A 70,748-nucleotide genomic window follows, 5' to 3' on the forward strand; every position below is an offset into this window, starting at 1 on the left:
GTTCCTCCCTCAGTGTGGGGAGCCACACTGAATGACCTGGCCTTCTAGTCCTGATGCCTCGGGCTCTGACCAACCACTACATTCACTGTGGCTTGGACAGAGACCCCCTCCATAGTGAGCAGGTCATAACCCTAGGGTTGAGTCACACTCACCTGTTTTTCTTGTAGTCTTACCCCTTCTGCCCTTTTATGGATAGAACTTTCTAAGAACAGAGTCGTCCCCCCCCCCCCCATAAAAGCTGGTTTCTGAATGTCCTCTCTCTCTGTCACTTTTATATCAGCCTCTTGTGACTTTCTCTTGCTCTCCCCTTTGGGGAGCCAAGATTGAGGCTGTGAAGGGGGTGGTGTAGGACCCTGTGCCTGATGGGGACTGGCAGGGGCTGGTGGACCTCACAGAGCGATTCGGAAGAGCCACTTGAGTTGGGATCACCGAGGGTAGAAGTAAGTGACAGAAAGAATCAGGCAGAGACAGAAGACCCATGACTGGCCCGGAAGTGGGGGGTGGAGCAGGTCACATGCAATTACAAAGGTCCGAGGAAACACTTTGGATTTCACTTAAGAGCAACAGGAAACCCGTGGAGAGTTTTAGGCATGGAAGAGATGTGATTAGATTCCTGCAGATAAAAGATGAGTCTGGAGTCAGGGGACAGGAAAGGGGCCAGGGTCACGGTCTAGCTATGGAGGTCTCAGGCTGGTATGTGCTGGATGTGCAAGGAAGGGAAGGAAGTAGGCATTCCTTAGGGACAAATGAACAGGACTCAGTGATGGATAAGAAGGGAGAAGTCTGTGGGGCTCACAGGGAGCTGCCAGGTCAGAGGCTCTGAGAAAAACCTGACCTGGAGTAAGGGGTAGTAACAGGGGTGGAGATTGGAGGAGGATGCTGACTTATTTACAAGTATTTACTGATTTCCAAGCATCCGCCTATGTCCTAAGTACCTAAAAAATATTTTACCCAGCCAGGCACGATGGTGCATGCCTGTAATCCTGGCTCCTCGGGAGGCTGAGGCAGGAGAATTGCAAGTTTGAGGTCAGTGTGGCTCAGTACTGACCACACTGTACTAGAATGTGGAAGGCCCTGTACCAGGAAAAAAAAAAGGAGAGAGAGAGAGAGAGAGAGAAAGTTTCCATTCCAATGCAGGGAAAGCATGATTTAAAAAAAAAAAAAAAAGTAGTACGAAGCCAGGCACAATCTAGTGCAACTTGGGCATCTGAGGATTGCAAGTTCAAGGCCAGCCTGAACGATTTAATGAGACATTGTCTCAAAATTAAATAATAATAATAATAATAACTTAAAAAATGGGCTGGGGCTAGGATTGTGGCTCAGTGGTAGAGCACTTGCCTAGCATGTGTGAGGCACTGGGTTCAATCCTCAGCACCACATAAAAATAAATAAATAAATTCAAGGTATTGTGTCCATCTACAACTAAAAAAATTTTTTTTAAGGGGGAGCTGTGATGGGAGCAGTGGCGGTATCTTGGGAGGCTGAGGCAGGAGGATCTCAAATTCAAAGCCAACCTCAGCAACAGTGAGGCGCTAAGCAACTCAGTGTGACCCTGTCTCTGAATAAAATACAAAATAGGGCTGGGGATGTGGCTCAGTGGTTGAGGACCCTGAGTTCAATCCTTGGTGCCTTCCTCCCACCCCCCAAAAAAGTTGGGCTGGACTTGTAGCTCAATGGTAGAGTACCCCTGGGTTCAACCCTCAGTACAAAAAAAAAAAAAAAAGGTAATGTAATATGGATAAGATAAAACAGGCTAAGGGGAATCTGAAATGCCAAATGAGGAGGTATTTGCCATTTTAAATAGAATGGTCAGCAAGGGCTCATTGGAAAGTGACATTGAGCAAAGACTTCATGAAAGAGTAGTTTTATCTGAAAAAGAACATTCCAGGCCATGGCAGCAGATGTAGGAGTGCACCTGGTATGCTGGGGAACTGGAAGGAGCAATGAGTGTGGCTGGAATAGAGGATCAAGGGAGCAGTAGTCACATTCACAGTGCTATGGCCCATTGTAAGGACCTGGGTTGCTTTCTATGAGTGTGTGTGTGTGTGTGTGTGTGTTTGTGTGCATGCGTGAAAATGCAAATAATCATCTCAATTACTTTTAATTGTTTTGAGGCAATAATTTTTTTCTTTTTTCTTTTTTCTTTTTTTTTTTTTTGGCTTTTTGCTAGGCGTGGTGGCACACATCTATAATTATGTGACTTGTAAGGTTGAGGTAGGAGGCTCACAAGTTTGAAGCCAACCTCAGCACCTTAGTTAAACCCTATTTCAAAATACAAAAATAAGACAAATACTTTTTTTTTAATACCTTGATCTTCTTTCTTTCTTTATTTATTATGTGGTGCTGAGGATCGAACCCAGGGCCTTGCCTGTATCAGGCAAGCACTCTACCGCTGAGCCACAACCCTAGCCCGACAAATACTTTTTATTGAGGTAAAATTCACAGAATATAAAATAACCTTTTGAACGTATGCAATTCATCAACATTAAGTACATTTGCAATATTGCACCACCACCTCCTCTATTTCCTGAAGTTTTATCACCACAAAGGAAATCCTATTCCCATTAAGTAATTGTGCTCTATCTCCTTTCTCTCCAGTCTCTGAAAACAACTAATCTACTTTCTATTCTGGGCATTTTATATAAATGAAATTATACAATATGTGATGTTTTGTGTGTCTGGTTTTTGAGTGTGTGTCTGTTTGTGTGTGTGGTGCTGGTAATGAACCCAGGACCTTGTGCAAGCGCTCTACTGGTGAACTATACCCCCTACTCCAGTTCTTCCTTCCTTTTAATGGCCAAATAATACTGTTTTATGGCTATGCCACGTTTTGCTGATCCATTCATCCATTAATAGATGTTTTTAAAACTTTGGGGTTTTTTTGTTTTTGTTTTTGTTTTTTTTTTTTTTTGGATACCGGGATTTGAACCCAGGGGCACTTAAACACTGAGCCACATCCCCTACCTTTTTTTATATTTTATTTACAGAAAGTGTCTTACTGAGTTGCTTAGGGCCTCGGTAATTTGTTGAGGCTGGCTTTGAAGTCGCAATCCTCCTGTCTCAGCTTCCTGAGCCTCTGGGATTACAGGCTTGTGCCACTGTGCCCAGCAACTTTATCGTTTTTAAAAAACTTCATTTTGACTCTGACTATGGCAGAAGAATTGCAGGGCTCTGAGCAGTTGGGTAACAGGATGCAGCCCATGAGTTTACAGGATCCCTCCAGCTGCTGTGTGGAGAAGAAACAGGGAGGGAGGCCTACAGAGGTTCAAGCCATCGGGCAGGAACGAGAGGGCAGAGGTCTGGATCAGAATGGTGAAGTGGCACCCCCTTTCTCCACAGAAAAGCCCTCTTCACCATGGCTGACTTTAGGACTGTCAGCAAAAGAGTCTCTGAGAAAGAGTCCAATGTAGATAAACTTTCTATTTTTGTGTTGCCCTGTTTTACTTGGCCACTGGCTGAGAAGATACCAGCCCTCCAGGTGCTGAACACCCCCTTACTAGTTTCTCACAAACATATTCAGTTTAGTACTTTGTAGAAATGTGCAAACAAGGCCTCTGGCCTTGAGCTGGGCTTCACAGAGATGTCTACATTTTTAAGATAAATTACAAATGGGCTCCATGGTAACAGCTGGCAGGGGGAGGAAAGAAAGGGGAGAAGAAGCTCTCCCCTTCTCAGGTGTTGTCCTTGAAGAGTAAACTTGTCCAAAACAGTGAAAGAAAAAGCTGCTTTTATGTGAACTTCTGTAGACTGTGAACTTCTGAGCCCCTCCCCTGACATGCTGGGTATAAAACTCTGAAACTCCCTGAACTCGGGGTTCAGGGGATTGATTGATTACAGCAAAAGCTGTGCCCCCTGAACCTGGCTGCAGCCAAATAAAACTGTTTCCTGCTATCTTCAGTGCCTTGCCTCGTTTGTCCTAAACAATGGCAGCATTGAAGTGCTGAGTCTCCTTGAAAGTACCCTTGGGAGTAGCTGGGGCACAGCACAGGCTTCTGCAGAGGAGGCCTCCTACATACTCCCCGGGTCCCTCTTTCCTTCTGTCGGCTAGAATGCTGTCCGGGTGAGAGGAGTGGGTACAGCAGAGAACAAATGGAAAACAGAGCCCTCCATCCCGTGAACAGGAAAAACCCGAGAACTGAAAAGTGCACCCAGAGGACAGAAATGCAAGCCAAGTGTTCCAGCTTCCATTGGAGGGAGTCGCCTGGCCTGAGTGATGCATGAGTCACGGCCAGCCAGACAGTTCCCTCCTCCTTCCTTCACACTGCAAAGACTTAGCAGCTCCCCAGTTGCCTCCTGGGCTGAGTTGACCCTGAAGGCTCAAGGCCTGGGGTACATCTGCTCAGCTCCCAGCACTCGCGGGCTCAGACATCCCAGGCCAAGAAGGTGTGGCACCCCCCACCCAGATAGGCTGTTAGGGTTCCCCAGCCAAAGCTGCCCCAGACCCCACTGCACATCCAAGGCTGCTGGATACTTCAGAGCCCAGCGCACCAGGGAGTCGGTGATGACTTGTTCCCCTTCCACACTGGGCAAGATTGTCAGTGTCAGACTGTCCAAGTGTCAAGGACATGTTGGGAGTAATTGGGAGGGCGAGTCTGGAAGTTTCTGGGATCTGACTTCCTCCCCAGTTCAAAACACCCACAGTGGACACCTGAGAAACTCGTGTGACTCCATTTTAAAAAATAAATAAATAACAGCAGCTTCCACCCCAAGGCCTGTCCTAAGGAAGGGGGCGTGACCCTTGTCCTTGGAAAAACCCACAGAGCACTCCTAGGCACACACCCACCCTGCTGAGTTGCTTGTCTGTAAATAACAGAAGAGATCTGCTGCACCAGGTGTCCCTGACTCAGTCAGGCTAGGTGAGGACCCATAGCAACCCCCTAGCAACCACCAATCAGCATGAGACAGGGAAAAAACCTGGGATGCCAGATGACCCCCCAGTAGTTTATGGTGGTTGATAATATGTTGGGAAACCATGGAGTTCAGCACGTACACCCCTCATGACCTAAACCAATCAGTTCAAAGGAATCCCCCTCTTGTACTAACCAATCACCCCTATCCAACTTGTTCCCGCCAGTGAATGTGCTAATCATGTTTTAGAGTTGTTATTTGATTTTCCCGCGGTGTGTGATGATTTGCTGTGTGATGTTGTGACGCACAGAGTATCCCCCCCCCAAAAAAAAACCTATAAAATCTCACTGGACGAAGGACGGGGGCTCACTTCCTGGGACCGCTGTGTCAGGAACGGTTGTGAGTCCAGGCTCGAGCTTGCAACAAAGACTCTTGTGTGATTGCATTGGATTCCACCTCCTGGACGTCTATTGGGGACCCACGAATCTGGCATAACACATCCTCCATGCTCGAGCCCAGGAGAGTATGCAACTGGCTGAACTTGGTCTTATAGACACCTTTCTCCTTTATTCTTGATCCTTTCTGCTTCTGGGTTGGGGGTGCCACTACTTAGTTTCTTTTTGCTGTTTTGCCAGAAGGCTTATGGGGTTAGTTTTTATACTAGCTAAATATTTGTTCATTTGACTAGACAATAACTTCATAAGAAATACGGAAGTCCCTGTTTGACCCACTCCGTGCGACAACAGGAGGAACTAGGGTTTTTGAACCTGATGTCGTGTGACCTGGGGTAGGTTGTCCACTTATCCAGCTACAATCTCCTCATGCACAAAGCAGGGTTCAGAGCGTTCCCCTGTGAGTGTGGTGTGCCACAGCTCAGAGAAGTCTTGAAGGTGTACCTCAGAGGCTCACATGTCAACAGCTTCATCCTCATTGGGGTGATGTTTGGAGATGGGATCTTTAATGGGGGCCTTCGGAGTCCCAGGGGTGTGGCTCAGAAGGGACGGTGGGGCCACAGTCTCTCTCTGGTTGTGACCTCTTGCTCCTGCACACACTCTTGCCATGGTGCCTGTTAGGGCTCCATCAGAGACTGAATCAAAGGCCCTGCCTGATTCTGGATATCAAACTTCCAGAACTGGGAGCTAAATAAGCTTCTTTTCTTTATAAAAGTAAACTTCTTAAAAATTCCAGAAAATTCTAAAATGACTGAGTTAAATACATGACTCCTCCTATATGCTAAGCTCTTTTTTTTTCCTATGTCCTAATCTCTCTCTCTCTCTCTCTCTCTCTCTCTCTCTCTCTCTCTCTCTCTAGGTCTAAACAACAGAACTTTTTATTTTGTTACAATCTAGAGGCCAGAAGTCTCAGGTTCTGGGTCAGCAGGCTTCGTTTTTCCTGAGGCCTCTCTGTTTGGCTTGCAGATGGACATCTTCTCCCTACGTATTTCATTTTATTTTATTTTGGGGTATTATAGATGCACACAACACTTTTATTTTATTTATTTATCTTTATGTGGCGCTGAGGATGGAACCCAGGGCCTCACCCATGCTAAGCAAGCCCTCTACCACTGAGTTACAGCCCCAGACCCCTCCCTAGGTCTTCACCTGATTTCTCCTTTGTACCTGCCTCTGTTCTAATGTCCTTTCCTTTGTCTTTCAACATTTTTATTAGTGCATCGTAGTTGTACACGGTGGTGGGATTTATTGTTAGTATTCCTACATGCACACGATACAGCAGTATCACTTGGCTAATACGGTTGCCCATGTCTCCCCTTGCCATCTCTTCCTCCCACCCTCGGGTCCCTCTTCTGTATTCTACTGATCTTCCTTCAGTGTTCATGAGATCCTCCCAACGTCCTTCTTTTCAGTTGTCCTCTCTAGCTTTCGCATGTGAGAGAAAACATGACCCCTTGACCTGAGTTTGGGCTTATTTCACTTCACATAATGTTCTCAAGTTCCAATCGTTTTCCTGCAAATTACATACTTTTATTCTTCTTTACGACTTGAATAAAACTCCAAGGTGTATATACACCACATTTTCTTTACCCATTCATCTGCTGATGAACACCTAAGCTGGTTCCATAGTTTGTTAAATGTGAATTGGGCTGCTTTTTTTTTTTATATTTATTTTTAATTTTTATTTATTTATTTATTTTTTAGTTCTTGGCGGACACAACATCTTCGTTTGTATGTGGTGCTGAGGTTCGAACCCAGGCCGCATGCATGCCATGCGAGTGCGCTACCGCTTGAGCCTCATCCCCAGCCCTGAATCGGGCTGCTTTAAACATGGGTATGCATGTATCTCCGTAGTCTGACTTTAATTCTTCTCCATAAATAACTCGGAGGAGTGGTATAGCTGGGTCGGGTGGTGGTTCCTTTCCTCAGTTTTTTTTTTTTTTTTTTTTTTTGAGAAAACTCCATTCTGATTTCCAGAGTGGCTGTACTAATTTACAGTCCCCCCACCCAACGGTGTAAAAGTGTTCCTTTTTCTTCATCCTCTCCAGCATTTATTGTTGTTGGTATTTCTAACGAGTGCCATTCGAACATTGTCCTAAATTCTCTTCGAGACACACCTGTAATCCCAGCCGCTCAGAAGGCTGAAGCAGGAGGACTGCAAGTTTGAGGCCAGCCTCGGCAATTTTGCAAGACCCTCAGCAACTTATCAAGAGCCTGTCTCCAAACAAACAATCAAAAGGACTAGAGAGGTAATTCCGTGTGAAAGTGCCCGAGTTCAATTACCTCTGTGCTATACATGAGGAAACCGAGACCCCAACCTGCTGAAAGTCACATGCCTATAAGTCCTGCAGACAGGATCGGTCTCACACCTCTTACCTGACATGCTCTGTGGCCTCTGCTCAGCTGAGAACATGTGTGAGGCAGAGGAGGGATGGGGTAGAAGCCCAAGGTGGTGGGCAGTAATGGGAAGGAGTTGGAAAGGGAGGAGGAGGAGACAGGGTTTGACTGACTCAGCATCCCTGACCATATATGCACTTGTGCATCCTGCGCACCTTCCTGAATATTCTTCTTTTTCTTTCTTTCTTTCTTTTTTTTTTTTTCCCAATCCACTACTGGGGACTGAGTCCTGAGCCATCAGTCGACACTGAGCTACATTCCCAGTCCAACCTTTCTTCCTTATGGTGGTTCATTCCCTTCCGTAAGAGGAACATGGGTCCAGCCTGAACCCGGCCTCCTCTTCTCTCTGAGGCTGCATTGCCTCATCAGCCTGGACCTCAGGGCAAAGGGATCCTCAGCCACCCAGCCTGGACGCTGGAAAGAGGTGGAGACGGGCTTTCTGGAGTCCTGAGTAGGCTGAGGAGTGGGCACCCCGGTTGTGAAAACAACAGCTCCCCCAAGGAGTTTCAACATGCATTCAGTTCCAAACAGGTCATTGGAATTTCTGACTTTAATTCTGACGCAGGATGCTATATTTTGCCCCTTCTGAGAGACATATATTCCTAGCTTTTTTTTTTTTTTTTCTAAATCTGTCCTCTGTGCCTTCTCTCATACAGAGGAGAATTTTGTGTTTTGCTTTATCTTACTTTGAATCAGGGTCTCACTATGTTTTTGCTCAGCCTGGTCTCCAACTTGTGGACTCAAGGGATCCTCCTCCCTCAGCCTCTGTAGTATAGACGATTTTAATAGCCAAGCTATCTCAAGAGGCCCAGAGTGCCGGGGCAAGTCTCTTTCGTTACATGAAAAATGAATCCACAACAAAATGATGAAGTTGAATGCAGCTGGGATGCTGTTTGTGGCCAGAGCCAAGTGGTGGCCGACTTCAGGACATTGAATGGCAAGGGGACAATACCCTCTGGTGCTCTGCATCCACTGAGACTCCACTTACTCGTGCCTAAAAATGGGACGAAGCCATGTACTTCAAGGGTCATGACAAAGTCAAATGAGATGATAGGTGTAAAAAGCCGTTTCTGAAATTGTGGCTCAGCGGTAGAGTACTTGCCTGGCATGTGCAGGGCTCTGGGTTCAATCCTCAGCACCACATAAAAATAAATGAATGGAATAAAGGTATTGTGTCCAAGTACAACTAAAAAATAAATATATATATATATATATATATATATATATATATATATATATATATTTTTATAAAAAAGCTATTCAGGGTCACACATGGATGATTAAGATGTACTTTTCTCTCCCTGCTTTCACGATGACATAGGGCAATGTGGATGATTTGATGGAAAAATAAATAATCAATTAAAACATTTTGTGCCTGGTTTGGTGGCACATGTCTCTAATCCCAGCTGCTAGAGAGGCTGAGAAATAAGGGAAACAAGTTGGAGGCATGAAGATAACAAGACCCTCTCTCTCCATTAAAAATGGAAAGATCTGGAGATGTAGCTCAGTGATAGAGTGCTATGGGAGACCAACATTACATGTGACTGAGTCACACTCCCCGGCTGGGTGCTGAGGTGCTCAGTGGCAGAAATGTGGCAGAGCTTTCCCCACCCTTCATGGGTTCGAGGGTCAGTGTCTCCTGCATGGGTGTGTCTTGCTACAGCCCCATGGGTGAAGCTATGCTCACCTGCTCCTTTGCAATATAACCCCTTGCCCTGGTTAGGATAGAATCTTCCACGGAAGTGCCTTGTGTGTGTCCCCTTCTCTTACTGTGCCCTTGGGTGTGGCCTACCCAGGTGTCAGTCAACCTGCTGACAGTGGACATCATGAAGATAGACTCAGCCCCTGAAACCTGACCCCTTGCCTCATTTGAATAGCTTCTCCTCAATAAAAGGGGTCAGCGCGTGCTCTTGTTCTGTCTCTTCCTGCGGACCCTTAAGGTCAGAGGAGCCATATTTGTGTCTCTTGTGTGGTTATTTTGCACAGCCCAGTTAGCCCAGTTCAACTGGAGTGACCCCTGAGCCTTTTAGTCACGGGAACAGAAACTCGGCAGAGTGCCCCTGAGTTCAATTCTCAGTTACCATGAAAACAAACAAACAAAAAAACCCAAAACATTTTGTCATCAGAACTAAGAAAAATTACTTGTCTACAACAGTGTGAGAAAAAGCTGCTTTTATGTGAACTTCTGCAGACTGTGAATTTCTGAGCCCCTCCCCTGACATGCTGGGTATAAAACTCTGAAACTCCCTGAACTCGGGGTTCAGGGGATTGATTGATTACAGCAAAGGCTGTGCCCTCTGAACCTGGCTGCAGCCACATAAAACTGTTTCCTGCTGTCTTTGGTGCCTTGCCTCGTTTGTCCCTACAACAGCTTCATCCAACATTATAGATGAATCCAAGTTGACTTCTCCCTCACCGTAAATTAACTGTTATTAATGGGTTGGTTTGTTTCTTCCAGACTTTTAATAATACCCACATAGAGTATTGTTTTCTCATTAGTGTCAGGATATCATCTGTAATTTTCTATAATTTGTTTTATTTACTGATGATTTACAGACTTCACATCAGTACTTGTCTTATCCCACTGTTGCTAATAACACAATACCAGTGATTGGGTAAATCATAAGGAAAAGAGATTCATTTTGATTCAAAGTTCTGAATCAAGGATAAGAAGCCTCATCTGGTGAAGGTCTTCTTGTTGGCAGAGTTCCCGGGTATGGCACAGTGAGAAACAGGGAGAGCATGTGCCAATCTGTTCTCTCTTCCTCTTCTTAATAAGCTACTGTACGCATTCAGCAATGAGGGTCTCACCCTGCTGACTTCATCTAACGCTAATTGTTTTTCAAAGGTCTCACTTCTGAACACCCTTGTAATATTTTTTTTCAATTTTATTTTTTTAGTTGTTGATGGAACTTTATTTTATTTATTTATTTTTATGAGGCACTGAGAATTGAACCCAGTGCCTCACCCATGGTAGGCAAGCGCTCCACCACTGAGCCACAACCCCAGCTCCAGCTCTGTCCTCATTATTGGATAAGCATTGGGGACAAGGACCAAGCTTTTGGTATCACTGTCGGGATTGAACTCAGGGCCTTGTTCAGCTAGGCAAGCACTCTACTACTGAGACACATCCCCAGCCCAGCCCTTTATATTTTTATTTTATTTTATTTTTTTGCTTTTTTGAGACAGGGTCTCAAAAATATCTTACATGAGTTTGGAGAGAGTTTTGGAGAGAACAAGCCATATTCAAACCATAGTGATATTTATAGAACTACTTCTTTTTAAAATTAATGTTATTAGTATCTTATTTTCTTTTTTTGTGGCACTGGGGATTGATCCCAGTGTTCTCTGCTAGGGTAATGCTCTACTACTGATCTCTACCAGAGCCACGTCCCCAGCCCTATTTTGTATTTTATTTAGAGACAGGGTCTCACTGAGTTGCTTAGCACCTCACGATTGCTGAGATTGGCTTTGAACTTGAGATCCTCTTGCCTCAGCCTCCCAAGCTGCTGGGATTACAGGCGTGTCCCACCAGCCCTTTTCATTTTTGAAAATATTGACACCATAGTGATATTTATATAACTCCTATGGTTTGAGTTTTGCTTATTTGCCCAGGCTGGCCCTGAACTTGGGATCCTCCTTTCTCAGCCTCTAGAGTTACTGGGGTCACAGCCATGTGCCACCATACTCTGCTATATACTCCATTTTATAAATGGCTCCAGAGTATTCCCTAGAACAGCCATTCCATAGTTTATTCAACAGTTCTCTTATTAATGGTATTTAGGTTGGCTCCACTTTTTCCCCTATTTAAAAAAATGTACTAAAGAGCACTGTCCATGTTTCTGTTAGAGTTTGCTTCTCGAGCATATTCCAGTTTTTATATTGTGAGTAAGCCTGTTCTGATTATAGAGCATTTTAAATCCTTATGTATTAATTCAAGTAGAGAGCAAAGAAGTTCCTCTGAAGTTAAATGACCATATTGATTAATATAATTAATATATATAATTATATATTAATATTTCATTTTTCAAAATATTAATATGGATTAAAATAGACCAATATTAGGGTTTGAATGCTAAATTCACATGCTTGAAACCAAATTATTTGTAAGTCAGAGCACTCCTCACATTCAGTATATATGGAGAGAATCACAGAATTTTTAAAAAACATTTATTGATTTGTTTTTAGTTAGAGGTGGACACAATACCTTTATTTTATTTTTATGTGGTGCTGAGGCTGGAATCCAGTGCCTCATGTATGCTAGGCAAGCATTCTACCTCTGAGCCACAACCCCAGCCTGGAATCACATATACTTTTATTTTTATTTATTCTTTTCAGTCTTGGGGATCAAACCCAGGGCCTCAAATATGCTAGGCATGTGCTCCACCACTGAGCCACACTCAATCCCACATAATTTTTAATTCCAGACTTATTAACTATTTGTTATTTCCCTTTTTAGTAAGCCCATATTTCTTCCTCAAATATACCTTGCCTTAACCAGTGTTTTATTCCAAGGATAGTCTTATTAGATTTTCCTATGTGTTTGTGGTTGATTAGGTAGCTAATTAATTTAGCAGGCAATTTGGGAACACCGAAAGCAGGCATTCATGTTTTGGGGCACTGGGAGATGCTGTCATCATCCTCATGGATTTTTTTCATGCTTTGGAGAGAATAGACCACCACCACAACAAATATAGAAGTAAATGAATGCTATATCAGATAGTTGATAAGTTCTTTGGAGGAAAAAAAAAGCAGGTTTAAGGGCTGGGGTTGTAGCTCAGTGATTGATAGAGCGCTTGCCTAGCATGTGTGAGGCACAAGGTTTGATTCTCAGCACTGCATATAAATACATAAATAAATATCCATTGATAACAACAACAAAAATAAATAAATAAATAAATAAATAAAAGGGTATGGGGGCAGGGGTTGTGGCTCAGTGGTAGAGCACTTGCCTGATATGTGTGAGGCCCCTGGTTTGATCCTCATATAAATAAATAATTAAATTAAATTAAATTAAATAAACAAAATAAAGGTCCATTGACAACTAAAAAAAAAGTATTTTTAAAAAAGCAGGGTATACGGGGTAAAAATGGGAGTTCATAACCCACTTGGATCAAATGTATGAAATATGTCAAGAACTATGTAATGTTTTGAACAACCAATAATAAAAATTTTTTAAAAAGCAAAAAAAAAAAATTAAAAAAGCAGGGTAAGGGAACGGAGAATTTTGAATAGAGGATATAATTTTCAATAGAGTGGCAGTGGAACGCCTCATCGCCTCATGATAAAGCCTGGAAAGAGTTCAGGGAGCATAAACCGTGGAATACCGGGGGTGCGATGGAAAGCATTTTAGGCATAAAGAGAGACTACAGACTCAAAGGCTCTGAGGCAAAATTGTGTTTGGCAATCTGCCCCCCAACACAAATGCTCTAATCCAGTAGTCAACAAATTAAGCGCTGTAGCTTTAAGAACCATGATACCTCTATCTTTATTTTTCAACTGGTGATAGCTCTGGAGAGCAACTGGTTTTCTCCTATCTGTGGAAGAATGCTGCAAACTCTCAAGCAATGAGATGAGTACAGGGGAGCAGCATCTCACCTCACCCAAGAGGTTTCCCAAGATCTCTTTCCTCCCCCTCTCAACCGCCACCCACCCACCCCCAAGCTTTTTTTTTTTTTTTTTTTCCTTAAAAAATTGGAGACCTTGCCTCCCTGGTCTCGAAATTGACATTCTCATGCCTCAGAGTTACTGGCATTGCAGGTGTGTGCCACCGCCCCTGGCTCTCTTGCATACTTAAAACCATAGATCTTCTAATATTTAACACAACGTAAAGGCTTATATGAATAGTTGTCACGCTGCATTGCTTAGGGAACAATGACACTTAGGAAATCACGACAAGAAAAATGTCTGTAGCACTCAGTACAGGACATTTCCCCTGTCCCCCAGATATTTTCTATCCTCGGTGGGTAGAATCCTTAGACGTGGAACCCACAGAGAAGAAGGCTGATTGCACTCTTTAGACCTGGGGTGCCCCACCTAGCAGCCGCGAGCACTTGAAATGTGGCTGGTACAAACTGGATGTGCTTGAAACACACACTAGATTTCAAAGACTTCGTGCAAAATTGGAAAATATCTCACTAACAATTTTACAGTATTGCTTACATGGCGAAATGATATTCAGGCTAGGTTGGGTTGACGAAGCTGTCTCACTAAAATTAATTTCGCCTTTTTTTCCTCTATTCGATTTTTAAAAAATGCAGGTTTTATATGATAAATTATTGTGTAATGGTGTATTAAGAATTGTAATGCAAAATAAATAAATTTTAAAAACTAAAATGCAAACTAAAAAAAAAAATGCAGGTTTTATGAAATTTCTAATTCGGTACGTGACTGGCATCCTGTTTCAACTGGACAGCTCTGAGGTTAGGTCTTCCCCTGGACTGCGGGCTCCTGGTTGGGAGGGACCCCAACTGCATCCTTGAAGCAGTGCCAAACAGGAGGCTCGCCGTTCAATCTAACGCCCCCGACACTGCAGCGGGAACACGGGCTACGAAGGCGGTAGGGTCCTGAGAGAAAGTCCCACAGGACGGGGTCCGGTTGCCAGGGCAGCACAGCACATCAGGGAAGCGCCCAGGGAGAGGGGAGCGCAGACTCAGAGTCCACGCCGCCGCCTCCCACCCCCCACCCGCCCGTGGCCCCGCCTCTTTGCGGCAGAGCTCAGGCCGGTGCAAACCGGTTCCGCACCCTGACGGACATCCAGCGCCACCCAATCCTCAGCACGCCCCCCCGCCTCCGCAGTTCCGAGTGGAAGGCCCGGCAAGTCCAGTCGCCGGCATCCCGAGAGGCGGTCCTGAGCCAGATGGATGGTTTTGTCAGCCTATGATCATGGCCGGAGGTGCCGCGGGGGGGGCGCGGCAGCCAATGGCGTAGACGTGAGGATGGGCCTTTGTTTCCCCTCCACCGCCCCGTAGCTGCGGGCGCGGGAGGAGTCGGGACGGCGGGGGGCGGGGCTGCTGCCGGCCGGAGTCTGCGCACTAGGGCGGCGCCTGCCGGCTGGCTCGGGGTGACGTAATCTCCGCCCGCGAACCCGGAGAGCTCTGCGCTGAGGGGCCCGCGGCCGCCGCAGCTCGGGGGCGGCGCCTGCACCGCCGCCGCCTCCCCTCGGCGTTCTCGCAGCTCTGTCTTTGTCCGCCGGCGCCGCGGCCGCCCGCTTTGTTCCCCGGCGCCCTCGCCTCGGCCGACGGGGCGCGCAACCCAGCAGCTCCCGCCGCGCTGGCGTCGTCTTCGCCCCCCTCGCCGCCGGCCCCCGTGCGAGGCCGGGCCTTGCCCCCGATGGTCTCCCGGCCTGAGCCCGAGGGCGAGGCCATGGACGCCGAGCTCTCGGTGGCGCCGCCGGGCTGCTCGCACCTGGGCAGCTTCAAGGTGGACAACTGGAAACAGAACCTGCGGGCCATCTACCAGTGCTTCGTGTGGAGCGGCACCGCGGAGGCCCGCAAGCGCAAGGTGAGACCCCGCCAGCTCCGCGGCCTGGGCTGGCCCACGACACCCCCCTCTTTCTGCAGCGCGGGGCTGCACGCGGGGATTAGGGGTCTTGGGGCCCCCGATGGGGGTGGGGAGGGGAGGGCCTGCGACCTTCCCGCCGCCTCCTGGGGCTGCGTGCATTAGCGGGGGGGGAGGGGCAGGAGCGTTCTCATTCCCCATCCCCCCCACCTCCCCCTCTGGTCTCAGAGGGTGGGGACGGGGGAGGGCGAATGCAAACTGGGAGGGGGGTTCTGCCACCGGGTTGCGAGGGCAGCTTGGGGCTGCAGGAGAGGGTTTCCAGGGTTCCAGGAATCTTCCAGGACTGGGAGGGGATGGGGGCGCCGGGGAAAGATAAGAGAGGAAGACCCCCGGGCCTGGGGTGATCTTCGGCGGTCACTCTGGCCAACCGTCTTGAAGGCTCCATGACATCCGAGAGTCCATTCGTGCAGGTCCGGGCTCGGATCCCAGTACTGGGACCAGGAGCCTGTGCCCGAGACCTGGGTGGTTAGGGTGTTCCTAGGGTACTGGAAAGGGTACCCCCCCCCCCCCCAGGGCCAGGGTCTACAGGGACAGACTGGGCGAGGGCGTCCCTTTTTTCCTCTGGTTCAGTTGTGGAATGGAAGGGGTTGGGGAGAGAAGGGCGGGCGGGGACGAGCCGAGGGAGCGAATCCTCTAGCTGTGGAGAGGCGCGTCGCCACGACCACTGAGGATTTGTGTTGTAGCTACGGAGAAGTGAATTGAAAAAAAAAATTTTTTTTTGGCTGATGGTAAAGGTGGGGCTTGGAGCCTCTGCAATGAGGAACCATTGAGGTAGTCACAGTGATACCATTGTTTTTTTTTTTTTTTTTTCTTCTTCTTCCAATTGTGTACATCCAAGCAATTAAGCGAATTAATATTTGGAAACCAGAAAATAATATTATTTCTTAAACTTTTTTTTTTAATAATTCAACGCAGTTTTGCAAATGACAACCCTAACTTGGGAGTCGTTATCAATTTCCACCTTGAATAGCACTTTGTAATGGGAAAACCAATAGATCTGCTGGGTTTGTATGGCCTTGTTAGGTGTTCTCTTTCTTTTTGTTTTTTTGATAGTAATGATGCTGGGCATAGTTATCGTTGAGAATGAACTAAGATTACATGAAACAGTTTTTTTTTTTTTTTACTGTCAGTGAGATTCTTGCTACTTATGGAATTATGACTCTTAAAACTAGCTGATAATCTTGTTGCAACTGTTTTGTTCGTTTCTGGATTAAGTCTTGATGTAAAATGCATTTCTACATGGGAATAAATAGTGAATCCTCTCCCTCTCCTCCCCCCCCCCCCCTTTTTTTTTTTTTTTTTTGGTACCAGGATTTGCTTTACCACTGAGCCACAACAGCTACAACCCCAGCCCTTTTTTTTTTTTTTTTTTTTTTTTTTTTTTAACGTTTTGAGACAAGTTCTCCCTCAATTGCTTAGTGCCTCACTGAGTTGCTCAGGCTGGCTTTGAACTTGTGATCCTCCTGCTTCAGCTTCCTGAGCCTAGTTTTCTAAGATATGAAATTCTTATTTTTTGCAATGTGGCTTAGATTAGTATTTTTAATATCTAATTTTAGTTGCTTAGTTTGAAAGCTATTGAACCACATCTGTGTTCTCTAGTAAAGATTTAAGCTACAGACAGGTGATAAATATTTCTCTTGAAATTCAGGACTGTCAATTATTGCACTGCCATTTAGTAGTCTACCAACAATTAATCCTGAATATTCTTTGATTGGGAGGGTGGGGAGTTATTTTCTTGTATTATTTCACATCCCATGTGACTATTTCTAACACTAAGTGGCCCAGTTTAGGAAAATTTAGTTTGAGAATCAATTTAACTATGGTGATTAACAGGGAATAACATACATTTTCCATGTTGTATAGGATTAAAATGTATTTGGTTTTAAGATATGAACTTTGACAATACTTCAGTGATCACTGAGCTACGCCCTCAGCTTTCCCCCTGCCTCCCTCCTTCTCCCCCTCTTCTCTGTCTTAGACTAGCTCAGTTGTTGAGACTGGCCTCCAACTTGCAATCTTCCTGCCTCAGTCTCCCCAGTGTTTGGGATTATGGGTATGGGCCACTAGGGCAGGCCCTAAATTGTAGTTTTTTTGGGGGGTGGAGGGGTGCCAGGGATTGAATTCAGGGGCACTCAACCACTGAGCCACATCCCCAGCCTTGATTTGTATTTTTTTTAGAGACAGGGTCTCACTGAGTTGCTTAATGCCTTGCTTTTGCTGAGGCTGTCTTTGAACTCATGATCCTTGTGCCTCAGCCTCCTGAGTAAATGAAGGTGTCCTTTTGAGTTGCAATTTAACCATTGGAATGAATCCCTGGATGAATAGGAGTGACAAATTTTCTCATTTGAGGTGAGTCAGGTTATGAGTTTTGTATCCAAACTTTGCTCCTTCTTTAAATAAGGGAATGAGGGGAAACATGGTCAGATTTATTAGATTTCTTCCCAATTAGGCTTGAATTGCAGTACAAATCTTGTACTGCTGAATGTAAAAATGTTCCCAGGGTTTGGAGTTCACTATTACCTGTCTCCTCTTTGCATTTCTGGTGTATGTTAAATGTAACAAATGTCTTACCACTTCAGGTAAGTGTAAACACAGCAACTGGCCATAAAAAGTCAGGAAGTGTAATAGTTCTACTGGTTATTGTGACTTAACATACTCTGCATTATATTTTGAGTATGTAGATATTTGGAAAACAGGGTTTTGTTTGTTTGTTTGTTTTTAAATAATCATTTCTCTTTTCTTTGCTCTTAAGTTTTATGGCAGCCTCTCCTTCGGGGAAAAGCTTTCAATGCACAGAATTTGGGTCCGAAATCAACTCTTCTGGTAAAAATGCTTAGGGAAAGTTTTTAGTTTGGGAAAGGGCTAGAGAGGAGGGAGAACTATCTGGGCAGGACCAGTTGAGGGCGAATGGTGAATTCATGTGGTAAGGGAACACGTTCCCGCTTCTGTGTTTGGAGTCGTAAGAGCACTGTTGGAGGAATAAGACGCCGACACCCTTTGGAAGAAAGGGGCTGAGTCCTTTTTGGACTACCCATTTTCTCTTTAATTCTGAGTCAGCTGAAGTACTGACGGAGTTTGTGGACTCACCCCTGAGTTCGTGCCTTCAGGACTTGAAGTTGGAATTAGCACCCAAAACAGTAGGTGTGAAATAGCATACTAATTTTTGCCTTAAACTTGTTAATCAGTTTAAAGAAGGAATAATCTGCTGGGCTAGGCACACTGTAATCCTAGGGACTCAGCAGACTGAGGCAGGAGGATAACAAGTTCAAAGCCAGCCTCAGCAACTTAATGAGAGCCTGTCTCAAAAAATAAGCAGATCTGGGATTGTGGCTAAGTGGTTAAACTGCTGGATTCAAACCCTAGTACAACAAAAAGGAATGATCTAGGGCAAGGCCAAGACTGCATCTGAAAGTTCACTTCCATGTGTTGAACATCAGGGCGGAAGCCGGGATGGTTAAAAGGAGAGATAGAGAAACGCAGTGTAAAGCACTGAAGTGTAAGATAGTGAACAGGCATGGTGTCCTGGCTTCCCTTTTGTATCTTTACAGGTGACCATAGGAGTTTTCAGTTGGTGTACAATAAGAAGAGGAGCAGCTTGTGCAGTCGGTATTTGGGGGGTGGTGTAGGCCTTTGTTTGTGATAGGGAAAAGGAGGTCATTTTAGATGAAAAGTGATCTTGGGTTATTTGTCTTGAATTAGTGGTACCGTGCCATGTGTTTTAGAGAAGGATTTGTAGTCCACCCTCCTAATTTTCAAAGTCCACATTTAACCAGCCATAGATTGAAAATACTAGGAGAAAAAAGGTTGAGTCTGTACTGAACATGTACAGCCTCTTCCCATGTCATTATGCCCAACAGTAAAACAACTCCTTACATAGCATTTACATTCTGTTAGGTATTTTAAATAATCTAGAGGTGATGGGGAAAGATGTGTTTGGGTTCTGTACAGAACCTATCCCACTTTATGTAAGGGACTTTGATATCCTGGGAGTTTGGTATGGGGTGGTCGTAGAATAAGTTTCTGGAAGATAACTAGGAAGTACTTCAGGATGTGCAGTCTGGCACAGGGAAGGCTAAGGGCCAGCTCTGCCTGTTGGGCGCTGGGTTCCATCCCTAGTACTGCCCAAAACACGACCCAACACCAGGGACCCGGAAGTCTGCCTGTGTCACTAGCTCTATTGATGACTAAACTAGTCTTCATTGGCTCAGAGTGGTGGTAAGAACACTGTTGAGAGCTCTCCCCTCTTTCATTAATTATTTTTATTTTAGCTCACGTTTCCATGTCTTTTTTTTTTTTTTAGTGGACTTTTTCCCTTTTCAAACTTTTTTTTTTTTTTTCTCTCTTTGAGGAATCAGCAGTTTGCTTTATCTTTCTTTTGGGGGGAGCTGATTTCTCAAATCATCACACTGTCCCTGATAGGTCGTTCCATTCAGAGAAAAAGGTTGAATGGGAATACTTTATTTTTTATTTTTATTTTTTTTTGGGGGGGAATACTTTATTTTAAAGGGGATGGTTTGTCCCTGTTTCCCAGGCTGGTCTGGAAGCCTGGGCTCAGGCAGTCCTCCTTTCTCATCCCTCTGAGAGCTGAGACTAAAGGTGCACTCTACCGTTTCTGATTAAGTTTTAAAACTGTTTTTATATATAATTATTCAGTCATAATAATTATACATATTAGTGGATTTCATGTTGACAGTTTCACACATGCATACATTGTACTTTTTTAATTAAAGTTTTTATTTTGTGGTCAATGTAGATTGACAGGCTGGTATGAGAAGTAACAGTGGTCCTCTCTGCCTTCTCCACACCTCCCCCAGGGGTGTAACTATCAACAAGATTTTGACACTGCTGCACTTGCTCTTTGATACAGTTCACCCGTGTTTCTCAGTTTGCCTCAGTTTTGTTTCTGCTTGTTTGTATGAATAGTTAGTTCTGTGCAAATTAGTCAGCTTGTAGGGCAGTTTTAGATTTATTGAAGAGTTACAAAGTCCCACAACCCCTCTCCCAGTTTCTGATTGTTAACATCTCTCATTGCAGTACTGATACCTTTTTGGTACCACCTTTTTCCCTTTTTGGTACCACTGCTGTACATACCCAACCCTTTTTATTTTATATGGAGACAGGGTTTTGCTAAGTTGCCCAGGCTGGCCTCAAGCTTGCAGTCCTCCTGCTTCAGCCTCCTGAGAAGCTGGAGGCGTTATAGGTGTGAGCTGTTGTGCCTGGTCAGAGTGGCTATACATTGGAGTTTTTCTATATGGAAGATTTGCCCATTATCCCTCATTTATGTGTTTACTTAATCATTTACTTATCAGGATTAACTTGTGGATGTTAAATAAATATAAACATAATACAATATTCATTCATTTTTTGATATACTGGGGATTGAACCCAGGGCCTTGCACATGCTAGGCAAGTGCTCTACCACTGAGCTACATTCCCAGCCCTCATGTTATTTTGTTGCTCATATTCTAGCTTCAGTTACTAGGAGCTCTTTCAGTTGGCTTCTGTGTCCTTTTGACATATCATTATTGGTTCCTCTCTTTTCCCTAAGAGACACGGCCTCACTACATTGCCTAGACTAGCCTCGAATTCCTGGGCTCATGCAATCCTCCAACTTCAGCCTTCCAAGTAATTCCACATTATTCTGTTCGTCATTTTTGAGCATTTCATTACTTTCCAGTATTGCAAAATATTTCAGGGTCAAATTATATATTTTCTGCTCTGGTGTTAGATTCTGCCGTTTCTCCAAGGATCCCTGGTTCCATGTATTAGAGAATGAAATTAGAAACCGGGATCTGGGCACTGGTGTGCTCATTAATTACTGGGATATGGTGGCTTCTTGGCTGTCTGAGGATAGCATTAAAAAATAGACCTGTTGTGTGTTAATCCATCTGGACACACGTCTATAATTTTTTCAGTATATCCCTTTGCATCCATATTAAGCCATACATGGTGTCTCCAACTCTAATCCAGTATTATATGGATCATTTTCTAGTTTTCCCTTCTTGGTTATCTGTAACTTCTGTGTCCAACAGAGAGAAACTTGGCTCCCATCACCCACAGTCCATTTTTTAAATAGTTCAGTCTCTGTGGACATGTGTAGAGGTTTCAGAACTAGTGCTGGGTACACCTTTCCTTTAGTGAGCACCCTTCACTCATTGCCAAGTTACTTGGGAACTTTCTTCCTATCCCTTTCAGTGCATTATGTCCTCTACCTGCAGGATAACCAGATTCTTCTCTCACAGGCTGCATTCCATCCTGGCATCCTCCGACTGTGTCATGTAAAATTTTGCATGGGTAAAAGATGATTGTTTTTTGTATGTGACAGATTGAAGCCAATGGCACTCTACCACTGAGCAATACCCTGAGCCCTTGTTTTTAGTTTTTATTTTGAGACGGTCTCTCCTAGGTTGCCATGGCTGACCATGAACTTGGAATCCCTCTGCCGTAGCCCTCGTGTAGCTAGGAGTACTGGTGTGAGCCTGCATGACCAGTGGAGGTCGGCTCTGTTCTGTAAAGTTTAGTGAATTTTTTGGTGGTGCTGACAAGTGAAGCCAGGGCTTCATCCATGCTGACAAATGTTCTGCTACTGAGATACAGCCTGTTCAATGAATTTTGACAAATGCACCCACCACTAGGGTCACATACAGAGCAGTTTCACTGCTTCCACTGCTCAACTCTCCCTATCCCTAGCAGCCACTGATCTGTTTACCATCTGTGTTTTTCTTCTTTTTCAGAATCTTAGAGTTGGGTTCTTATAGTATAGTCTTTTCAGACTGGCTGCTTTTGTTGGGTGACATGCATTGCTCCAGAGTATGGTTATAGTGATGTCTTGTGTGGTTATAGTGATGTCTTGTAGGTATCGACTTGCTGACTTTCTCATTGTCTGCATTTTGTTTTTCTGTCCTCTGAATCAGCTGCTACAGATTGGTCTCTGATCCAGGGACTGGCTCAGCCTGATTCCTTTGGCCAGATCTTAAGTTGTGCTAGGTCTTCTTTAACGACACACAGATCTGATCCACTTGATGTTGAACAGACAGATTCTTAGATTGGAAGTAGATAAACTCACTTTGGAGACTTAAATGATCTGCCATATAGATACTTGAATCATCTTCTAGTATTTTATGTTGGCAGGCACTTGTAGAAAGTGTTGAAGAACAGGAATTAAAGTAGAATTGAGTGTTAGTAATAGGTATCATGACTTGGTAGCAGCTCTTATATATAAGACTCTGGGAACCAAAGGAGAACAGCAGGTTAAAATAAGGCTTCAGGGTGATCTGCTTGCTCCATGTGCATGTGCAATTGGCACTTGGGAAGCTGAGGCTGCTTGGCTGAGTCATTAGTACCAGAGCCTTTTACTTCATCCCTGCTTCTGCCAGATGTGTGACGTGGGCTTCCCATTTGTGATTGTGATACTTCACATGTATCCAGCAGTTTACATTTTTGTAGAGCACTTGTCACACATAACGTCAATTGGTTTGGTACTCTTGGTAGCCTTTTTCGGTAGGCCTGGCAGGTGGGTCTCTTGGCCCGTTTGAGAACACAGCTAGCTGGTCCTTCATTGGTCCAATGAAGGTTTTGACTAGGTGGATGCTGAGATCTATGTTAGCGCACTGTCTGTGTTGAAGGTCCGAGTTTGGCTCTTCAGGGTCTCCAGAGTTGTGGGTTTGTTTGAGAAGTTGGTCTGATTCCAGTCAGGTCTTCAGCTTCAGGTCTGCCCTTGGTTTTTCACAGACAGTAGAATGTTTTCACCTGGTGCTTCAATTATATCAAGTTCATGGTGGTAAAAAAGTCACTGTATGAGAATTAGACTTACCTTCTTAAACTTATCTGCTTTTAATGGAGCAGTTGAAAGTGTGTGACTTGTGTGCTGATTTTTTAGTTGTAGATATGGACACAATACCTTTTTTTAAAAAAATATTTTTTAGTTATAGGTGGCACAATGTCTTTATTTTACTTTTATGTGGTGCTCGCCTCACACATGCTAGGCGAGAGCTCTACCTCTGAGCCACTACCCCGGCCCAATACCTTTATTTTTATGTGATGCTGAGAATCGAACCCAGTGCCTCACAGGTGCTAGGCAGGCGCTCTCCCACTGAGCCACAACCCCAAGCCTGTGGGCTTGTTTTTATGGTGCCCAGTTACTTCTTTGAACTGGACTGTTCAGTGAGTTGTCTGCCCACTAGTGTGAGGCCTTGTGTTTGACTGCAAGGGCTGTGCTGTATAGTGTTGAGCTCTCTGCTCAAATTCCATCTCTCACGTACAAACTTCTCTGATTTTCCCCCAACCCTCCATGATCAGATATGCTTTTCTTCTTTTAATCATAGTATTTCATGTATGTCTTCAAGTATATTTGTGTAGATTCTCTGTGTGTTGTTTATTATTATGCTGTGGTTTCTCACCCCTTTTAAAACATACACCTCAGTGACTTTTCATAAAGTGAATGTGCATCACCACTGCAGGGGGCACGGGGATGGCACTCATCACCCCAGGACCCCCCTCAAGCCACTGTGTCCCTCCCCTGGCCCTCTGGGAATCATTGGTGTAGATTTCCACAGCCCTTGACTGGCTTTGCTGCTTCTGTGAGGGGAGCCCGCCATATGCATTTGCCTGTCTCACTGCTCCCCTCAGTGCGGTGTGAAGTCCTGCACCCCGCAGAGTGCCCCATAGGCCCCTTGCTTTGCTGTGTAGTCTTCTATGAGCTGATCACACATCCATTCATCTTTCCTCATGGGGAATATTTTGCCTACTTCTTATGTTGGGATATTACAAATAACATTGCTGTGAAATTCTCTTCTGCAGTGTCTTCTGTTGCACGTAAACCTAGAAGTGGAATTGCTGGGTTTCGTGTAGTTTGATACTGGCTTTCCCTGTATTTGTGAAATTAAGAAACCTACAACAAATGGAGCACTGTGTGAATGTCACATAGTTTCGTAGAGTTCCCAGAGGTTCGGCTTTTGCCCTTCATTTATGCCTCTGTATGCCTTTCTTCCTGAGTCCTCTGGAGTTTGTTGTAGACTCTCATGGTATCTACCCTTAAGTGCACCTCCCCTAAGAACCAGCTCATTATTCTCCATAACCACAGTGCAGCGATCCCAATCTAAGTGTAGTTTTAATAGAATCATATATTTTTTTTTGGGGGGGGGGAATCATTTTCTAACATATCCCTGTTTAAATGCCCCACTTGGTAGCCTTTCAAAACTCTAACAAAAACCAGAGATAATCAGTTTATAAGGAGAAAAGGTTGATTTTGGCTGACAATTTTGGAGGTTACAACCTATGTCTGTTGGCCTCATTGCTTTGGGATTGTGGCAGGCAGCACATGGTGGCAGGAGCCAGTGGCTGAGCAGAACTGGTTATTCACAGTGCCTTCCAAGGGCATGCCCCCAGTGGCCCAGAGACCTCCCACTAGGCCCCTCTGTTAAATGAGTTCCCATCACCTCCCAGTAGCTCCAAGCTTCCAAATCCAAGCTACAGCTCTACTTTCCCAATAATGCTGCTTATGACTTGAGATCATTTGGTCATAGGATTCAGCCCAGGATCATGCAGTGCATTTTTTTGTGTGTCTCTTCAGGTTCTGTTCATCTAGAGTTCTCCAGCTTTTTGTCTTTTGTACATGGTATCTTTGGAGAGCACAGAAGAGATATTTTGCAGAGTCAGTTTGGACTTTTTGAGTTTTTCTCCTGAGCAGAGTCAGGTGTGGACCTTGCTGGAGGCAGTGCTGTGTCATGGATTGGGTTGTTTTGCTGGGGAAAGTTCAGTTTGATTAAGGTGGTGTTGACCCAAGTTCTCAGTCCTAAAGGAAGCTTTTATGTTTTGAGTTTCTAGGTAAAATCACATGATATAAAATTAACCATTTAAAGCCATACACTTCCGCAGCTGTGCGTGTGTGCTCAGTCCTGTGGCCACCACCACCTCCTCGGGCTGCAGCCCGTCTTTACCCTGCTCTCCTCCCCAGCCCTGGCAGTCTGGGTCCTCTCTGTGGTCTCAGTGTTCTGTGTTGGCCTTTGGTGTCGGGCTTCTTTTACTTGGGTCATGTGTTCAAGGGTTGCTGCCTTGCGGCTTGTCAAGTCCTCCTTCCTGTTCATGGCGAATTGCACTCCACTGCAGTTTGTCTGCCCCATCATCATTTGGCGGGTATTTGGTCTGTTTCTGCCATTTTAGCTTTTGTGAATTACTGAAAATTTTTTACCCAATGGTTTTAGAGTCCGTTGCCGATTTTTGCTCGAATCAGATATTACTATGGTTATAGAGTGGAGATTTTATATTTTTGGCCTTCCACTATAATTGTTAGTTGGAATTCACCTGTGAAGATGACTTAGAGTTAGTGTGTGTGTCTCTAGTATTAATTTCAATATGGGCTTGGAATTTTTACTCAATGTAAATGATTTGTTCTTGCTGGAATTCCTTAAGATGTCATCTCCTTTTAGTTGTCCCCTGTAGTGCTGAAAGTCAGCCTTCCTTTTGAGTGTTGCGGTTGCATAAGAATTGTTTACCACTGTGCTCATACTTGCTGCTGTTAAAATGTTATGTTTATGTGGTCTATTTCTTAGCAGTAAATTGTTGTTACTTTTTTCTTGTTTGTGTATATTGCTTTGATTCAACCTCTCCTATTCCGTGTGTGTGTGTGTGTGTGTGTGTGGGGGGGTGTTTTCTTTTTGGAGGTTGGTGGCTGGGGGATCAGGTATTGAACCCAGGTGCTTAACGACTAAGCAATATCCCCCACTCTCTCCCCCCCACCCCACCCCTGCTCTTTTATTTTTTTGAGACAGGGTCTTGCCAAATTATTGAGGCTGACTTTGAATTTGCCATCCTCCTGCTTCAGCCTCCCAAGTTGCTGGAATTACAGATGTGCACCACCCCCTACAGCTGTGTGTAGTTTCTGTTTTGCTTTTTTGCTTCTAGGTGTGTGTGCTCTCGAAACCAGGGTTATCAAGCCTCAAATGATACTCACAGTGTGGGTAGCTGGCCTGCAGTGGGACAATGCCCTGTCGGTTAGGGTACCTGTTGGGATTGGGGAGGAAAATGTGGTAAACATGCTACTAGCTTTTCGGGCTTTGTTTTTGTTTTTGTTTTTCCACAGTACGGTCATGCTATGTTGCTGGGCTGCCTTCATCTCATGATTCTCTTGCCTTAGCTCCCCAGGTAACTGGGATCACAGGTGTGTTACCACCACACCTGGCTACTTACTAGGTTTTGACATTGAGGTCATGGGCTGTGTTTTCATATGGCGCTAATTTTAAGATAAATGAAATAAATCTCTTTAAGGGGAATTGAAAGGATGAACAGTCATTTGCAATAAAATTCCCTTTCCTTTCCTCCAGGATGGCTTGGCTTGGCTTCGGCATTTCCCTTTTACCTCTCCTGTTGCTTCCTGCACTACTTACTGATTCTCTTTGAATTTTAGGCAAAGTCCTGCGTCTGCCATGTCTGTGGCGTCCACCTGAACCGTCTCCACTCTTGCCTCTACTGCGTCTTCTTTGGCTGTTTCAATAAGAAACACATCCACGAACACGCCAAGTCCAAGCGGCACAACCTGGGTAAGGCGCCCTCCTGAGGCAGGAATGGGCATCGCCCAGCTCTCTGTCCTGTAAATTTTGTGATTGTCTCCATGTAAAACACTACAGGGGAAGTGAAGGGTATAAACTGAGCTCAGATGGATGATGTGCCCAGTTTGCCTGAAGATTTATTAAGTTGTTTTAACATTTTATGTGACTTTAAATGATAAATGGCAGCTACTGTTTGTTGTGTTTGGCTAACTTTCTTTGAAACTTTGATGTGTATTCTTCAGTGCTTTCCCAATGAATGAATATCAGATCTTCATTTTTCCCTTTGAAATATATAGTAGGAACCAAAGTAGGCAAGTTCATGAAAAGACAAGTTCAACATTGTGTGGCATCAAGATACATTTCTTTCATATGCTTAAAAATTCAAACTCCTTGGGCTGGAGCTGGAGCTCAGTGGTAGAGTGCTTGCCTAGCATGCTTGAGGCCCTGGGTTCAATCCTCAGCACCACATAAAAATAAACAAAATAAAGGCATCTGTCCATCTATAACTACAAAAAACTTTTTAAAAATTCAAACTCCTACATTCTGAAGTTACTTAAACTGTTTTATTCTTGGCTTTATTTAGTTATTCGGCTCTGGAGAATGGAACCCAGAGGTGCTTTACCAATGAGCCACATCCCCAGTGCTTTTTATATTTTGAGTCAGGGTTTCACTAAGTTGTTTAGAGCCTTGATTAGTTGCTGAGACTGGCCTTGAACTTGGCAGTCCTCCTGCCCCAGTCTCCCAAATCATTGGAAATACTGTTGTCATTAAATATTTCTTTCTTTCCTGCAAAGTAGCACCTTCAGTTAAATGCTTGTGAGGTCTTGAGACTCTCCTTTACAAGATCATTTTCAGAGAGTCCAAGCTAGAGAAACTCTTTTGGAAAACGCTTCATATGGACCTAGCAAAAGATGTTTTTCTGCTTCTTTTCCTAAAAATCTGTAATCTCATGCTCTCTGGAACACATTAGCCTAAACATCCTAATCACAAACAACGTGATGCAGGTTTGTCACGTTGCTGCACAGACTCCCTGTAGGCAGTGTACACGGGAAGCCTGAGCCCCGTGTTTTGGTTAAGACTAAAGTAGACACGTGTCTTCTGTAGTCTCCTTGAAAGAGCGAGGAGACTGACAGCAGAACAGGCGTCTGGGTTGTGTGATGTGTTTATGAGCCAACTGCTGTGTTGTGGGGGCACGGAGGCTGTCACCTCAGCATCATGCTGGGTGCAGCAGCACTTTTGTTGTAAAGGAAACGTTTCTTAATTTCTGTTTGACATGTACTAGTTCATATTAAAGCAAATACAAAAATTCATCAAATAAAAATCCATTATCGGCAGGGCACAGTGACTCTCACCTGTGATCTCCGTGCCCCGAGAGACTGAGGCGGGAGGACTGCAAGTTGGGCCAGCCCTGGCCACTTAGCATTAACATCGCATGGCATCAAGATGAATTTATCTTTTATATGCTTAAAAAATAAAAAGGGCTGGGGATGGCGCTCAGTGGCAAAGTGCCCCTGGGTTCAGTCTCCATCGCCCTTCAGCCATTTATCATGTGGCTTTGTAATTCACCTCAAGTTTTGTGAGGGGCCATTTATTTATTTATTTTTGAGATAGGAGAAATTATAGTAACTCGGTCATCTCCGGTGGACCTGATTTCCATCTAATAGCAATTGTCTGTAAAAAGACTGCTTGGAATTGGGGGCTTCGGTTGTAACAGTGAGCTAACTGGCCTATCGGGGAGGAGAGCCAATGGTGCATAGGGCTCTGGTCAGCTACAAACCCAAAGGGGGCCCCACAGTCAGTAATGACTTTTTGTATTGGATGGGTGAGAGAAGGGATACTGAGAGGTCAGTGTGGCTGTGATAGACATCTGTGATATCTACTTTTAATAGTACAAATGACGTGTTTCTGCTGTAATTGAATTTCAGATCAGTTTAGAACCAGATAATGGTATGGTTAAAAGAATATGGAATATTGGAAATATATTTTTACTTAAAAATTTTCTGGAGAATCTTATTAACCCAACATGATCTGTAAATATCACTTTGTAAATGTGATGTTAATTCATTTTAGCAACCTGAGTGGTAAATTTTGCCCTTACTTCAACTAGAATGAGTAAGCTTTTATAAATGTTGCTTTAGGAAACAAAACCATGGAATGGGAGAAAGATGTGGCCCTCTGGTGTGTGTTTTGTGTTTCGTTTACGACGTGATGCATGAATAGGCTACTTCCAATGCCCATATCTTTTTTGTTTTTGTTTTTGTTTTTAGTTTTAGATGGACACAATACCTTTATTTTATTCATTTATTTTTATGTGGTGCTGAGGATCAAACCCAGTGCTTCACACATGCCAGGCAAGCACCCTACCACTGAGCTATAACTGCAGCCCAAGTACCCACATCTTTGATTCTGCTCCTGCGTCCACCTGCAGTCTTGTAATTGTGTTATAATAAATTTCTCTCCATCTGAGAACCTCGTCAGTCTCCTTTTTTTTTTTTTTTTTTGGTAGAAGAAAATAATCATTGGTTCTGAAACCTAAACCTATTTTTTCAGTCACTTTCAGTATCAATTTTTATGTGAAGAAGAAAAAAACTCACTACTTTGGATTTAAATTTTGATAAGACAGAGCTCAAAAATTTGACAAGTACATTTTTTTCTTTTGTTGTTTGTGCTTTCAGTGTTATGTTCAAGAAATCATTGTCAAATCCAAAGTCATGAAGGTTCCCCCCGCCTTTTTTTCCCCTTAAGTTATGATTTAAATTTTATACTTGATGGTCTTTGATCCATTTTCACTTAATTTTTATATATGGTGTTAGCTAAAGTTTTGCTCTTCTTGCATGTTAGGGACACAGATTTTCTAGCATCATTTATTGAAAAGACTTTCCCCAGAAGGATCTTGATACCCTATTGAAAAATCACTTAACTGTACACAAGTGATTTTATTTCTGGGTGCTCTGTTCCATTGGTCTGTATGTCTGTCTTTAATCAATGTCACACAGTTGATTATTGTAGCTTTGTAGAGTGAATTTTGAAATCAATAAATGTATCCTCCAACTTTGTTCTTCTATTTTAATATTGTTTAGCTGTTTGGGGTCGTTTGAGGTTCCACATGAGTTTTAGATGGATTGTTTCTTTCTACAAAAATATCTTTGGGATTGTAGAGAGGTTGCATTGAATCTGTAGATTACTGGGTGGAATTGTCTTTTTTCCTCTTTTTATTGTTGAGATGCTGTCACTGCGTCATCCAGGCTGGCCTTGAACTCCTAATGTCAAGCAATCCTTGTGCCTCAGCCTTGTAGTTGACACTATAGGCAGGTGACTAGTATTGTCATCTTAACATTAGGTCTTCCAGCCCATGAACATGCCATGTTTCATTTATTTGTCTTAACTTTTAGCAATATTTTGTGGGGTTTAGTGTATGATAAAACTTGATTGAGTGTATTCTTGAGCTATTTTATTAGCTTTGATACTGTTGTAAGTGAAATTATTTTCTTAATTTCCTCTTCGTTTTGCTCATTGTTATTACATAGAAATAAAACTGTTTTTTTGTGTGTTGGTTTTTGTAACCTGCAGTTTTGCTGAATTATTAGCTTTTTGGTTTTTTTTAAATATTTATTTAGTTGTGAAGAACATAGTATCTTTATTCATTTTTATGCGGTGCTGAGGATTGAACTCAGTGCCTCACATATGCAAGGCAAGCACTTTACCACTAAGCCCCAGCCCCAGCCCCTGAATTATTAGTTTTTATGGATTATTTCTTTGGGAAGGGATAGACTCTTTAAGGTTTTCTGCATAAAATATTGTGTCACCTGGAAACAGATACTACTTTCTTTCCAATCTGAGTGCTTTTTCTTTTCATTGCTGGCCTCATTGCTTTGGCTAGACCTTGCAGTGTTGTGTTGAATGGCAATAGTATAAAAGGTATTCTTGTCTTTTTCCTGGTCTTGGAGAAAAGCTTCAGGTTGTCACCACTGTCATTTCAGCTGTGTGTTCATGTGTCCTTTGTCATATCAAGGAACTGGCCTTCTCCTTCTAGTTAACTCATTGGTTTTATGTTGGAAGGGTATTGAATTTTGTCAGGTGCCTTTTTTGCATCAGTCTCTGATTATGGGGCAAGGGCTTAATGCTTAATGGTTGCAGTTTTTGTTTGAGGTAATGAAAAAGGTTTGAAATATGTAGAGTAATAATAGGTTTACAACATTATGATCATAATTAATGTCACTGAATTGCGCACTTCAAGAGGGTTAAAATGACAAATTTTGGATATATTTACCACAATTTTAAAAATGCTTACAAGAAAGTTATTGATACAGCCCTCCATATCCCTAGATCCCACATGAGCAGATTCAGCCAGCTGTTGATTGAAAATATTTTTGAAATATTATGTCATTGCTGACATCACTACATAGTTGAACCTATGATGGTTTTGTCTGTCCTGAGCATATACAGACTTTTTTCTTGTCATTATTCCTGAAACAATACAGTGTAACAACCATTTACATAGTATTTACATTGAATTGGGTGTGATTAAGTAATCTAGAGATAACTTTTAAGTAAATAGGACGGTATGTGTAGGTATATGCAAATGCCACACCCTTTTATGTAAGGAACTTGAGCACCCAGAGTTTTGGTATCCACAGGGGATTCTGGAATCAATTCCCTGTGGATATAGGTGCAGTTTGAATGGATTCTATGGTATATAAATGATATTTCACTAAAAAAGGAATAGACCATGTGACCAAATTCCCACAGGCCTGAGGAGCTGAAAATTGTGCAAATGATAGAAAATTGAAGGCTTTTTGATTTCTGTTTTGGTACTGGGGATTGAACTCAGAGATTCTTTACTACTGAGCTGCATCCCCAGTCCTTTTTATTTTGCTAAGATGCCAAGGCTGGCCTTGAACCCATGATCCTTCAGCCTCAGCCTCCTGAGTCTCTGGGATTACAGGCATGCCCAGTGGAAGATGGAAGGCTTTAATTCAGAACTTTTTAGTATTTGAAAATGAGTGCTATTTTCTCCCAAAGATCATTCTTATAGTGTAACATGATCAAAAAGCTATGGAGCATATTAAAAAGTTAAAAGACAGTTGCTGGATGAAATGTGCTTTTACTTGTGTGCCTCATTGAGTTCAGACAGTTCAGTGACCAGGTACAAATTTGAGCCCAGTGTTCTGTCACCCTACAGGGTCAGCAACATTATTGCCTGTCCACAGATGGAGCCTTAGGTTGAAGCAGACCCTGTGCTGTGCCGGTGCCTTGCAGGGAAAAAATAGATGCCCTGCTGAGCCACTGGTAACATGGGCTGAGTAAGGAGGGTGAAGGAACTTGTTCAGGTTACAGGACTGAGATGGGGCAGTGCCAGCATTGGAGTCCTGACTTGTCAGACCTCAAAGCCTGTGTGCTTTCTTTAGCAAAAACTTCCTTGTCCCCTCCTGCCCTACTCTTTCCTTTCCTTTCTCCCTGGCTAAAGGGGGAAACCTGTTTGGTGTGCTTATGATGCCTAGATTATCCGCACATGAGAGAACCAGTGGGGTGGGTTGCTGTCCCTTGAGAGATGGCTTGGAGCATGGGAGAGCGTCCTGCAGGAGTTGGGGAGAGAGGAGGGGGCACTCAGAACACTACCTCCTGTCCATCATACTCTCTCACCTCCAGTTCCTGCAGCGTCTCATCTGCTGTCTTGAGGATTTGACTGTCCAGACATTTCTTGTAAATGGAATCATGAGTATGTGACCTTTAGTATCTGACTTCTGTTTCCAGTGTATTTTCAGAACTCATCCAAGTTGTAGTATGTGTTGGTATTCCACTCCTTTGTAGAGCTGTATAATACTCCATTGTGTATAGACCACATTTCTCCATTTATCTGTTGATGGACATTTGCATCGTTCTCACCTTTGGGCTCCTATTGAATAAATACTGCCACGAATGTATGTGTAATTGTAGGTGAACATATGTTTTAATTTTTCTTTGATATAAACCTAGAAATGCAACAGCTGAGTCATTTGTTAATTTTGTGTTTTGACTTTTGCTAAACCACCAAACTTTTCTGTGGTGTCTGCATCATTTTATCCTCCCACAGCAATGTATGAGGGTTCTAGTTTCCCTGCCTCCTCACCAGCCAACACTTTCCCCCTTTTCTTTTTAAAAATAGCTTTCAGAGTGGATATGAAGTCATATCTCCGTGACTTTGATTAACATTTTCTTTTCTTTTTTTTTTTTTTTCTTTTGCAGTACTGGGGACTGAACCCAGGGGCCTGGGCTTGCAAGGCAAGCATTCTTCCCCAGCCTCATTTGCATTTTCTTATTTTTTTTAATATGATTTTGATTTTTTTATCACCTTAATTTCATTTATTTATTTATTTTTGGTGCTGAGGATCAAACCCAGTGTGTCACACATGCAAGGCAATTGCTCTACCACTGAGCCCCAGCCCCAGCCCTCAGTTTGCATTTTCTTAATCACCAATGTTGATGAACATTTTTTTTTGTGCACCTTTTGGGTCATTTTTGTATATTTGAAGAAATACCAGTTTGAGTCCATTTGCCCATATTCTAATGGGATTCTTTTTGTTCCTAATATTATGATGTGTGTAACTTTCTATTCTGGATGGATGTATGATTCACAAGTATTTTCTCCCATTTTTTAGGTTGTCTCTTTCACTTTCTTGATGATGGTTTTTGATTTAAAGTTAACTTTTTTTTTCTTGGTTCTAGAGAATGAACCCACTAAGCCTCATTCCCCTCCTCTCCTTTTACATTTTATTTAGAAACAAGGTCTCAATGAGTTGCTTAGGGCCTCACTAAGTTGCTGAGGCTGGCGTTAACTCGAGATCTTATTGCCTTAGCCTCCTGAGCCACTGGGATTACAGGTGTATGACACCGTGCCTGGCAAAGTTTTAATCTTGATGAAGTCAATCTTACCTATTTTTTCTTTCTTTTTTTGGTCGGGGAGGGTGTTACTGGAACTGAACCTGTACTGAGGATTGAATTCCGGGGGTGCTTGGCCACTGAGCTACATTCCCATCCCTTTTTGTTTTTTAATTTGAGACAGGGTCTTGCTAAATAGCTTAAGGCCTAAGTTAATAAGACTGGTCTCTAACTTGTGGTCCTCCTGCTTCAGCCTCCAAAATTGCTGGGATTATAGGTATGCACCCCTGTGCCTGGCACCTAGCTGTCTTTATTTGACTTGAAGACATGGTCTCACTAAGCTGTTGAGGCTGGCTTCAATGGAACCTGCTTCAGCACCCCTAGTGGTTGGGATTCCAGGTGTGCGCCATCAGGCCTGGCTCTCCGTTTTTCTTCTGTTGCTCAGATTTGCTGTCAAATCTCAGAATCCATTGCCAGATCCCAGGCCATAGAGGTTTATCCCTGTGCTGTCTCCTGAGAGTTTTATCTCATATTTAGGTCTATGGTCCATTTTGAGTTGATATTTGCATGTGGTGTGCGGGAGGGATCCAGCTTCATTTGTGTGTGGACATCACACTGTCCTGGCACCATTTTCTCAAGAGACTCTATTCTTACCTCAGATGGTAAGAATAGAGTCTCTTGAGATTCACCAGAGTATTAATCTGAGTCATAGTAACTTAAGACATTAAAGAAAGTTGGCCTTTCCTCTGGGTTCTGCATCCATGGATTTCACCAATTGCAATAGAAAATATTTGGGGTCAGGGAGGAGATTGTGCTTGTACTAAACACATACAGGACACCCCCCCCCCCCCCGATTCTTAACAGTACAACCTAACGGTCGTTTACCTAGCATTACATGGTGTTAGGTGTTATATGTAATGTAATGATGGTTTAGAGTACACAGGAGGATATGTGTAGGTTATATGTAAACACTGTACTCTATGCATAAGGGACCTGAGCACCTGCAGATTTTAATATCCAGGGGTGTCTTGTAACTAATCTCCCACAGATGCTGACGGACCAGTGTATCGCAAAATCTATGTTTTATTAAGAGACATTAGTATTTATCATGTGATATACTTAAGTTATATGTCCTGATTTAATAATCACACAAACCTAAGAGATGTGCTACTGTACTGTCACCATTTTACCAAAGAGGAAACTGAGACTCAAAGACGTGGAGTAATTTATGAAAGGTGCATAACTGGTGGTTGGCAGAGCGAGGATTAATCCAAGTTGTTCTAAATCTGTGCTTTTTATCCTCCTACCTTGTCCCATACATCTGATGGTGCTTGATGCACACCCATTTTTTTTTTTAAAGAGAGAGAGAGAGAGAGAATTTTTTTAATATTTATTTTTTAGTTTTTGGTGGACACAACATCTTTGTTTGTATGTGGTGCTGAGGATCGAACCTGGGCCGCACGCATGCCAGCCGAGCGCGCTACTGCTTGAGCCACATCCCCAGCCCCTACACCCATTTTTTTTTTTTAATTTTATTTTTTAGTTGTAACTGGACACAATACCTTTATTTCACTTTTTTATTTTTAGGTGGTGCTGAGGATCGAACCCAGGGTCTTGCACGTGCGAGGCGAGTGCTCTAGTGCTGAGCCACAACCCCAGGCCCCCCCCCCCTTTAATTGTTGAATTCAGAAAGTGTATTTCAGGTGCCCAAAGGACTTTGTCTATAGAATAAAGTAATTAAGAGCCCAGGTATTGGTCCTGTTTTCAAGAAGGCGCAGTTGAGAAAGCATAAAAGATCCATGTCCAGGTGGGTGGGAGGCAGCTCTGGCTGAGAAGTCAGAGTTGTCTGATTAGAAACTCTCCCCTCTGTTCCTAGAAAAAGAGCAGTTAATAGCCTTTATCCGTGAAGTAACAGCACACATCGCTTGCTTTCCTTTTCATGATAGGACCAGGAATTCTCAGTGTAGTAAAGCATTTTTACCCTGTCAGGTGGCCAGGAATCCTTATGAACCTAAAATACTAGTTTTAAATGTCACACTTTGTCTAAGTAACTTGACTTGTGTGCCTGAGTCCTGAAGCATTGCCTTCCATGTTAAATTGAATTTCCTTGGGCTGGGGTTGTGGCTCAGTGGCAGAGCACTTGCCTCGCACATGTGAGGCACTGGGTTCAATCCTAAGCACCACATAAAAATAAATAAACAAAATAAAGATATTGTTTTCCATCTATCACTAAAAAATTTGAAAAAAACCCCTGAATTTCCTTGTCTCCCTTCTTTCTCTGCAGCCATCGATCTCACGTATGGAGGTATCTATTGCTTTTTGTGTCAGGACTACATCTATGACAGAGACATGGAAATAATTGCCAAAGAGGAACAGCGGAAGGCTTGGAAGATGCAAGGTTGGGTTCTGCCTGAATTTACTTACTTGCTTTTGTCTCTTAACCCTGTGGTCTCCTCAGGTCTGTCAAGAGCAAAACTTGGTCATACAGAACATCCAGGACTGAGGGAAACGGATGCTGCAGTCTCTGTACTCAGGACTGGAGGCATTTGAAAAGGGAATCATCTTGCATTCTTGTTGGGGTGGCTTTAATGGGCAGTTTGCAGGAAATGTGGTGTATTCATAGACCCCCACCAAAGGCGAGCCGGTCACCCATCTGTGCAGTAGGGGGTTAGAAAACCCTGATATCAGGGCTGCCGCTCTTTCAAATACAGCCTGATAACGAGTATAGAACCCCACAACTTTTGTTTATAAACACACTTGAAAATTGAGCCAACAGCACTTGGAACTGTCTTTCATCTCCTTAGGTGCTGGAGAGAAGTTTTCAACTTGGGAACCAACCAAACGGGAGCTGGAACTGCTGAAACACAATCCTAAAAGGAGGAAGATCACCTCTAACTGCACCATAGGTGGGTAGAGGGCATCTTGCCGAGCAGAGTCTGTTTCCACTCCTAGGCTCATAATGCAGCAGGAGTCTGTTTAATTCCTGCTTGACTGCATGTCATTGGTTGGCCTGCTCAGCATCCAGGTCACAAGCACCCTGCTCTCTACAGGGAGTGCCATGGGCTTGGGGTGCAAAGGAACGAATGGAGGTGGTTCCTGCCCTGTGACCTTTAGAGTTTGCATGTCTTAAGGAACCCAAGTGTTTTTCGGCCAGGTTAATCTTCAGTGATAGAAGTGATGTGGCTATGCGAGGGTGTTTGATAAGTATTGTAAGAAGTGAGAAATGCATTTTAGAACATTTTAAAAGCAATTAGTTTTGTTGGAGGCTCTTTTCCAACCTGTAGTTTTATCGAAAACACAATTGGGCAGTGGTTTTAAAAACATGACGGCCAAAGAAGGGATGTTGGTAGTGGACATTCCTCAACCCAGTTCATATAAAAATGGTCTCAAAATTAGGAAAGTATTACATTTCTTCTTGCTCTTTTCTTCTTGAGTGAACTAATAAAGGAAGATGATCATGCAGACCTAAAGGAAGCCCCCAGCACATGGCAGTATACCACCCGTAGTTCAGTGCACTAGTAACTCCCGACGTCTCTGGCTTCATTCTCAGGTCTGCGAGGGCTGATCAACCTTGGGAACACGTGCTTCATGAACTGCATCGTCCAGGCTCTGACCCACACACCGCTCCTGCGTGACTTCTTCCTGTCTGACAGACACCGGTGTGAGATGCAGAGCCCCAGCTCCTGCCTGGTCTGTGAGATGTCCTCACTCTTCCAGGAGGTAAGTGCTGCCAACTCAGCTGTGTAATATCTTACAACTGCTTTCTTTTGCCTTAAAAACAGGATTGGCCATGATAAATTTCCAGAACTTTATGTAGTGAATAAATTTTTATAGGTGCTTTAACTATGGAAGACAGTTTTTCCAAAAGAGATTGTTAAATGATGAGAGGCTGTGGGCATGGCTTTTGGAGACACACTGCTGACCCAGGATGAGAAAAGGAGCCCTTGCAAGGGTTGTGGCAGAGTCAGCTGGTGAAACACATTCATCTCCGTAAATAGTGGCAGTTCACTCTAAATCCTGTTGTCGGCCAAACGATCTCGGGAAGGCCAGTAGATGTGCTGGCCTCTTTCCTGTTTCATTCTTGAGGGAGTGGGTCTGCTCTGTGGCTGTCACTGCCAGGCGTGCTTCATCAGAGGCCTCTTCTCTTGTGAGCCTCTGCCCTGCTTGGGTGGCTCTGTTCCCTTGATCTGACTGTGGCTGCACTCAGTGTCCATCCATGTTTGTGTCTGACGAGAGAGAGTGCAGGGTGGAACTCTGGACACAGGGTCCAGACACATCTGGGCTGAGGCCTCAGGACCTACCAGCTTAGTGCCTCCGACTGAGTTTTTAGAGCTCAGGTCTCTCAGTTACTCCAGTGTAAAAATGGGGATGCTGCCTGCCCTATAGGCCTCTAAGAAGACCAGTTGACAGGCCCAGCCTCCCCTGCTTTTATCACTCATCTTGCTATTTTGTCAGAACGTGGCCACACCCACTGGCTCACATACTGTTGGTGGCTGCTTGGGCCACAGCCTCAGAGTTGAGTAGTTAGATAGAGACCATGTGGCCTGTAGCTGAAGTTACTCTCTTTTGTGCTCTTTTCAGAAACAGTTTGCCAGTCTATCCTAGCAGAAGCCATTTTTCCTATCCAGGTACTAACTAGGCTTGACCCTGCTTAGTTTTTGAGATTGGGCAAGATCAGTGCATTCAGAGTCATATAGCCATAGACCTAGCCTAACCCGTTTCTGACTCCTACAACATACTGATAACTGTGGGGATTGTATTACTGAACAGACTGAAATTGTTGGAGACCAGAATACCTGAAATGATTGGGACATGAAGTGTGTCAGGTCTCAGGGTGTTTTGTATTGTATTTGATAGACCTTACTAATTGATCATCACTAACAGAAATCCAAAATGCTCCAAAGTTTTGGGTCACAAAGCCTTCTGGATTTCAGATTTTCAGTTTTAGGGATGCTAACCAAGTACTAGCATCTCTTTCTTATCGTGGCTGTCCACCTCTCAACGTCTTACAAGTGTAAGACTTGAAGCCTGTGGAGGAGTTGAGCATCTTGTTTCCTTGTCCACTTTATGCTGCTGCTAGGTGAACAACTGCCATTTACTGTCAAGCAAAGGAATCTCATGAGTATGTGAATTCTTTTAAATCCTAAAGAACAAAGCTAACTTTGAGATTCTTGATTTACTTATTTTTTTGTGGAGCTGGGGATGGAACCCAGTGCCCTGTGCATGCTAGGCAAGCACTACCACTGAACTCCACCCCCAGCCTATCATTAATAATGGTATATTGGTTACCATGTCATTTTGTTCAGAATTATGAGTCTGTTCTATTATAAATGAAGTTCATGTTAGGTCAGATGGTAAGATCTGAAATGTTCATGTCAGCGGGGACCCTGACCTGAGGTTTGCCTGGTGCTTTGTATGAGGTGACATTGGGCATATTAAGTCCTTTTTTTTTTTTTTGGACTGGCGATTGAACCCAAGAGTGCTTTACCACTGAGTTATATCCCCAGCCCTTTTTATTTTTTTTATTTTGAGAAAAGGTCTTGCTAAGCTGCTTAGGGTCTCTCTAAGTTGCTGAGGCTGGCCTCAGAGTTGCAATCCTCCTGCCTCAGCTTCCCACGTCACAGGTATTATAGGTGTGTGTCCTGTCCTCAAGAGGTCAAGGTATTTTTATTTTCATTTGCTTTCATTAGCAAGTTACAATTCATCATGTGGGTTTATCTTTAAAAAATAGGTGGTGGGAAGGATAAAATCCTATGCAGACTCCAAAAGCCCAGAAAGTCCAAATTAAAATAAGATTCAGCTTTAAAGAAAGAGAGATGGTTTTGTCAAACCAGACAGTTCCCTTCCTGGGCAGCTGTTCAGCACTTCCATTGTGTCGCATGCTCAGGTCCAGTGTGCTCCCACAGTCCCCCTTTTCTTCTCCCCGAGCAGTTCTACTCTGGACACCGGTCCCCTCACATCCCCTACAAGCTGCTGCACCTGGTGTGGACCCACGCACGCCACCTGGCCGGCTACGAGCAGCAGGATGCGCATGAGTTCCTCATCGCCGCCCTGGATGTCCTTCACCGGCACTGCAAAGGTGGGCCGCTCTGCCCCCCTGTCCTGGCGCCTTCCTCAGGTTATGACAGGAGTCTCCCTCTGAAAGGGAGCAAAGAGGGGAAGTGTGCGTGCACCTCCAAAATGGGGGACATTGCCGAGAACCCCCACTGTTGTTGCATAGACCATATATGACTATATTTTCCTAAGGAGGTTCCTTATACTTATTTTTAAAAGAGGAGAAAGTAGTTTCACGTGTCCTTTGGCAGCCGCATGGTAGGAATCCCCTGTGACCCATCATCGCAAACAGTGAAAGCTCGGAGGCCTCGGCATGTTGTGGCTGCTCTGTGGCTCCTCTGAGTTGTCGTGTCTGAGGCTTCTGAATGTGACTGGTGGTCAGAACTATCCTTCTGCCTTGGGGAGACCACAGACGATTGCTGCTCTGAAATAGAGCACTGGGATCAGGGGACCAAGCCTGTTCGCCTGCTGGTGCGTCCCTGATTTTGATTGCAGTCCTCTTTTGATTCTGATCAAAGGCTTTTTATTTTAAGCTCTTTCTTGGGATTTTAATGGAACATGGCTTCTGCCTTAACAGAGTCCCACAGCCTGCCTGGGAGCACGGTCCCCCTTCGCGGGTTCTTGGATATGGGTGGGATTTGATGGTTGAGGTGGGGAGGAGGCACGGTGTCTCCTAGGGTAGGAAGTGGAGATTCAGGTGGAGTGGTGGGTAGCTGGAAGCATATTGGGTCCCTTCCTTTTTTTTCCTGGTTGTGGTAGAGTTCCCAGTTCCAAGGGCTTGCAGGTTGCCACGAAGCTTGGACGTGGGTTGTTGGCTTCTTACATTGCTGGTGTCTAGTTCAGTAGGTCTGAGGGAGGGTGATGCCGTGGCTGCAGGTTCAGATCTCACCTCTGAAGGCACTGCTGCAGTGAGAAGAGACCTGGTTCCCATCGGGTTCCCTGGGATCTGGGCTAGTTCAGCTAAATGTAGGTGGTACCTGCCCAGCTCATTTTCTCTTGAATTGGTATCTTTTAAAGAACAAAGCAGCTGGCTTTCCTAGTGCCCTTCAGTCTTTTGAGGCTATGCTCAGGATGGTGGCCCTTGCACCAGTGCCCTGTAGAGCCTAGGGCACCAGCTCAGAGCCCCAACGCTTGACAGGAGATGGCTTGTTTGAATCAGCTCTCATGCTTTGGGTTCTGTTTTGTTGGTAATTTTTTTTTCCTCTTAAAACATATGTTCTTTTAATACTTACCCTGAGAACCAAATGAAGTTTGCTGAATAGCTTAGATTATATTGGATTTTCTTGAGTGATGTGTGTCATACATACAGAACGAGCCACCATGAAAGATTACTCAATTAAAGATTATTACTATAAGCAAATTATGAAGGTAATTAAGAACCTCCATAAGCAGGAGAAGTCTGTACTGAAAATTGTTTGAAAATGCATTGCTGTTAAAATGTAGAACAAAAAAACGTGAAACCACTGTTGCCCACTCCTGGAAAGAAATGTCAGCTCTTTTCATTAAAAACAAAGTCATGGACTTGGGGTGTGGCTCGTGTGTAGAGCTTGCCTGACAAGTCCAAAGCTCTGGGTTCCATCCCCAGCACTGCAAAACAAACAAACCCAAAAAATGCAGTTACCAGAGACTTGGCACAGGTCGTGGGCCTGGATGCGCTTGGTTGTGTTGTTCATGAGTTGTCAGCTCTGGGGCATCTTCAGCTCATCTTTCTTTACATCTTCCTGAACACACTTTCCATACCTTGTAACATTCTGCCTTGGGAATTCGAGGTTCTTTTGGGCAGTGTTTTCCTCTAATCTTAAATCTGGATGATTGCTCTCAAGACTGGACATTCTTCATTCTGTAATAATTCTGTTTTTTTGATACATAATGTATATGTAAATGGCTACATCATCATCCCCCTTTTAGCTGAATGAAGTTACAGTGTACATTTTAAATATATATTGTACTCTGCTCTTGAAGTGGTGTGTCTGCTTATCTAAGTAGAGTGTGGATGGAACCCAGGGAGGACCTGGGAGTCAGGAAGTGTGGCGCTGATGAGGAGCAGTGGGTTGGGGCTGCTGCGAGCCATCCTGAGGGAGGCATGGTCTGGTTGAGGGAGGAGAAAGGTGCTTCTCTGGTATGACTGATCCAGATCATTATTATTGGGCTTTCTCTCTGGGAAAATATTTATTCAATTATTCTGCATGTGAAAAACAGAATCGATAATCCTACCAAGCTGTTAGGTGTTAGGACACTTCATTGCCGAGACAGATGCTAAGGAGAGAAAACAAAGAGCATTAGCATCTAGGTGCTTGGATCTCTCATGAGATTAAAACCATCATGCGCCCCTTTGTCAAGTCTCCGTTGGAATCACAGGTGTCCTCACCCACCTTTTAAAGTGTCAGTATTCCTGGTTTCCTCCCGACTCTCCTGGATGGGTGAGGGAACATGCTGTCTGCCCTCCTGGAGATGCACAGATGTGATGACAAAGCTGTGTTCTGTCCCCAGGTGATGACAATGGGAAGAAGGCCAACAACCCCAACCACTGCAACTGCATCATCGACCAGATCTTCACAGGCGGGCTGCAGTCCGACGTCACGTGCCAGGTCTGCCAGTAAGTGCAGCCCTCAGCCAGACACAGTCCGCTGCAGCATCAGGACCTGGGTGGGCCACGCCGACATCTTAGCACAAGCCCCAGTCAGCAGAACTGTTGTGCTGGGAGTTTTTTAAGTGAACCCTTAACACTAAAGTGGAATCAGCATCGCTTGTTACACTGAGTCCTGAAGGGTAAGGGAGAAACCTCATGAACATGTGGCCCTCAGTGTTGGGGTTTCCTTGGTGTTCAATCCAGGAGGGTGTTCTTGGGAGTTGTCCTTCACATTTCTTTGACATCTGTCATGGGGTGGGTTATCTAATTATTCCACCACGGTTCCTGTGTCCATCTGCTCCCGGGTGGTGACTTTCATTCTTGCCAGGTGCAGCCACCACTTAGCACTTCAGGCCTCAGAACATGGACAAGCATCACCTGGCAGTGAAACCAGAGGACCTGGCATTCCCCCTTAGTGCACATGCGTGTTTTTATTTCAGTTTAGTTTTTTAAAGCCCTGGTCACATCTACCATGCGGCCTGCACAATGGTTTCATTAATGAGGTTCTAGGCATAAAGTTAGTTAGAAGATATCGAAATAAAACACACAGACTCAGTTACCTTATTTCTATTGCTAGGTCCGAGACGGCTCCCCTCTCTGGTTCGCTCCTCTAGCTGCCCAGCAGGGCAGCAAGGATTACTCAAGGGCTAGCAGGAGAGAGAGAGAGTGAACACGCCGGGAGTAGCCTTTTATTGGGGAACAAGAGATTCAGGGGAGAATTCCATCCAATGAAGGCTTGGGGGGGGGCTGCACTCCAAGGTCAGGGTCAGTGATTGGGTCCCCAGGGTCAGTGGTCAGGCACACCCCCACACGGATGGGCTCTCTCATCAGGAAAGGGCCGGGAAAGCTCCGACACAGCCAAAGCGCCTCAGACCCTTAACGGGAGTCACCCAATCACATGTCAGAATGGCTTCCCACAGTCACAATCTACTAAGGTTGTTGAGAGCCCACAGTGGATTGTCACCCACAGTCCCTATGGGGTCCTGGAAAAGGGTCCCTGCTCCTTGGTGTTGCAGATGGAGTTTTCTTTTACATAGCAGAGGTTGTTTGGGCCTTGGCTGTGAGCATTATAGAGTTTCTTACTGACCCTTACCTACCAAGTTCTGAGCAAGGGGTTGTTTCAGATTTATATTCTGTTTAAATATCTTGGGCAAATATCCCACTCTGAAGAGTTTCCCTTTTTTAATACTTGAATTAAATCTCCAAGGAGGAGCTGGCCTTGCTAAATCCAGTGGTCTACATTCTGCAGAGTCTGCTCAGCTTGGTCAGTGGACATTCAGTGTGATATGTGTGTGTGTGGGGATCTCTGTGATCCCCCTGGGCAGCAATAACCAGTTTCTGGGTATTGGTGCTACTCCAGTTCCCACATGCAGCTGAGGTATACCTAGGGATTCAGAGCCTCTGAACCTAGGGCTTGGGAAATTTACTCTTAAAATCCCTAAATGAAGGTGGTGCTCTCCCAGATTTTGACATTAAGGGGCAGCCCTTGCATTACTGGATTTATACACATCCTTACCTTGGGCCACCCAGGACACACAGGTTCAAATACTCCTGCTTGAGCACCCACCCTCAGGCGTTCTTGGAACAAAAGGGCTGTGTTGGTATGTCCCCAAAGAAAGCACAGAAGCTGCCTCAGGCTGGCACAGAAGCAGCGATGGCCCTCAGCCCTCATGACGTGTTTCCACTTTCTGCAGTGGCGTCTCCACCACCATAGACCCCTTCTGGGACATCAGCTTGGATCTGCCTGGCTCCTCCACCCCGTTCTGGCCCCTGAGCCCAGGCAGTGAGGGCAGTGTGGTCAACGGGGAGAGCCACGCGTCGGGCACCACAACACTCACCGACTGCCTGCGGAGGTAAGGCAGCCATGACGTTTGGGCAGGGAAAACCACGTCTCCCGTGTGGAAGCTGTTTAGAAGTGGTAGCTGGTCAGGAGAAAGCTGTAAATTCAGGGCCAGACCAGGGTAGCATTTTCTCTCTGCTGCCCAGAGTAGAGAATAGAGAGAATGTGCAACGTTAGCCTACAGATGGCTGCACGTGCCCAGGAGCTCACACTGGTTGGCTCTTTTCAAATTTTTTAGTATTTCTGTCTTCTGCTTTGCACGATTGCATGTCTGTATCACAGACCACCGACCTTTTCCCACTCACCCCAACCCAGTGAGTGAGCTGAGAGCAAAGAGCAGAACGTGATGCTCCCCACCTTTTGTGGCAGGCAACCTGCACCACAGTGTGGACTAAACACTGGTCTTACTTCCCACATGTGTGGCCTGTCCTGCAAGTGGCTAGAACATCTGTGGTGTTTTGCACTTAACAGCCATTTTAAAGTTGTCCCTTCACTGCTTCATTGGTTTAGATAGATGATAAGACTTAGGATACTCTTCAAAGGCTCTGCAGAGTTCTTTGTAAGGGAAGTATTCCTTAGAAGAGGGACAAGGTTTTATGATTTATCTTGCTGCATGTTTAAATTTTTTTAACTACATTGACTTTGTTGGATTGATAGGTCCAGATAGTAAATAGGGTATCAGATTGTGGAAAACAAACAACCAACCAAAAACATTTTCTAAGAGTCTTTTTAATTTAACATAGTCATAAATTTCAGTAATATAAAAGTTTGGAGAAAAGATTATGGGAAAAGAAGTCTCATTTTTTTTTCATTGTGGAAAATTATAAACCGTAACTGTGAATTACTTCTCCTCAGATGGACATTTTATGCTTTAAATTTTTCTGTGGCAAGTCTTAACAGAAGTGATAAAATATTCTTTTGTTCTTCCTTTTCTGTCCCTCTTCTTTCCCTCCTTTTTTCCTTAAAAACTCCCCTTCTGTCCCTATACTGGGGATTGAACTCAGGGCCTTGCACGTGCTAGGCAGGTGCTCTACACTGAGCTGTATACCCAGCTCTTTTTATTTTGAGACAGGAAGATGCCCAGGCTGGCCTTGAACTTGATCCTCCTGCCTCAGCCTCTTGAGTTGCTGGGATTCCCAGTGTGCACCACCATGCCCAGCTAAAAACCTTTTAAAAATGTCTTGTAGATTTACCAGACCGGAGCACTTGGGAAGCAGTGCCAAGATCAAATGCAGTGGGTGCCACAGCTACCAGGAGTCTACCAAGCAGCTCACCATGAAGAAGCTGCCCATTGTGGCCTGCTTTCATCTCAAAGTGAGTTTTCCAGAAAACAGCCCAGTGGCAGCTTGAGGGCATTTTATAACTGGCCAGTCAGTAGGCATGCCAAAGGAGCAAGAGGGTGCAAGGCCTAATCCTGTGCTGCCCTCTGTTGCACAGATTTGTGATGGTAACAGAAAGCAAGTGACTCTAGATAGGAGTGTGTGTAAAAGTTTTATTACTTCCCAAATTCTTCCGTCTCTCTCCCCTAGTCTGTTTTACTTAAAGCAATTATGATCTAGTCCAGCGTTGGCAGGCTTTTTCTGGAAAGGGCCAGAAATCAATATCTGAGGCACTATATCAAATATTGATGTAGCATATTCTTATTTCAACACACCTTCAAAATGCTAAAAGAAAGGTGCTAAGTCTACAGCTGGATTTGGGTGCCCACATATAGTCCTAGAAATGCCTTTCCTTTGTTGCTACAGGTTAGGGTATTCGTCTTGTTTTCTGCACTTTGCTGGGTTTGTCATGAGGCCACTTTCTTGTACCCCTGGTGTTTATCATGGAGCATGATCATCATTTCAAGCTTGACTTGAACTTCATACATCAGATCTGTGTGGGTCAGCGTTGGGTCTAACTGTCAGCACTAGGTGTGACCCAAAGGCAATTCAGAAAGTAAAAGGGGACGCCCTGACAGCTGCTGTCACTTAGTCTCTTTGCTGTTCCCTCTCCCTCCTCCATTTCTGTAGCGATTTGAGCACTCGGCCAAGCTGAGGCGGAAGATCACCACGTACGTGTCCTTCCCCCTGGAGCTGGACATGACACCCTTCATGGCCTCCAGGTAGGAGTCGCTGTGTCCTGTTGGGGTGGTCGTGCAGCACCCGCTTTCCAGGGTGAGGCATTTGTCACAAGTAATAAGAAGCTTACTTTTCATAAATGTAATTACTTATCCTGATCCTACCCAAGATCCACTTAAGTGAGTTGTTTTTCCTTGGATAGTTTGTTTTGAATTTTTCTCTAGCAAGTCTTTATCAGCTTTCAAACTTGGAATTCATCGAGGTGAGATATGAGGAGAAGGAACAGATTTTGAAGTGCTGATAAACAGCTGAATTTTTTGATTGTGGATTCTGTTTTCTTTATTTTCAGATGTTTATATTATAGAACACTTAAAATTTAACCTTTAGATAAACGAAGCTGCTCTCTGATGTATTTGTTTTCATCCACAAACTTGGTGGCTTGCAGTGATAGTGGTTTATTTTCTCATAGTTCTAGAGGCCAGAGATCAGGGGTTGGAGAGGGTCCACTTTTGAAAATCTGGCAGCGTCTGTTCCTCACCTCTTCTAGCTTCTGGTGGCTCCAGATCCTCTTGTGGCCACACCACCTCCCATTCCCTGGCCTCGGGTTCTACCCCTGAGTCTGATTTCCCTCAGATTCTCTCTCATAAAGACACTGGTCATTAGGGTTAGGGCCCACCCAGGTAATCTAGGCTCAGCGTCCTTGTTCACAAAGACCTTTATTCATAAACCAGGTCACACTCACAGGTCGTGAGGATTGGGAGGTGAACATCACTTTTTTAGGGTCTATAGTCCAGCTCACTGCACCATCTCAAGCGAGTTTTTGTGGTTAAGTATCCACATCTTCCCGTGTCCTTTCTTTTGGTGGCCCTGTCCCCGAGGTCCACAGGTTTCCATCCCAAATACGATGAGATTCTCAGAATGACAGCTCTGCGTCGTCAGCCCACCCTGGGAAAACGAGTCAGCGTGACCTTGATTCCCGTGTCGGGGAGGGGACGCAGTGGTGGCTGCTTTTACCTGGGTCTCAGAGATCTCATTGCCTTCTTAGCCTTTGGTGGGTGAATGCCTTAAACAGAACTTGGGACTTCTCGTTTCCAGGAGCCCCTCCCATTTTCCCAAGTGCTGGTGGAGGGGTAAGCAGTCTTTGATCTTTCTGAGGAAGCTGGTGGTGGTCTAAGTTACACTCCACCCGTGGGAGGATGGCTCATCACAGACTCCTGGGGGCAGCAGAGGCCTGGGGGAATCTACTGGAGAGAGTGCACCCTGCTCCCCACTGCAGCATGGACAGTCTCTGCTTAGAGCCTGTGACGTGCCCCCTCTCGCGGCGTTTGTGGAACCCTTCTCAGTGTTGGTGATTGTCAGAGCCTCCTGTCTCTTTGATGCTGAGTCTTGCTGCTCTTTGTTACAGTAAAGAAAGCAGGATGAACGGGCAGTACCAGCAGCCCACGGACAGCCTCAGCAACGACAACAAGTACGCAGTGGCTTGTGGGGATGTCCCAGGCGGGGTTGGCAGGGTGGGCACATGGGGAGCAGCACCAGCAGAAGTCCCTTTTCCTGTGGCCTCTGAATTGCTTCCTCGCCTGCTTCCCGTTACCTCTGTTAGCAAAGGCTGTTTCCGGTGGGGGGCTGCCCCTGCCCAGGCTTCTGACTTCCTTCAGGCCTAAGGGGCTCTGTTCTGCCTGCCATTGGTACTGTAGAAAGGTGGCACAGGTAGAGTGGGTACCACTGCCTCCACCACTAATCCCCACTTCTGCTGAGTGTGGCTCTGGGGATTGCACCCCGGTGAGAGCTGGGAGAGCTAGAAGGCAGGTCCAGCTCCCTCCCACTGCCGCTGGTGTTGGGTTAGGTCAGGTCAGTGGCCACCTGGCCTGCCTGGGCTGGGAGTGCCCTCGGTCAGCTCTTCTCTTCCCCACTCCTCCTCCTACCAGGTACTCCCTGTTTGCTGTCGTTAATCACCAAGGGACCTTGGAGAGTGGCCATTACACCAGCTTCATCCGTCAGCACAAAGATCAGTGGTTCAAGTGTGATGATGCTATCATCACCAAGGCCAGCATCAAGGACGTGTTGGACAGCGAAGGGTACGTGGCTCCTGTGGGGGCTGGAGGAGGCCTCATGGTTGCAGCCGTATCCCATTCTGCCCCCTTGTCATTTGGGTCCAAAGCCACGTCTCTTTCTAGTGCCTCAGAGTGACTCTTGATGTTCACATTATTTCCTGAAATAATGAGAGCTCCTTCCAGGTAGGACAGCACCTAGATGGGCGGTGGAGAGGAGAGTGTGTCATTAACTCCCAGAGCACCCACGCTGTGGTCCGGGCCCATGAGTTCTTCATCAGTTCCTCTCTTCTCTCCTGGATTTGTTCCTTTGGGCACAGAAAACTTTTGCCCCTTCAGGAACTGAGGGGACCCCTCTCGTTTACCTTGAGCTACCCTAGGTCCTTATTCCTGATTGGACAGCAGGATTCCTGGCCCAGGGGTGAGGCCTGCCCAGCTGCCAGAAGCTCCTTTGGGGATGAACATGGACTCAGAGCATCCGGGTAGCCCCCACAGTGTGTTGATGAAGTGCAACCTTGAGAACATTGCAGGAGCCGCCTACCCTGTCGTGGTGGTCATAGGAGCAGTAGGCCCACCATGAGGGCAGTGTCCTTCAGGGACAGAGAGGCAGTGCCAGAGGGCTGCAGGAGCCGGATGAGCTGTGGTAACTTCCTGGCAGGCAGAGGGTGGTTAGGCCGCTTTGATGGGGACAGGGCAGTTCAGCAGGGGGACTCTTGTCCCTGAGGACTCAAAAACCAGAACCAGCCAAGAAGTCAGATGCAGGCCACATGCACACGTGCTTGCTTGGCGTGGGCTGTTGGATTTGAATGTCTTAGGAACTGGAATAAGGCCAGTATTCCTCTGCCTCCTCAGATACCTGCTGTTCTACCACAAACAGTTCCTGGAGTACGAGTAGCCTCATCCACAGCTGGTCAGAGAAAAGGAGGGCGAGGAGTTGGCAAGCCTCACCAGAAGACCCCCAGCTTCCCCGACATGGCACCACCACGGCACCCCTCCTGTGTAGATGAGCCTGGACACGTGATCCTTCCGCACCCGGGAGTCAGGTGTCAGAGTGGACGTGAACCGCCCTCCCGAGCATACGTCAGGACGGTGCCCTGGATGGGAAAGGAGCCAAGGGAGGCTGTCACTGGCGTCTCTCCTGTGCTCCTCAAAACTGGGAGATCTGGGGTTGGGGCACCCTCGTGGCATGAAACTGCCTCTGCCTGGTGCTTCCTTTTGTCCTACCACGCACACAGTTTAAGAAGGTGCCCACCTGATGAAAATAATGGTTCCACCGTGTGTAGACCAAGGTGGAGGCCAGGGCAGAGGCCTGGGGCGGCGGTGGGCTGAGTGTGGGCCGGGAGCGCATCCTCCCACTGTCTCCTGCAGCTGGAGGCTGCCCCGGGGCCCAGGGCCTGGGGGCGCTGGTACAGGTTCCCAGCTCGTCTGCTCTGCAGGTATTTAGTGTCAACTGCATGTGGAAGCATCAGCCCAGATGTTCTCTCAGTTTTCTAGAAATAGACATTTTCTTATCCCCTTTCCCTTTTCTCTTTTTCCACGATGGTGAATTTCATAAATGTAATAATAGTAAAGTGAATGACTATTGAGTTTCTAATGAAATCTAGATCATTTCTTTATTCTCAAGAGTGAGTCTTGCTTTTTGATTGGTGCTGTTCTGTTGTGCCCTTCCTCCCCCCCCCCCCCCCCGGCCGCTCTCCCCCTTCCGTGGTTCGCAGCAGGCAGAGGTGGCGGAGGAGGACGGGGGACAGGGCTGCAGCTCAGATCCAGTGTCTTGATCTTGGAGTCAACGGAGCATTGTCCCGTGGTTCCATGGTCCCTTTCCCCCATTTTCCTCCTGATCTTTGGTCTTGCTGCCTGTGCAGGGCCGCATGGTGGCTGGTGTGTGGGGTCTGGAGCTGAGTGGCCCTGCTGGAGGCCAGGTGCCTCTCTGCACTTGCTGTGACTTAGTTGGAGCAGGAATGAAATGCTTTTGTGATGAGGTGGTTTCGGAGCTGGTTGAGGAAGTTCCTTGTAAGATATCTTGCATGTATCTAGCTATCCAAACCCAAACTTAGATTGTTAGTCCACTTTTGAGAAATTACAACCTGGGGGCCTGGGGACGGAAGCGCTGTTGGGACCTAGTTTGTGAATGGCCATCTCCGCGGCTCTGCCTGCCCGGGAGCGCGGTCTGCATGGACTGCAGGGTCCTGGTGTTGGGGAGAAGGAAGTGAGCGGTCTCAGGGCTAGCTAGAGTTTTCTCATGAAGAGCTGGCGGGTGAGCATCTGAGGCTCTGTGGGCTCTAGGGTCTCTGCTATAGGTAATATGTGAACAGTGAGTTTGGCTGTGTTCCAGTAGTCCTTTATTTATGGGCCCTGAAATTCGAATTTTGTATAATTTACATGTGTCAAGAAAATAATTTTTTTTTTAACTATTTGAAAATAAGAAAATTTCTCATAGTTGACAGGCCACACAAAGGCAGGCAGGGGACCTGAGCTGAGAAGCTGCTGCTTACTCAGAACCCAAGAAACCCAAACACCTGCCACGGGGTCGGCAGGTACGGCGAAGCCTCGTGGTGCGGTCTGTGAACACTTCCCAGTTCATCTCTGTTGTGTTTCTGTGTTCAAAGAATATAAACTAAAGCATGTGTTTTAAATAAGCATTATTGGAGAGCATGGACGGCCAGGTTCTCAGGCACAGCCCCAGGCGGCCGTCTGTGTACTGTGCTGTGAAGATCTTCTTGGGAACAGATTTTTGTCTTTTAGTCAGGAAAAAGTCTTTTTTGGAAAGGAGGCTGAACTGAAGGCAGCCTGCAGGCATCTGAACGGGGAGCCTCAGCACCCTGACTTGCAGGGTGTACAGACGCAAGTGTGAAGCCAGCAGGTGAGCCGGCTGGGCTTCCTGGCCCATCACCCGTGGCTGGGCTGGGCCTGTGTCCTCCGTGGCCACACCCCTCCGGTCTCAGCTTGTGCCACTGCACTGGGACTGTAGAAGGGGAGGAAGATGGAGCTGCGCTCCTCTTTATAGGCACCATTGGAGACGTCCGTATTCAGGTGGATTCCCTCCTTTACTGAGGCTTTGGCACTCTTAGCACTTGGCTCTGTCCAGCTGGGAGGCCTCTGGACACTCAGCTCATGTTGGGCCTTGCCCTCGGCCAGGACCCTCAGCACTGGGTCCGTGTTTCTGCTCATGTGACTTGACTTTGTGAGGAGCAGCATATCTATTTGATGGGTTTAGGGATCCCTTGTTTTAGCTCCCCGTCTGGCTCGTCAGTCAGGAGAACGGTTTTACCATTTCCCAGTTAACCACCCTGTGTAGGGAGGTGTTCAGATTGTCCCCAGGTTGTCTTACCGTGAAGGGACTAGTTGGGTGACACCCCCTGCACGTTCATGACCGTGTGCTAGGAAGAGTCTGCACGTCTGAGATGCTGGCTGTCATGGTGATTCAGTGCTTCATGGTGAGACAGGTGGACTTGCCCTCTTCAGGAATCTGGAGGCAAGGTTTTTGAGCTGGGTGGAGTGCTGGGGGCCTTGGTGGCCTGAGGGTGGTGTGGACAGCGTCCCTGTGCCTGGGACTCCTCAGCCAGGCAGCAGCCGGGGGCCGGGCCCGGGCTCTGCTCCCCTGGACCCCAGGATGGCCCCTGTGCGTCCCTGTTAGCAGCACCCCTGAGACATACCCGAGTGCTCTTGTGTTTTGGCTTGGTGTGTATGCTTTCACTTGTGTAAAATCGCAGTTCTTTTGACAATTCAAAGTGACTCGTTTCATTTACTATAACTTTAAAAAAACAAAAATTGTAAAAAAAAAATTCCAATGATTGTGTTGTGGTTGGAGATTTTATTACCAAGATGTTTACACCTGCCCTTTCCCTGTCGTTTTGAGGGGCTGTTTGGCACTCTGCTCCCTGATGGCTTGTAGTCTTTCCTATGTCATAATAAAGCTACGTTTTATTCTGCAGCCTGGCCTGTTCTTTCCTTACCGACACAGGGTGGCCGGAAGTGTGAGCCTCGGAGTGCGAGCAGCAGCTGGAGAAGTGGCCTGGCCCCATGGTCGTGCTAGGCCTGGGAAGCCCTGTGCACCCTTCCTTGGCCCACTGCTGTTTGACCTCATTTCTCCTGGTGTGGACAGGAAGAGGACATGGAGGGCTCAGGACAGCCACATGCCTTCAGACTGGCGTGCATGAGAGTCGCCCAGGGACCCTCAGGGGCAGGAATCGTGCCGGGGTGGGATCCGCTGGCCTGGTTGTGGCACGGGAGGTGCACTGGTAGCAAGCTTCCCAATGATGAGAAAGCTGCGGGTGTAAGCAGAGGAGAAGTAGAGCCATGGCTTTGTGTCTGTCAGATTTTTTTTTTTTTTTTCCAGTGCTGGGGATGAAACCCAGGGCCCTGTGCATGATAAGCCAGCACTCTACCACTGAGCCACACCGCCAGCCCAGCTGGGTGTATTAAGAGGCAGTTCCACATTCATACCTTGATTCTCAGACCCGTGTGCTAGCTGGCTGTGTCGGGGGATTGGGGTGGGTCATATAATAGTTAAAGCACCGTATTTCCCCTGTCACAGCCCCATCCCTTCACCATTACCAAGTTCTCCATAAGCCCAGCGACTTCCAGGTGGTATGTTAGAGCAGCTAAGTCCCACAGATGAGTGCCTGTTCCTGCAGGTCCTCACTGTGGATCAGGCTTTGACCAGAGCAGTCACTGGTGGGGGCCTGAGACAGGGTGCAGGTACAATGGGCAGGGCAGGCGAATCCATACCTAGACATGGCTGTTCTCTAGTGAAGGCAAACAGCCCTTTCATGTTGAAAGAGACGCGGTTGAGCCTCCTGGGAAATGACACTGGGCCCAGAATTGGCCAGAGTCTGTCTGGGGCAGATGAGGAGCTTTGGGAGTGCCACCTGGTGGGCCTTGGTGAGGGAGGGCCTATGATGTTGATCTTGTTGGGCCTTATTGCTGTGCAGTGGCCATGTTCACGGGCCCCCTGAGCAAGTGAAGGGCTCAGAGAAGTGGGCCACATGCATTGGCACGCCATTTAAGTGTCCCTCGTGGGAATTCTCTGTGCTCCCACTGAAGAGGTCAAAGGGAGCATGAATATAGACATCTTCATAGTGTCTGCCGATTCTGAGAGGTCTGTCTATCACAAGGATGATGTGCTGCAGCCCACTTTGTGTGTTCCCTGACATTTAGTGCTTTGGGATCCCAGCCAAGGAAGTGACAGTTGAGCCGGTGGGGGGTTGGTGGTTCCACACAGGACAGCACAAGTAAAAGTCCTGGGGCCGCAGAGGTCCTGGTGAGTGCTGAGGCCCAAGAGGCTGGGGAGAGGAAAGACCACACTGAACCTTCACAGACTCCACCCTCAACCACCTCAGGACAATGGGGGAGCAGGTAGATCACTTCCTACAGTTAAGGACTGCCAGACTAGTTGAACTCTGTTCTAGGCACCCCTGAGAAGTTAAACAGTGAGAGAAGGTCACGAAGGTATCATACGAATGTCAGCCTGCAAAGGAAGAGCTGTGGGCCCCATCTTTTTCACTGATGCACTGGGGGTGAAAGGACCAGGCACAGAGTTGTATCCTGCATTAGGTAGACCCTGGGGTCCAATTTCAACCAGAGTGAACCTGAAGCCCCAATCTGGACCAGTTTAATGGCTGCCTTCAAGTGTGCACACACACCCCTGAAATCACACCCGTTTTACTCCAGGACCTGGGAACCCATCTGAGACAATATCCATGCAACGAATTCCCCAAGGCGAATCCAGACTCTTTGAGCCCCTCCCGCCCCATCCTGCCGCCCACAGGAAGCAGTCGATGCTATGGAGAGCACGCGCTTCTCAGAGGAGATGGGAGTTCTCACTGGGGCTCAGCGGGGTCCTGAACTAGCGATTCCCCTCTGAGGCCCCCAGACCCTCATCTGGAAAATGAGAGGAGGGGGAGGCTATCAGGAATGGTTGGAAGGTTTCCCGACCTTTTCCTCCCTGTTCCCCTGGTTGTGGCACAAAAAAGTCACAAGTGGTTTAAAGTGGGAGCCAGCAGAGCGTCCTTAGTCCATTTCTGACACTCGTAAAGAAGGGACGTTTATTGTCTCATGGTCTGAGGTCTAAAGACATGGTGCCAGCATCTGCTGAGCAGCTCCGTGCCACGTCTTCACGTGGTGGGCACCGCAGGGTGACACGCTGCACGTGTGCTACAGAGCACACACTCCTAGCCCAGCCTCTCCTGCCACAGGCTCTCCACACTGCTGCCCTGGGCACCAGATTAGATATCCAGCATGAGATCTTTTGGGGACACACACCACAGCAGTGAGGAAGTCATTTTTATGGATTGTTAACAACTGGAAAGTCTAAAAAGACAAGACGATCCTGTCTGACCCGCAAGTCCATTCATTTCAACAACTATTTAATGTTCCATATCCCCAAGGGACCAAAGCCGAAGTCCTCCTCATGAGTAGAGGGCGCGGTCTGGCGGACGGGTAGAAGTGGGCTTGTGCTGTGCTATGGAGACAGGCACAGGCAGGGAGGCAGGGCCAGCGTGGGTGGGAAAGGGTCTTCAATGTGACCACCTTGGAGCCCAGGCCTGCAGTACCCGAGGAGCACCCGGCCATCAAGGTGGGACATTCCAGGTAAAACACCTGGCCGCGGATGGGGTGCCCTGGGAAGTTCAGTGTAGTCTATCCATTGAGTCAGTTCTAAGAGTGGAGTGTGGGCACAGTCAGCTGTGCCTCTGTCACAGTCTGGTGCTCACTGTGAGCCAGTGGGGTGACTGCCTGGTTGTTGAGAGCCACAGCCAAAGGGGCCCCAGCAAACTTCCAGCTGCCGGCTGATGATTGGCTCACAGCGGCCCCAGCAACATCTAGCTGATTGGCTCCTCTGCGGTGATGTTCATTGGGCTGTTTCCCTGCCCTTCAGACTGCCAGCTGATGATTGGCTCACAGCGGCCCCAGCAACATCTAGCTGATTGGTTCCTCTTCGGTGATGTTCATTGGGCGGTTTCCCCGCCCTTCAGACTGCCAGCTGATGATTGGCTCACAGCGGCCCCAGCAACATCTAGCTGATTGGCTCCTCTGCGGTGATGCTCATTGGGCTGTTTCCCTGCCCTTTCAGACCACGGAGCTGCTCATTGGGGGACTTCTTTGGCTCCGCCCACATGACCCAGCCAATCGGCCTCAAGAGCAGGAGGATTGTGGGAGGTGGAGAGGCTGGTGTGGGGGTGAGAGGCTTGTGGGAAGCCGGTGGTGGCAGTTGGGCTCTGAGGGTTTTTTCCTGAGGAGCTGTTTTGTTTGGCGTTTGTAGTTCTAAAAATAAAGTTAGTTTCTTTTGACAAGTGGCTCCTGAATTGTACCCAGCCAGACTGCGGCATTTGGTGGCTTCCCCGGGAGCGACTGAGGGTAAGTAAACTGCTTACCCCTGAGGGCAGGGCGAGAGGATGGGTAGCCATTCTAAGTTTCCTCTTTTGTTTTGCTTCATTTTTGTTTTAAGTTGCCTGTCCCTGGAGATGAGTGAGACGGAAGAAAAACCACTCACATCTGAGGAAAAACTATTTGCGTCTGAGGAACAGATAGGGAGAAAGGATGGATGCACACGTCAGGAGGATAGAAAGGCTATAATGAATTTTTGTTGTTCCATTTTTATTTCATTCTGTCTCGGTTTTGTTTGGCATCATCTTGTTGGGTTGTCTTATAGTAGAAATACGGGATCAGCAATTAGTAAAAAACAAACCGAAAGAGTGTTAAGTAAATTGTTAGAGGAAGGAGGCATCCCAGTAAAATCAAGAGCAGTCAGGGCATACGTTGATACAATACAAAAATGTAGCCCATGGCTTTTTAAGGAGGAGTTGTTAGATATATCACAGTGGGACCATCATGGTGAAGATTTAAAAAGAATAGAAAAGAAAAGCCCAGGAACTCTGCCAGTTGGCACATTGACATTGTGGACGTTGGTATCTGGTTTGCTTAGTCCAAAGCCTTCAGTTCAGACAAAGGTAGAGGAAGGAGAAGACATACTGATTCAAGTAAAAGAGAAGGTCTCTCAAGTTAGTCAGACAGAGGAAAAGATTCAAGTAAAAGAGAAGGTGTCTCGAACTAGTCAGACAGAGGAAGAAAGTGTAAAGCAGAAAAAGCCAGGGGAAAAGTTACAACAGGAGACTGCTAATAACACCATTCTATCACCAGAGGGCATAAGTGTCCAATCAACAGCACCACCTCCATATGCTAGGAGGCTCCCAACCCCCGCAGTTGATAGTTGGGATCCAGATATTTGGATATTTGGATTCCAGAGAGATTAACCAAGGTCCTGACCCAGTAATTGTCTGGAGTTGGGGGTCTGTTTGTGTGTTTCCACAGGAAGAACAGCAGCCGATTTGGATTCCGGAGAGATTGACTAAAGCGATTTCTACAGACCAAAAAGAAGATGATTTGGCTCAAATCCATAACAGCTGATATCCAAAACTCCAATTTGGCTATCCTTTCATCTGCAACAGAACCAGGATGCTTTTTTCAATATCTATTTTATTATTGCCCTTTCCCATATCATGAAGTTCTGTTTTGTTTTTTGAGCTCATACAGACCTAGGTTAATATTTTGCTGATCAGTTCTATTTTTTTTGACTATAGAGTTTTTAAACATTGCAATGGAGATTTCACCTGTAAAAAGTTATAAGGCCTTTACTATTATGTTATGTGTTGTATGTATTATATTATGTGTGCACACTTGTGTTTTGTGTTATATGTTTGAATGTCCATATGTCCATATATCATATATGATGAGCGCTCATGAAAAAATGGATCCAAATATTTTTTTTTATTCACGTGATTTAAATGGTTTAATTTAAATTGGGTAAACAACTGTTGAGGATTGTTTTAATATGTGAACAAAAAAGGAGGTTAACAGATCTGTTTGTTTTCTTTCACCTTTCTTTTTCATTATATTTAATAATTCTCTTCAAGACAATGTAAATTATTAAGAAAATTGTTTTCTTTTAGTGCCTTCTGGAATGTTCCATAATTTTTTCTTTAGCCATTATTGCCAGAATTCCTATCTTCATCCCAGTGCCGCGGTGAAGACAAAGATAAAACCAATCTACAGCTTCTGCAATAGCCATCACTGAACTGCTTGCAGAACTTTCCTGGACTATGTATCACTTGTATGCATTGTGAACTCACCTGTATGCATTGTATCTGTTGGTGCAGCGACTTGTGGTAGTGTTGGGGTATTTTTGCTGATGATGTCATCGGTGGTACAATTTTTCCAAAAGGAGCCATCAATTGGCTTGGTGTATCTTCCTCCCTTCTGCTTGTCATGATCGTTCAGCTAAAATTGGGGGGCCAACAGAGGTGAGGCAAAGAACCTCACCCCCCCACTGGTACCTCTGCACAGGTGTGGCTGTATACTGGACCGGTAGTCAATGACGGGTAAGATCCAATTACAATGGTACCAACCTAAGACAGGAGGCTGACGCCCTGAGGTCAGCTCATCTGATGACGGGTAAGGACCATATGTAGTATTGGACAACCTAAGGCAGGCACGGTCCCTAAGCCACATGCTTGTTGTTTAAACAGAGAGGGGGAGATGTTGAGAGCCACAGCCAAAGGGGCCCCAGCAAACTTCCAGCTGCCAGCAAACTTCCAGCTGCCGGCTGATGATTGGCTCACAGCGGCCCCAGCAACATCTAGCTGATTGGCTCCTCTGCGGTGATGCTCATTGGGCTGTTTCCCTGCCCTTTCAGACCACGGAGCTGCTCACTGGGGGACTTCTTTGGCTCCGCCCACGCGACCCAGCCAATCGGCCTCAAGAGCAGGAGGATTGTGGGAGGTGGGGAGGCTGGTGTGGGAGTGAGAGGCTTGTGGGAAGCCGGTGGTGGCAGTTGGGCTCTGAGGGTTTTTTCCTGAGGAGCTGTTTTGTTTGGCATTTGTAGTTCTAAAAATAAAGTTAGTTTCTTTTGACAAGTGGCTCCTGAATTGTGCCCAGCCAGACTGCGGCACCTGGTGTCTAGCTGGAATTCACCATGCTTCCTGTGCTAGAGTGTGCATGTGGTTTCTCCTGCCTGGTCAGAGCCTTCATCGCTGCATGTGAGGTTCCAGCCTCCCTCATCGGTCAAGGGTTAAGTTTAACCTCTGCAGTGGAGGCCAACGACTGGGCAATACAGACCCCGCTGCCTGTGCTCCAGTCCCAGTTGTGGGTGTCTTTGGCAAGTCACTTGAGCTCTCCAGACTCAGTTTCTTCATCTTTAAAATGGGGAAAATGTAAAAACTGCCAGGGGCTGGGTGTAGGGCAGGCTGGGTGTGGAACTCAGGGGACTGCCACAGAGTCTCTGTCCATTTTCTGTTGCTAGTACACCATGCCACAGACTGGGTTTGTTGTAAAGAAAAGAGGTTTTTATTTATCTCACAGTTCTGCTGATGGTCTCCCTGGCAGAGTCCTGAGGCAGCACACAGCAGGAACATGTCTCTCTCCCTCTCATAAAGCCACCAGGATTCAGTTACAGGGTCTTTAATGACCTTATCCCATAGCAACTTCCGTAGGCCACATCTCTAAACCAAGAGTTGGACCGAGTTTCCTTCATCATAGCACCGCCCAGTGGGGACCAAGTTTCAACACATGGAGCCTTGGTGTTGGGGGCGGGGGGTGGTGGTGGCATCCAAACTACAGCCCAGGGCAGTTCACACCCATGCAAGTTCTCCTCCACGACTTCAGCTTCCACTGGGTCCTCACATGCCGAGTGGGAGACCAGGGCCTGCCTCAGACTGAGACTGGGAACAGGACCATAGACAATCCCCCTGTCCCCACAGTCATGATCATCAACAGTGGTCTACCATGGAGGGAGGGCCCGAAGCATGGGGAGCACCCATTTGGTAGCGGAGGTCCATACAAAAGGAGTAAAACCCAGGGTGGAACAGGAATATTGTGACCTGCATCGTCACCCAAGAGCATAGCACCAGGGGAACGTGAAGCCCCTAAAAGTAAACAGTGACTTCAAAATCCAAACCCAGCTGGATTCCTGCCTAGATGACTCATCCCCTCACCCTAAAGGAAGGCAGGAGGAAGACAGGCACATTTCATCAGTCTTTGCTCTTCTGCAGGTCTAGCCTTCAACCAAAAACTGCAAGATAAAACAGCAAGCAAAATCCGTTGGGCTGGGCTGTGGCTCAGTGGCAGAGCGCTCGCCTCTCATGTGTGAGGCCCTGGGTTCCATCCTCAGCACCACGTAAAAATAAAGTTTTTAAAAAAAGCCCTCCGTCAAAAGACAAATCTATCAACAGTGGGCTCTGGTGGACCACATGCTTAAATAGATGAATAATTTCAGCAGAGAGAGATACTTTAATGGAGGGAAATGGAAATGTAAAAGAAAAAGTGGCAAGATAAAAAGAATATGCTTTTGATGGGCCCATGAGTAGATTCAACACAGCTGAAGAGAGAATCAGTGAACTTGAAGGTTGATGGAAAGCATCCAAACGGAATCACAAGAAAATATATATATGAGTGATAACAAAATAATAAGGCACCAGAACTTTGAAACAATATTAAAAAGGCACACATTTCGAGACCAAAGGTAGAGATTAGTAGCATGTGTTTTGTCTGAAATGATGCAAGTCAAAGATAACAGAGAAACACCCTTAAAATGCTAAAAGGAAAACCACTGTCGATCTCCAATCTTATACCTAGAAAGAATGTCTTTCAAAAGTAGAAAAGAAAGCCAGCCTTTTCAAACAAAAACTGAGACCAGCATTATAACATTATAAGATAGGTTTAAAGAAGTCCCTCAGATGGAAAGACTGTGCTACCAGAAAGATGCTTTGATGAAGATCCCTTGAAATGAAGGCAAACATAAAAGACATTTATTTTTCTTCTGGCACTGGGAATTGAACCCACTAAGGCACATACATCCCCTGGCCCTTTTTAAAATTTCGAGTCAGGATCTCACTAGGTTGCCCAGTCTGCCCTTAAACTTGGAATCCTCTTGTCTCAGCCTCCTGTAGTTGGGGTTCCAGGCAGGTCCCTGCCCAGCAAGACATTGTTGCTTAAATGTTTAATGCCTCTGAGATACTGTCTTTCTAAAGCAAAAGTAGTAACAATGTCTCATGAGTTGATAGAACTTGTAGAAGTAAAATTTAAGACAACAACAGCACAAAAGATAGGTGGGGGGAATTTAGGGTTGTAAGAATCCTACCCTAAATGCAAAGAGATGTGTTACTATTTGAGGGTGGCTGTGATTGATTAAAGATGTCTATGTAAACATATCTTTTAAAGAGGCACACAGACGGATCAGTGTTGCTGTGGAGTCAAGCAGAGGTTGGCAGCCCACAGTTCACATCCCACCTCCCCACCTGTTCTGATCAATCAAGTTTAATTAGATATTATTATTCATTAAAGTCACCCCTGTGGGCTTGCTGACTAGCTGGGGCTGCTTTTGGATTCTTAGGGCAGAGTCGAGTAATTGTGGAGTAGTTGCCATGGAGACTGCATGGTCCCCAAGGTCTAAGATACTCTTTTACTGATCCTTTCCAGAAAAAAAAAAAACAAAAAACAAAAAAACTTGCTGAGCCCCTTGGTGTTGCAGGAGCAAGGTGTCAGTGAGGAGGCCCAGGGAGGTGAGACAATAACCCAGGTGACAATGAAGAGAATTCAGATCACAGAGGTCATGCAAGTGTCTGGAATCAGGATCTCTTTTCAAGGTAGAAGCAACACATGGTGGGCAAAATTGACAGTATCTAGGTTTATTTCTAGCAAAGGATACTTTTCTTTTAAAAACAAAACAACAAAAAACTTAGGCCAAGGGTCAACTGAACAAACTATATGAATAACTCTACAAGATTAATTGGGTCTGATTGAAGCTGGATTTAGATGCTCAGCATCCTGTTTTCCGCAATCCCTCCCCCACTCCAAGTGGTTCCAGAAGCATACTACATCCAGACCCCCACCCTCAGGTTCAGATGAGCAGAATTTGAAAACCACAGATCAATAAGGAGAGCCGTCTGCACAGCTCCCAGACGTACCTTAACTCGCAATGCTGCGTCTCTGAGCACACACCAGTGCAGTGGTACTTGGCCAAGTGTGGGTCTACAACATGACCCTGTGTGTGTGGGGGGGTGCAGCATGAGAGAGCTCACATACACAATCATGTCCTTACCTTGAAAAACCAGCCTCTACCTCAGAGCAAAGCCTGTCCAAGGAAGGGACATGGCCTTTGTCCTTGGAAAGACCCACAGAGCACTCCAAGGCACATTCCCACCCTGCTAAGTTGTTTATTTACAAATAACAGGAGAGATCTGCTGTGCCAGGTGTCCCTGACTCAGTCAGGCTAGGTGGGGACCCATAGCAACCCCCTAGCAGCCACCAATCAGCATGAGACAGGGAAAATACCTGGGATGCCAGATGACCCCCCCAGTAGTTTATGGTGGTTGATAACATGTTGGGAAACCATGTAGTTCAGCACGTACACCCCTCTTGGCCTAAACCAATCAGTTCAAAGGAATCCCCCTCTTGTATTAACCAATCACCCCTACCCAACTTGTTCCTGCCAGTGAATGTGCTAATCATGTTTTAGAGTTGTTATTTGATTTTCCCGCGGTGTATGATGATTTGCTAAGAGATGCTATGATGTATGTGTGGGTCCTGCCTTCTCCAAAGAATGTATAAAACTGCTGCAAACCCTGAGCTCAGGCCTCTCAGTGTCACCAGTTGCTGTGTGCGTGCAGAGGACTGAGCTAGCTCCCAATAAACACCTCTTTGCTGCTTACATCGATCTTGGTCTTTGGTGGTCTTTTGGGGGTCCCGAATTCAAGCATAACAACCTTACTGTGTAAAGGCGCCTAAGAATAGCTAGGCCACTCAAGGTTTAAGTGCCATTGAAACTGTAGGTTTCAATGCTAATTTTAAAAATAGATACAAAAGAAAAAGTCTCCTGCTGGGGTCCAGAGAACACCCACTGCTCCTGAGAGTTTTGCTACCATCAGCTCCAAATGCCCTTCAGGCCCGTGCATGGGTGCGTACACACACGCACACACACGCACACACACACACACACACACACACACATACACATACACGCTGTCCTTTCGTGGCCCCACCAAAGGGGCATGGGAGAGAATTTGTTGTTTGTGAAAGAACTCAAGACACTCAAGTCCCTGCTTCTCAGGTGCTGAGGGCACCCATCTTCTCTGCAGACCATTCTTCCATCTTTCTGGGCTCTCCCTCTTAAATGAGGCAGCCCCACCAGCTCTCTGGGAAGACCGCCAGAGCCCCAGGTCCCCGGGCAGCTGCATTGGGCCGAGTCGGAGCCAAGAGGGCGAGGGGTGGATGCCTGAGCTCTTCAGATAGAAGGACTCACCGAGACCCCGGAGGAGTGGGAAAATGTTTATTTTACAGGGAAAAGGGCTCTTGGAGCCGCGACCAGCATGCACAGATGACTTTATGGGCGTGTGTGTTTAGGTGACGGCGACTTACGGTTTGCACGGAACGGGGTTAGATAAAGAATGTCCATGTCCGAGTTCTGACTCTGGCACCTGTCCCCTCTCTTTCCTTCGTCTGTCCTCCTTCTCTCGATTTCTCTCTCTCTCTCTGCCCCATTCCCTGCCCGTCTCTCACTCCCTCCGTAGTCTCTTCATCTCCCTCCTCGTCTCCCTGCGTCCTGGTCACCCAGCTTTCATTCACCGGGGACCCCGTCCAGGGCGGGCGCGCACACGACACCCAAACCGCCGTTGGTGGTGGCATGCGCGCAGGGCTGCGGGGCTGCGGTTCCGGCGTGGTGCGCCCCGCTGTCCTGGTCCGCAGCCTCCGGAGCCCGCAGCGCGCCTGCGCTCTCCTGGGTGGGCGCCCTGCGCTCGGGGAAGCAGAAGCTGCAAGTCTCCACCGGCTCGGGCGGCGCGTCCGCACAGCTGCCAGCCTCCATCGCGGGGTCTGCGGGGACAGGAGAGGACGTCGGCTGGGGGCGACACTACCCTGCACTGCTCTACCCACCCCAGCCCCTCCCGGACTCCAAAAGTGTCCCCTAATCTAGGAATTAAGAGCCACCCCAGGCTCGCCCCTTGGGCACTCGGCTTTCAAATCTTGGCTCTCAAATCTTGGTTCTCTCTTAACCCCCCCCCCATACACACACCCTTACACACCTATGCCCCCCCCTGCATACCCACACCCACCCACAGGGTGCGCCCCCCAACCCATTAGCTCAGAGAGCGTCCTGCGTCCCCCTGTCCCATACCTGCGCTCTCTCTTTCTGCCTCGCCATTTTAACCAAGATGTTACAGAGATACCATAGGGATATGTCCCAGACTTCTACCTATTAAGACCTGGCAAACACATCTGCATCCATTAGCTGGCATAGATAGGGCTGGGGATGGAGCTCAGTGGAAGAGCACGTGCTTAGCACGTGTGTGCAAGGCCCTGAGTGCAAACCCCAGCACGGTCAGGGGAGGGGCGGGGACCCTGATTCAGAAGCAGGCGGTGACCGATGTGCGAGTCTGGTCGCACAAGCAGTAACGAGGACGAGGACCCCGGTGTCATGCACTTACCGTGGGAGGACTTGTTCCGGGTTCTGCACCGCCCTGCTGTGGGCTGGCTGGAGAGCCGACCTCCCCTCCTCTTGAGGAAGCAGCCCACGGCCACCAGGAAGCAGCAGAGTATGGTGCAGAGGCAGAGCCCCAGCGTGCTGTAGATCAGGACCAGCTGGTCGGCGCTCAGCTTGGGTCCCACGAGGACTGCAAGACAAGTGCACGACCTTGAGTTCAGGAGGGGACCCCACTCCCCCAGGCCCTTCTCGGGTGGCCAGCAGCCATCCTAACCCCTCCCCCACCCCAGACACCCTCAGCGCCCCTTCCTGACATTGTGCTTCTTTCTCCCTCATTATGCCATTGGAATGGTCCCAGAGGTGGACAGATGTGCAGATGCCAGCGCAGGAAGAGAGTCTCCCTCTCTTCTGCACCTGGCCCCTCCTCCATCGGGGAGCCTTCCTGGATGAGCTTATACTTTGAGGGCAGGACTCGCAAGATTACTAACCAGCCCCAACCAGCCTTGGGATGCCAGAGAAAGACCCCATTGCTGGGTCAAAACCCTCCTTTGACATTTTTCCTTATCCCAAGTTTCCTTCCTGGCCTTTGGAATTGGGACATGAGCTAGGTCCTGGCGTGAAAGGACAAATAGCTAGATGTAATAAAATATGCATATATTGGACTCATGTATGCAAACGTGTGCATGATGGGACAAGTTACCGAGCCCATTCTAGGTGCTGGGCACTTTTTTGCACAAGTATTTTCCTTCATCTTTATCACTGGATAATTGGTTGCCCCCAGTTTAAAAGAAAATTGAGAAATAATTCATCTGCCATCCAATTCAACCTTTGAAAGTATACATCTCCGTGTTTGTTTTTTTTTTTTTTTTTTTTTTTTTTTTAGTTGTTGCCACCTTTGGATCACCATGAATAGACTGCTAGGGAAAGTGCATGGGTGAGGCTTCCGTGGATGTGTTTTTGAATTCTCTTGGGTGTAGACCTAGGAGCTGTGTTGCTGATTCATGCCATGATTGCTTAACCTCATCAAGAAATGCCAGACGGCTTTCCACAGCACCCCTGCGGAGGACTGCACATGTGGCATACGTTAAGGGCAAACCACTCCCCTCGTGCCAGGCACGTAAGCGACACACCGCTTACCCCAGAGGCACAGCCCTGGGCACGAGGCCTCCTCTTGCAATCCCAGCACTTGCTCCACGATCCACTCCTCATTTGGTCACCGCAAGCACAGTTAGCAGACATTGCATTGGTGGCTGCCTGTAACCTGCTTAGCTGCTGCCTGAGTATGAATACATGGTAGCTGCTCAATAAAATCAGCCCTGCTTCCTGCCTGGTCTCTGGAGGTCTTGATTAGCAACTCCGCAGCCACACTCTCTTCTGCCCTGTTCTATGGATCTCCTCGCTGGACGAGAGAGAGCCCATGCACACCCCCACCATTTTACACACCATTTTGCAGATGACAAAACTGAATGGCTAAGTGATATTGATTGTTCCCAGTCTTAGATCTGTGACGGGGAGCAGGTCTGATGGAGTCCCAGGCCACAGGGCAGGCACTGCTGCTCATCCTTACACACACTCTTAGAGTCTAGAGTTGAGGAAGTGACGGGGCTAGCAGGATGCTGGTGTCACCAGGGCAGTTACAAAGTGGAGACAGGCGTTCTGGGTGGGCCTGGGGTGCTGTCTTGTATGTGCCTAGAACTCAGACAGCCCAGAGAAAGGGGCACACCCGAGTGCGGGCACACGTGGTCCTCAGGAGGTGAGACTGAGGCTCACTGTTCCCACTGGGCCCTGGGATAAAACACAAATGTCCTACTGGCTGGACCCACGGGACAGAAGCCGGCAGCCTTCGCAGCCGAGACAGAATGGCAGCGACAGACAGCCACAGAGCAGAGGTGGGTGCGTGGTCATTCGAGGAGGAAGACCAGACCTTTGCACATCTGGAATATTTTCAGCATGAGGTTTGGACCAACCAGACGGCTTTCCACAGCAGAAGGACCACGGCCACCACATCGGGGCAGAGTTCCCTCCCTTCCATTCGGGGCTGAGTCCCCTCCCATCCATTCTGGGCTGAGTCGGGACTCATCTCACCCAGGAGGATGCCCTGGGGTAACCCTGTGCCAGCCTTGGCCCTGCACCTGAGGCAGGCCTGGCCGCCCCTGCTTTTGCTCTCTTGGGAGACCTAGGCGTCAGAGCTGGGCCTCCAAGGTCCCCATCCCTAGCACCATCCCCCTGGTGGCCCCATGAGAGACCCCAAATGAGGCCAGCAGGAGACTGGCCCAGCCAAGCCCCGCCCCCTCCCAATTGCAAAGAAATTGGGCACTAAGTTTCCAGTGGGTTTTCCATGCCGCAGTGGGTGACCCTCAAGAGCCCCTTTGTTTTTAGGGGGAGTAAAGGACTTTTCTCTGCTTTTCCTCTCTGCCCAGACCAATGGTCTCAGGTTTTCCTGGGGGAAGTGAAAAATCGTCCCTACCTAGAGCCCTGCTCAGAAGTGAGGCTTTTGAAAACCCCTGGACTAAGAAGAGAAACGCAGATTAAAACTACCAAAAAAAAAAAGTCGTTTTCTACCTGTCCCCCAAGGGGTGTGGGAAAACAGGCGCCTCCCATGTTGCTAGTGCGGGTTGGCTCTTTTCCGGGCCATTTGAAACCATCTGTCACCATTTACTTTTAGTTTTTACTTGTTTAGTACCAAGGACTGAACCCAGGGGCCCTGTACCACTGAGCTACATCCCAAAATCTTTTTATTTTTATTTTGAAACAGGGGTCTTCACTAAGTTGCTGAGGCTGGCCTCAAACTTGAGATCCTCCTGCCTCAGCCTCCTGAGTCATGGGGGATGACAGTCGTGCACCACTGTGCCCAGTCATCTGCCCCCATTTAAAATGTAATTTTCTGATTCCTTTGACTGCCACTCTCATGTCCCCCTACCTACACACAGGATCACTCTACCCTGATCCCAGAGGGCAAAGGAGCTCAGTCACAAGCACTGTTTTGGGAATGGAACCCAGGGCCTCACACATGGTAGGCAGGCACTCTCCTGTGAGCAAGGTTTGTCAGTGGATGTAACTTTTTTTTGGCGGTGTTAGGGATTGAACCCAAGGCCTTGTGCATTCGAGGCAAGTTCTCTACCCACTGAGCTATATCCCCAGCATCAAGCAAGCTTTGTCAGAATCGATGCCGGTGAAAATCAAGTGCCCAGAAGATGGCCCCTGGTTGCAGTTCCCAGATCCTACCACCAGAGGGCACTGTGCACAGCTTCTGCCCTCCAGAGGGCCAGGCAGGTCCCCAGGCAAAGTTCATTTCTAAGCCAATTTTTGTGAATTTCGCTTGGCTTTTTCGCCTTATGTCTGTCTTAAAAAAAAAAAACTGTCTTCAAAGCCATCTCTCACTTAAAAATAGAATTTCCACAGCCTGCTTGCTGTCCCAGCTCCAGCTTGGGCTGTGCCTCTCCACCATATTATAAATCATCCCTTAGGGGACACACAGAAATTTGGTGACCCCAGCAGGGCTGAACCAAGAACCCAGTGTGGCCTGGCTGTTGCCCTCACTAGAGGGGCAGGAAGCCGTGGTGATTTTAAGCCTGTTTCCCTGTCTGCAAAATGGGGTCTGACGTTCTGTCTCTCAGCACCCAGATACTGCAAGTCAATGCACCAGGCCTGGGTGGGAGTCCAGCAGGTCACCGAGGTCCCCACACCTCTAAGCTCACTGGCCACCGGGAAGGCCCTGGGGAGAGGTGGGGAGGGGCTGGACCCGTGGGACCTCTGACCCGTGTGCCTGGCTCTGGCCTCCCCCAGACCCAGAAGCCTTCAGGGATGTCACATCCATGTGACGGTCCACTCGGCCGGTCTCTGCTTCCTACCAGTTCCGTGCACGCTGTGGGATGCTTGGTCGAGTGTCGGTGGGGAAGGGGGGTTTCCTGTGTGAACTAACAGCCTCACTTTTAGGTCACTGTGGGGGGGCCCTTCAAATGTCCACTCTGCGAGCCACTCCCAGAGGACACCCCTTGTCCCCTGTGGGTCTAAACTTGGGAACAGATGGGACGCTGGGAGGCGGTTTCACTTTGGGTGTGTGAACTTCTACTGAAACCATTTCTAGAACGTCACGGCACCCCCCCGCCCTCCACTCACCTCTCTCCCTGGGGTCCCTGGATCTTTGGGGGACCCTCTTCTCCTGAGGGCGAATGTGTTCTCCTCGAGGGAGACACAGACTCTGTCCAGGCCACGTTGCTGTTTACGGCCTCTTTGCTGGCCCTTGGGTCACATCAGTTGGCTGTTCAGCTGGCCCAGGTCACTCCAAAGTGACTCCCAGGTCCCACAGCCTACGCCAGCTGCTGCCCTCCATCTTGGCTCTCTTCATACCCAAGTCTCCTCTTCCTCCCCTCTCCACCCGCGTCTACCCTGCGCCCTCGGCTTCTGCCCGATCTTAGCAGGTCCCTGGACCCTGGCTTTAGCCGGGGAGAGTGAAATGGGAGAGTGGTCCTGCTCCCACTGGGGTAGCCCAGGACAAGGTCAGGACAAAGAGGACCCTGAGAAACTGAAAAACCATTCAAACAGTGACTAGGGCCACCTATCCTGTTCTAGTCCCCAAAGTAAATGAAACCTTGAGCAGTCCTGGGACTCAAAGCGTGGGACCCCGCCCTGATCCCCGGCTGGCAGCACTAAGGTCTGAGCCGAGTCTAGACCTCACACAGAAGACCGCTCTGTCCCCACCGGGGGGCGCTGCTGAGTGAGTTAGAGGGGGCTACTGTTTTGGACTTGGCCTCCTGCTGCACCGGGTCCTCCCAGAACCAGGCTAAAGATGGAAGTGGAACCTGGGTAATGGTGGTGCACACCTGTAATCCCCGTGACTTGGGAGGCTGAGGCAGGAGGATTGCAAGTTTGAGGCCCAAACCCGGGCAACTCAGCAAAGACCCTGGGCATGTAGCTCAGTGATAGAGTACCCCCTGGGTTCAATCCTCAGTCCCAAGGAGAAAAAAAAAATTAAAAAGGAGTCATTTACGCGAAAGAAGAAACCAAGCTAAGAGTAACTAAGCTGTTTATCTGACCTTCCAAGAAATCAGGAAAGATGAGAGAAGGGTCAGATTTCCCCACAGCCCAGTTTCAGCCCGCAGGGTAAGGAAGTTCCTCTGTCTTCCACCAGGAAAGTCCACCTGCAGGAACCCGATGTGAGCCAAGCAGTTCTGTGTCTATGTCTCTCTCCCCGTCGTCGTGGGTAAAGATCCAAGTTCTCCAGATCAGACGCCCTCCAGAGCTCCAGCACACACACAGGGTCCTGGCTGTCCCCAAGCCTGGCCTGTCACACGGGAACACTCGAAGCTCATAGTGCCCCGGGGGACGTCTCTTTCCCTTACAGTGCACCCCACATACACACCCCCAAGATATGTCCCCTCGTGACCTGCACATGTGACGACAGAGTCTTGGCAGGCGTGATGAATTGAGGACCTGGAGACTGGATGGTCCTGGACTAGGGTGGGTCCCAGATCCAATGACAAGTGTCCCCAGAAGACGGGGGAGGAGAGAGGCAGACACAGAGGAGGCCAGGCGTAGAGACTGGGGTGAAGATGGGAATCGAGCCCGGAATGATGGGGCCGCAAGCCCAGGAATGCCTGCAGAGAGCCCAGCCCTGGGCAGACCTGGGCTCTGACCTCCTGCCTCTAGAGCTGTGGCTGGGTCCACCTGGGTCGTTCTGAGTCACTCCGTCTATGGAGCAAGGTCACCGCAGCCACAGGAAGCTACCCCACTCACCTGCAAGGGCAGCTGGCTCTCACGTGCTACACACACACAGCAAATGGAAAGTCACCGGAGCCTCGAGAGAGCCCCAGGAGGGCCTTATGGGTGGGGACAGTGGGGAAGGAGCAGTCCTGAAACTCCCCCAGGTCACCCAGGTCTTGGCCTCTCCCCACCTCCTCATGTCACACCTCTGTTCCGCTCAGGTCCTTGTTACCTGTGGCCAGACATAGCACTCACTCGGGACCCTTGCTGCCATCCGTGTCCCCAGAGGCCACGGGAAGATGGCCTCCCAGCCCCCTTCTGACCCTCTTGTCCAGTTGCTGCGTCCCTGCCTCCAGCCGGACACCGGCCTCCCCAGCCCGGCAAGAGAGTCCCTCTGTCACCTGGCACCTGGCCCCTCCCCGTGCCGTCTCCAGCCACCCCTGGCCGCTAGCTGTTCTGCCTCATTCCCCCGGGATGTCCCTTTCCAGGCCACCAGACCTGCTAGAGAAGTGGATGATGGATCACTGCGTTCCTGGGCCCCCTAGAAAAAAAATAATATATAGATATGGGGATTGTGCCCAGGGGCGCTTAGCCACTTGGCAACATCCCCAGCCCTTTTGTCAATTTTTTATTCTGAGACAGGATCTCCACAGAGTTGCTTAGGGCCTTGCTAAAGGGGCTGAGGCTGGCCTTGAACTTGTGATCCTCCTGCCTCAGCCTCCTGAGCCACTGGGGTTACAGTCTATCATTAGCATAAGTCCTGTCTGTTGTCTCTCCCTCCGTGAGACTCTGGCCTCCCCCAGGCACGGCAGTCCTGCGTGGGCCCCTGAGAATCCTGGAATCCATTGAGGTGGGCCTCGCAGTGCAGGCTACGGGTGGTGGGGACAGACCAACCCTTGCACTGGGTTCAGTAGCTCGGTCACCTGGTGTCCTCTGCTCCCTCCCCTCCGGTAGGTCCACATCTGGGTCTGTCCCCTGTGCATGTGGCCCCGACTTCCTGTCTACAATCCACACCGGCCCAGCCCCTGCCCCGGCAGCCCACAGAGATATGAGAGGAGAGAGCAGAGAGATCTCAGCCGCAGGCCACCAGGGAGATGCCTGGCAGGGAGGGACAGGGGACAGCAAGAGAATCACCAAGTCTCTGAGGCTCCGGGAGGGCCTGTGGTGTGCCCTGGTGACACCACGGTTCAGCCAAAGCTGCAGGGTGAGGCGCAGGCAGGCTGACCCCCACTCCTGACCTCCCAACCTGTCCCTATGCACCCCACCTACACGTCCTGGGAGCTCTGGTCC

The 70,748-nt window shown here is 47.1% G+C and overlaps 2 protein-coding genes across 2 annotated transcripts in view; one reads left to right on the plus strand and one right to left on the minus strand.

Annotated features, from left to right (window-relative positions):
* Nucleotides 1-14,788: 14,788 nt before the first annotated feature.
* Nucleotides 14,789-52,214, plus strand: Usp22 (ubiquitin specific peptidase 22). Its single transcript, XM_026408673.2, has 13 exons — nucleotides 14,789-15,200; nucleotides 26,662-26,794; nucleotides 35,946-36,059; nucleotides 36,466-36,567; nucleotides 37,212-37,381; nucleotides 39,593-39,740; nucleotides 42,206-42,311; nucleotides 44,039-44,197; nucleotides 45,372-45,498; nucleotides 46,194-46,285; nucleotides 47,647-47,709; nucleotides 48,167-48,316; nucleotides 49,142-52,214. Exons 1-13 carry the CDS (start codon nucleotides 15,030-15,032, stop codon nucleotides 49,182-49,184), a joined length of 1,578 nt encoding a protein of 525 aa, XP_026264458.1. The 5' UTR covers nucleotides 14,789-15,029; the 3' UTR covers nucleotides 49,185-52,214.
* Nucleotides 52,215-62,894: 10,680 nt separating this feature from the next.
* Nucleotides 62,895-70,748, minus strand: part of Tnfrsf13b (TNF receptor superfamily member 13B) — an 11,260-nt gene continuing 3,406 nt past the window's right edge. The window contains exons 3-4 of the mRNA XM_026408711.2: nucleotides 63,760-63,945; nucleotides 62,895-63,148 (exon numbers count right to left, since the gene is read on the minus strand). Coding sequence (XP_026264496.2) covers nucleotides 62,895-63,148; nucleotides 63,760-63,945 — 440 coding nt within the window. The remainder of the gene's footprint in view (nucleotides 63,149-63,759; nucleotides 63,946-70,748) is intronic.

This window comes from Urocitellus parryii, chromosome 7 (assembly GCF_045843805.1).
Source record: "Urocitellus parryii isolate mUroPar1 chromosome 7, mUroPar1.hap1, whole genome shotgun sequence".
NCBI classification, from domain to species: domain Eukaryota; kingdom Metazoa; phylum Chordata; class Mammalia; order Rodentia; family Sciuridae; genus Urocitellus; species Urocitellus parryii.

Excerpts from the sequence above, each read along its gene's own strand:
- Usp22 (XM_026408673.2), top strand. The coding sequence starts at position 15,030 with ATGGTCTCCCGGCCTGAGCCCGAGGGCGAGGCCATGGACGCCGAGCTC. Across the intron at positions 36,568-37,211 it reads CACCTCTAACTGCACCATAG|GTCTGCGAGGGCTGATCAAC; the intron begins GTGGGTAGAGGG and ends CTTCATTCTCAG. Across the intron at positions 37,382-39,592 it reads TGTCCTCACTCTTCCAGGAG|TTCTACTCTGGACACCGGTC; the intron begins GTAAGTGCTGCC and ends CTCCCCGAGCAG.